Consider the following 72,089-nt stretch of genomic DNA (forward strand, 5'->3'; position numbering starts at 1 on the left):
TCGATTTACAGTGTAGCAATCACATTTTTAAAAAAGAGGGAAGAATTTGTGTACAGCACAGCGAGAACTCAATAACTCTAAAACGAGTCAGTGTATTTTTGCATAACCCATAATAACATAAGTCAAAGGTAAAATCTGCAAAATATGTTGTCATTTACAACAAAACTATTCTTGCATCCTCAATATTCAGAACCCTACATCTATACAAAATAAAGTAAAAAAAGACTTGCATAAATAAATGTAACATTAAATCAAATATCTCGAAATTTACCATAGAGAGGTTCTTCACAACAAGCTTCAATCTACTGCATTTATTCAATAATTCATTTAATAAAACATGTTTCTTTGAACAAAATAACATAAGCCAATATTGACAGGATTAATGTGTTTTCTATGTTTCACACTCTATTAACAAAGGACAGAAAAGGGACTTCCAAACCATATGACATGATTTTAAATGGTCAGTGGATCAAGATCTAGCAATAAACAGACAAGATGTACGCCGTTATCCTCTCAAATTTTTAGTGTCGGCTAAATCAAATTCAATTCGACTCAAACAATATAAATGTATGTAACTTAATCAATATCTTAGACTGTATTTAATTATGCAAGATTTAATACCGCTAGAACCATTTTTCAAAAGTAAATTGGGATATTATTGGTGTAGTTCATGCCTATTTTCTCTACATTTTCAAAACAAACCTTTTAATTTCATAGTTGGTTTGTTTCTTATTTCATATGAAGACAAAACTGCGATATCAACATTCTCAAAACAAAGTGTTAGTAGTATCAACCTAATTCCTATATAAAGCTTCAAAGAGAGATAGTTATTCATTCCTTTATGAGTCCAAAACCATCTTATATAAACGATGAAATACAAATAGTCATTAATTTCACACAATATATATAATGGTGCATATAGATCTACAATATAATTTCATTATAAAAACTTGTGCTGAGCTGTCAATTTACACAGCCATATGAATGAAAAATAAACATACAAAATACACCCCCCAAAAACCCAAACAATTGTGCATAAGGTGTAATTAATCACTGATATGATAAAACAAGGCAAGCAAGAAGAAAAATGACTTTAAACATATCCACACTAATACCACAATCACAGCACCAAACCAACTCCACCAAACCAACTCCACGATGACTCCACGATGACTCCACATCGACTGCTTCATTGAAATTGGGGGCTATGTTTTTTTGATCAGCCTGGGCCCCGTTTCATAAAACTTGATATCATCAACAGGATACAATAACAGTTATAAGTTAATGAAATTGTAGCATCTCATTGGCTGAGAGCAAATTTGTCATAGAAATTTAGCATTTGTTATTGATAACAATTTTTATGAAACAGGGCCCACATGTTAGCCTCACTAATGTGACCGAGGTACAGAATAAAAGAACATTATAGTGACTTGACATCAAATGTAACATGTGTACAGGCACAGTACTGCAAACAAATTGTTAGCTCAACAAGCTAAAACTGTAGTTTAGTTTTCATATTAAATATAAATGTATTTTCAGGACTTCTGTATTTCTTTCTGGGTATTAGAATCAGTCTCTACCCTAAATGAAACTCACTCTTTTCACATAAAACTTGTAAAGACCTAGTACTTTTGTATCAACTCTCCATTCAATGTTTCTCTAATGAAATATATCCATGGAGTGCATTTTTCCCCATTTGTGTTCCCTCACCGCAATTATTATACCAGTGACTAGAGTTGCATTATGTTACTTACTAATTGTATTTTTTTTAAATAAATGAATACTTTTAAGCATAGCTCAACATGTATTTACTTTCAATAATTTTAGCTGCTCAATACACATTACCACAAAGTGGAAACATATCCATCCAGCTGCACAAATATAGTTTTCAAACCTACAAAAAAGTGGTTACATACTGTAAAACCAAACTATCAACAAAAAAAATCATGAACAAAAGAGTCATGCCACAATATAATTGAATTGCAAAAGTGAATGGCCAAATCAGCCATCTCTTATACTTTTATCACAGGTTTCTAGTGGCAAATGTTTCTGGTTTTAAGGGAAATATATACCGACTACTCTTAAAATAAAATTTCAGTTCACTTTTTCAAACCTCAAAACGATGCTATTTTATAATATGCATACTTTTAGTATAAGGATTTTGTTCAATGAAAGCAAATAGTGAGTGGTTGGCAATCCTTACAGTAACAGGTCATTTTTATGATTACTTACGACTACAGAATTTTACTTCTTTTACAACAGATACAGGCAATTAAAAACGAATTCAGGGAGTACTGTACAACTGCACATGCAAACCATAATATCAAATATCTGCACAAAGAATAAAGCTTGCTTGAAACATTGTGATCTACACTATACCTAATGACATTTTCTCTGAACACATATATACACACGTACAATACAAAGATATAAGAATGATGACGTGCAAAAAACCCAAGGAATATCAAATTTTGTGCGCTTGTTTGGTGTCAGTAGTCTTTACAAAGGTTTTCTTTTATCTAAATTGCAAATCAGAATATTAGAAATTTCTTCATAGTTCCTTTCTTTCAATCCACTTTCTTCTGAAAATACGAGTACAACACTGTCAACAACAGAAATTGCAATAGAGCAAGTTTTAGTGCTAAGAATTGCTTCTGTTATGTCACACACTTAAAGCCCCCCCCCCCCCCCCCCCCCCCCCCCCGGGCTAGATCGGGTTAAGTCTTGGTATCCTTAATCCTAGACCCAGTGGGACATAGACGAGGTCCAATTCTAAGATTGGTTAGGTCTGGGGTCTTGGAACTATAGTGAAATACACAAATGTTGTATAACTGTTTATTTCATTTACAGTTACAGTTTAATTTACATTGAGAATTGAATGAATAATATTACATTCAAACCTGCTTTAGCAACCACCTGCATAGAAAGACCACCTGGCAATAAGGACTACATTTTTTTGGTTCCATTGAAATGATGTTCATCATTAAAAATACCTTTTAGAAAACATGAATGAACAGACCACCTACCCCAAAAGACCACATTTTGTGTCTCCCTTGAATGGTCTTTCTATACAGGTTTGACAAATAAAAATTCCACATAAATACTGTAATCTTTACAACAAATTCATTTCATCAGAGCTGATAAGAAACAGGGTGATGAATACAAACATGTCTTGACAAAATAATGGACCCTCAATGAAACATAGATATACAAATGTTTGACAATTTTCTCTGAGGACAAGTAAATATGTACAACTCCATTTAAAAACACAGTACTCGGTTTACATACATTTCAGTTGCAAAATAAATGAATAAAACAGGAATAACATATCTGGAGCAAAATATGTACTATTTTCAAGTAAAAGTACAATCTTGTTCCCCTTGATATTTGCAAGGACAAGGACATACATACTGTATACATTTCCAAATAAGTTGAAGTATGTTATTACAACTCCAATTGGCAGCATATTTCTGGAGTTTATTTCATAGACCTTCAGCCTAAACTACAAGTAATGATGTTGAATGGTATGTCCTTTTTTTAAATCTTGCAGGTACTTTAATTTTCTCACTCACAAGAAATTTATTTGTGTCATGCCACACAATTTATTTTCTATAAATATGATGTTATATTAGGATATGTAAATGTAGTTATATGATTTATCTAATATTTATTTTTTTGAAAATCCAGTGACTTTAGTAGGAATTAGAAGAACTAGCATCCACTTACCGGTATCCACATTTTAATAGAAAGAAATAAAAAAAAACCTCAACACTTTACCCATGCGGTGAAATCTCTCTCCTAACGAAAAAAATGCTGTTTCGTAAACCACATTCTATAAACCAATAATTGGAATGTGGTGACAGCACACACTACCAAGTACTAACATACATGTAATTGCATACTGTACAAGAAACCTTCACAGCATATTGAGCATATCATAGCTCTGATACATTCTTTTTCAAAATAGCTCTTATTGTACATACGATTTTATACTACATATGCTGATGATTTAAGACTTTCTAAAATTGTAAAAATCTAATTCTCATCTTGGCAGCAGAGTACAAGCCTAAATGTGCTCTGAGCACCATCAACTGTGTAAAATATAGCAGTAGGATGCCAGTGGGTAGTTAGTATAGTGCTCTTATCAATACATGAAGTAGTGCAAGAATAAATACATAAATACACCAGCAAAGTATTAGCAGGACAATGTCTCAATGATCACTTCACTAATCAGTGTTTATCGGTTCACCATTTTGTCTCATGATATCACTGAATGTTCCATGTCAAGTACCTACTGGTAACACCCTGCAGTCTTGAGCTTACATTAATAATATGATGCCAAGAGGTTCACCGGCAGAAGGTGATTTGAAGATAGTGGCAGACTCAGCACACAACATGATCTAAATTACAATACAATGATGGGTTAACATCTTTGCAAGGAGCACAAACAGCAGACAAGTCTCTTGGCAAAGGTCTACAGTCAAATGCAAGCCTTGTTTTAATGGTAGCCACTCTCACACTTCCAAGGTGCTGCTATCACCATTCCAGTTTGACTGGATACTCTCCGGTCAGGCAAGCTGTACAGTGAAGACGCTTCTGTTTTTTGCTTTCCTCGATCTGCATGCCTTCGGTGACTGCCATTCGGAGGCCCTCTATTGACAGGTATGCGATGCTGTCTGCGTTGAAGTAACCTGCCAGACGGTCAACCGGGATTCGGTTGGCAACGAGCTCCTCCTTAGTGGGGATGTTGATGCCCATGTAGCAAGGGTTGGTGACTGGTGGGGATGCAACTCGTATGTGAACCTGGGGATATGATACATGAATAATATATTAAAACTAAAATACCTTACAGTTAAAATTACAAGAATGAGTTCATATGTATCCAGATTTGTAAGCGTGAGAATGTTAAATTCGAGAATGGCACACAGAATAGATAACAGGAGAGATGTATAACTACAGACTGACAGATCGAGACAGAGAGACAAATGTGGAGAAAAGGAACAGAGTATGGTATTTTTAGACAAAAATGACAAACCAAGCATGTTTGTACAGAAATAGGGAGAAAGCATGTGTCTGAATAAATCTGTAAGAAGAACAAAAGATATTTTTTAAATGCTTAATTGACCCCATCCCAAATAAAATGTATAACTTTTAGCCTGCCCAATCTAATTAGGGATAAAATAATACAAGGAATACGTTTCTTACCTCTTTTGCTCCAGACTTTTTTAGAAGTTTGATGATGGGACCAATCGTTGTTCCCCTCACAATGGAATCGTCAATGATGATAATGCGCTTGCCCTTGAAGTTCTCTGTGAGAGCGCCAAACTTCTTTGCAACACCCAGCTGTCTCAGTCTCTGGTTGGGCTGGATGAATGTCCTTCCCACATACCTGTTCTTGGTCAACACTTCCATGTATGGGATGCCAGACTGAAAACAGAACAAGAAAGCTTAAAGATAAAGGTGAGTTCTGGAAATGCGATTGCATTGTGAAAAAAAAGGTGTGGAATGGATCAGAAAAAGTTGATCATGAAGCAATGTAAGTATTGGTGTGTACTGCAAGGTGCTGGAGTCATGAAAATCATAATAAATTTGGCCCAGTCTTGGTAAAGTAACAAGCACTGTACACAGAAAGATGTATATGGGACTACACAAATGGTGTCGGGGCTACTATACCTTGATTTCCTTATCTTTCTATGCTCATTACTCAGCCAATATACATTTTCTTCCAAAATTGTTTGGCACATGACATTTATTTGTAATCTTGAACATTCAGAGTAAGTTTCGTTTGATTCTGTGAGAATTAATTTTTTTTTTTTACCAGAACTCAAGTTTATCTTTAACGGTCTGATTGTTGCGAACCAGTTGGATAGAGTTCAGCTCAAGATATAAGATGGCTGCACATAGCTGGTTATATCCCCAAAGGATTACCTCCTTTAAAGCCCCACTGTACTACTTGTAGCTACTTGCTCCCTCTATACAGAAAACATACCTAAGCAGTGACCATTGGTCCCCCATGATCCTCTTTTTTTAATGTTAATTGAGAGCTGAGTTGATGAGATAGCCACCTGTCAGTAACCTCGCTGGGTGGTCTAATCCCCTTGGTTTAACTAGTACAGACGGCCGTTAAACAGTGTCAAGATTAAAAATTGTATGTATGCACACTACCCACTGCTGTGAAGGATGATGGTTAAAGACCATTATCCTCCGTAGGTGATCTCGATACTGTGCTTTGCCTTAAGATGAAGGCAAAGGGGCATGGTACAATCAAGAGATCATTTATCATATTATTTGTGTAGTACACATCCAATTTTAACACAATACTTAATTAGCTCATCCATGCTGTATACGCATTTCAGATTTACATCAGAGCTGCTAACCTTGTGCGACCAAAAAAAGGAATCATGATGGAAAAAAAAAGGAATTTCAAGCAAAAAAAAGGACTTTATAAAAACAAAACTTACAACCACGCGCAACACACTTCCAATGCAGAAATGTTTATTCATCATGCTGTTTTTTCCATACAAGCAGGTAATTTTTTTGGTGGTTATTTTGGTATTTTCGGCATTCCATTTTTTTAAAGAATATTTTCCTCTTCAAGTATATTTTAAAATTAGTTTTCTATTGAATTTGTGATCAAATCACCATTTTAGGGCAGTTGTTTGACGTGCGGTATGTTAAAAAAAAATTTAAAAAAAAAATTAAAAAAAAAAATTATTAAAAAACATATTTGATTAAGAAAAAACGTAATACCGTAATTTGGAGGAAAAAACGGAGTAATTCCGGCAAAAACGGAATGGTTGGCAGCTCTGTTACATGTATTGCCCTAGCATCAGTGTTAAACATTGTCCTGTAGGCTGTAGTTATGATATCAATTGTAAACTGTTAGCACATAGTTTTTATCAATCTGAGGTTTCTAATCATGGTATGTATGTGGTATACAAAGCTGATCATTTTCTAGATAAAATGCACTTCTCTAAATATGACACTCTTGCAATATATGTCAATGACAGAGATTTTGCCAACACTAAACTTTCACAAATTGCGAAAAAAATCCATACTATGTCAGTTCTGATTTAATGTATTTTGTGGATAAATCTTATGCAAATCTGAATCACACACAGAATTCACAAACATGCCACGCACACACAAATTTCTTGCTTTACAGATTAATCTTAAAGATAAACTCCAGTTCTGGTAATGCGATTGCATTGTGAAAGAAAAGGTGTGGAATGGATCAGAAACAGTTGATCATGTAGCATGTAAGTATTGGTGTGCACTGCAAGGTTCTGGAGTCATCAAAATCATAATAAATTTGACCGAGTCTTGGTAAAGTAACAAGCACTGTACACAGAAAGCTATATATGGGACAACACACATGGTGTCGGGGCTAGTACTACCTTGATTTCCTTGTCTTTCTATGCTCATTACTCAGCCAGTATACATTTTCTTCCAAAATTGTTTGGCACATGTTATTTATTTGTAATCTTGAACATTCAGTGTAAGTTTCATTTGATTCTGTAAGAATTAATTTTCTTCTTTTTACCAGAACTGGAGTTTATCTTTAATAAACAAAATGATACTCACCACATGTGAGAAGCCTAGAGCTGCTGGGGTTGCAGACTCTGGGACGGTGCTCACGATGTCTGCTTCAACAGGAGACTCTTGAGCCAACCGCTGACCACACCTCCTCCGCACCGAATATACCATTTGTCCTGTAACACACGCAAGAATAACATCTCTTATCATCATAGGAATTCTCAATGTTATTTTCTTGTATTGCCAAGTTTAATGGCTTACTTTTCAAGTCTAACAAACTTGATAACATTTAATTGACAATATACAATGTATGTTCGTAACTCTGTATATTGATCCTTGTTCATCCCCTTGTAAAAAAAAACCATGGATCCATGGTACGGTAAAACCATGGTTTTACCGTACCATGGATCCATTGTAAACCATGAAATAACAGGAGTAAATTGGAACAGACATATTATGGTTTTACCATGGATTTTCCATGGATTTTCCATGGTTAAACTGTGGTTTTTCCATGGTAAAACCAAGGTGTTACCACGGTAAAACCGCAAAGTACCGCAAAGTACCGCAAAGTAAAACCATGGTTTAACCATGGTTTCACCATGGTTTCACCATGGTATGACCACGGCAAAACCATGGTAAAACTACAGTAAAACCATGGTTTTACCATAATATGTCTGTTCCAATTTACTCCTGTTATTTCATGGTTTACAATGGATCCATGGTACAGTAAAACCATGGTTTTACCACGGTTAAACCGCAAAGTACCGCAAAGTAAAACCATGGTTTAACCATGGTTTCACCTTGGTTTCACCATGGTATGACCACGGCAAAACCATGGTGAAACTACAGTAAAACCATGGTTTTACCATAATATGTCTGTTCCAATTTACTCCTGTTATTTCATGGTTTACAATGGATCCATGGTACAGTAAAGCCATGGTTTCACCTTGGTTTCACCATGGTATGACCACGGCAAAACCATGGTAAAACTACAGTAAAACCATGGTTTTACCATAATATGTCTGTTCCAATTTACTCCTGTTATTTCATGGTTTACAATGGATCCACGGTACAGTAAAACCATGGTTTAACCATGGTTTCACCATGGTATTACAGTACACCATAGTATTACAGTTTCACCATGGTATTACCACCTTGATAACATGGTACTACAATGGATCCACGGTACAGTCAAACAATGGTATTACCATGTTTTCTCCGTCGTTTAACCATAATTTCACCATGGCTTTTAGGTACAAACCATGGTGAATCCAAGGTGAAACTTCTGAAATGTAAATCATTTATAGAAAAGAGAAGCTATTTTAAATGTGTAAGAAATACATAATATATGTTTGATATCAGTGATGGGAGACACAATGAATGACCTGCCAAAAGAAATGAAAAATTGTGTTGAAAAAGATGAATACTTTTAATAAAATATATGTCACACACGTTTTAGAGTAATACATGTAAATGTGTTTAAACATCCTAGTCTTTAGACGTAAAGTGGCAAGACTTTATGCATGTTCAAATAAATATTTGTAATAAACTGTCTTACCGGTACACATAAAAAGTTAATTAGTAAACTGTTTGTAAACAGCACACACTTAGCAAGCTTATATGTATGAGGTATAGGCTAATGAGGAATAAAAAGGAAAGACTAAAATATTTCAATTAAGAGTACCATTACACTGACCACAACACCATAAAGCTGTCAGTAATAAGAACAAATATGGCAAGGTATCTGAGTATGCAAGATTTTTTTTTTTCCTGAGTTGAGGTCCTATTGCATATATTGTAATAATAAAAACTGTAAAGAGGGCATGACCCCAAAAAATGACCCCACTGTGCGCTTAGAAACATCAGTATTAAGCGCCTAATAAATGTTATGTATTATTATTATTATTATTAAAAAATCACACAAATATACAAAGATAATTTTACCAACTGCAAACATTTGATTTGTTTGAAAGGTAACAAGTTGTATCCCAATTATAGGTATTTGGCTAGTCAGTCAAAACAAGTTCTTCCCCTTCTTGTTTGTACCCTTTATTGTAATGCATTTCAGATGGTCTCTATTTTAACTCTATAATTCCAGCAATTGTTTGATACAAAAAACCTATAACTATATTTCTTCAATTGAAATTGAAATGTACTGTTTGAGAGGGGAAAAAAATTGTAATTAACACTGACTTAATGAGACAAACATAACAAACTTACAAATGGTAATGAACATCTTGCAAATAACTGGATCAATATGGACATATGTTTATAAAATGCCTTTTCACACCTATACACCCATATCCCTCCCTACACACAATAACAAGACCATCTCCTTGAATAATTGAACAAAATGGCCTAAGGATCAGAATTAAAAGCCTTTTATTTCAACCACTTCTATACTAAAAGCCACCCACCCCTCCCAAAAAGACTTTAAACCTGAGTAACAATAAATATAGGATGTACCCTGAAACCCTTACAAGCAGGTATAACAATTGTAAAAGAGGAAATATGGCCCATCTTGTTCAACTTTTGGAACTATTAACAATGTGTTCATTTGAAAACTTATATAATTTTTTTGGGTTACTGTGTTACAATCATTTGTTACAAAACGATACTGGACAATGTCATATGTGACCTTACACCACAAAATGACCAATAGGTCAAAAAAAGGATTGTGCTGATTTTCACATGACATTAAAGTAGAAGTCAATATCTTAAAATGGTGCATAATTTTTCAAATAAGTAAACCCTCTCAAAACGAGCACCCAAGATTTAGAACATTGCTGAAGCAGATTTAAAGTCAAAGTCAGGGAGAAAATGGGCCACTACAAAGAACAGCGTCTATTGAAACGATGTAAAATTATCATTTTCATTTGATTAAAACAAATATCATATTTACATACATGTACACATGATTTCCGACGCTTAAAATTACGCAGAGAGTTTAAGATACCCTCATTAGGAAATACCAAAATCCTGAATCTCATATTTTGAACAAAATTAGACTATTTTAGCTAGGTTACATATAAAAGAATGTAACATAACTAAGTCATCCGATGGTAAAGAGGAAACTTACTAAAGATGACTTTTAACCAGGCAAGTGGAATCTTACTACCGGTACTCTTAATTACAAAGTAATTATAGCAAATACATATTTTCTTGAACACAAGCTAGTTTCAGCACACAATGAAAGATTACACTAAGTGAATACATTTTAGCAAAATTGTTGGCATCGGCAAGTGAACGGATGAGTAAGTAACTCGATATTTTCACATTTAATAGAAGAAAAAAAATTGTAACATGAAAACAATCTTCTTTGGTCTTCCATCAGCTTTTGTTTGAAGAGCACAATAAACAATGTCATTTAAAACTGGTGAAACTGGTAGATATATGTGAACCAATATTGAACAGCTTAAAAATAAAGTCAAGTTCTGGTCATGCGATTGCATTGTGAAAGAAACGTTGTGGAATCGATCAGGACAGGTTGATCATCTAGCATATAAAAGTATTGGTGTGTACTGCAAGGTTCTGGAATCATCAAAATTATAAGAAATTTGGTCTAGTCTTGGTAAGGTTACAAGCACTGTACACAGAAAGATGTGAATATGGGACTACATGAACATGTGGCGTAAAAATCGAACCTCAATATATAATTTTACATGCCATGTTTAGAATATTAAGGCATTTGATTGAAGATCCATGCTTTTCAGGGCACATTTTTATCTGATGTACTGCCACACTTACATAATACAATGATAAAGCTCACAATTTTTTTTCACCTCTTCCCAGAACTCAACCTTCTCTCTAAACATGAATATCTAAATAGATGGAAAGTCTCAAACGCTGGCAAATTTTTGGGCTTATACATGTATACATGTACATATCAGTTGTGTAAACCAAATTATTATAATGTAAATCTAATCTGAATGAAAGATATTCCTAACACGAAAACAAGCATTTTTATATTTTTGCTGATAAAATACTGGTAAAACTGGCAGATAAATGTGAACCATTATTGAACAGCTTAATAATGACTATAAAGTGCTGCGTCATACCAGTAGCAAGGCTATCTGGAAAGTTTTGATGAGATGTCATGACAAAAATAAATATTCTAAAAAAGAATTCTTTAAAATTTTGTATTGATGAATTATACGCGTGAAGGTAAAGGTATAATTTTACTATACATAGAGAAGTTCACTTCAACAACAAAAAATATCAACAAAATTCAACCAAAAAAAACATGGCGTCCGAGTATTCGACTGTAAGCCTGGGAGTGTACTCGAGTACTTCATTACACGGTTATGCACAGCCTTACTTTAATAAGTGTTAAAGTACAAGTCCACTCCACTGAAAAGTTGAGTCGATTAGATAGACAAAGATCTGTACAGCCCCAAAATAACTTGGTTTTGGAAAATGGTGCTCAGACTTATTTTTAATAATTTTGTTTAAAGCCCCACTGTCCTACTTGTAGCTACTTGCTCCCTCTATATAGAAAACTTCCCCAATCGGTGCCTGTTGATCCCCCATGATCCTCTTTTTCTTATGTTAGTTGAGAGCTGAGTTAATGAGATAGCCACCTGTCAGTGACCTCGCTGTGTGGTCAAATCCCTTCTGGCCCAGTAGTATTGACGGTCTTTAAAGGCCATCTGTACTAGTTTGGCCAGAAGGGATTAGACCACACGGTGAGATCACTGACAGGTGGCTATCTCATCAACTCGGCTCTCAAATAACATAAGAAATAGAGGATCATGGGGAACCAACAGGCACTGATTGGGGAAGTTTTCTATATAGAGGGAGCAAGTAGCTAAAAGGAGTGCAGTAAGGCTTTAATGAGCAAAAAACAAGTGAATGATCGAGCCGGTTCCTCTCACAATGCATTGCGCGACATTTTTTGTGACGTAGGGTCCTCACAACACAGACAGAGGCGTATACGTCACATCTGTGCGGCAAATTTAAAAGTTTTGCTCGAAAAAAAGCTGTGTATTGAAGATTACTTTCTCAGATTCCTTCCGACCGAACAAAGGTGACAGGGTCGATTGTACTGGATGTACTTGCTGAATGTTTGCTGGTCAGCATAACTGGTATAATTTTGAAAAGCTCTCCTCTATAGGGATCCCATACAGATGAATTCTCAAACTCTCACCCATGTCTTGCATAATTTCCGTGAAGTTTGTTGGACAGTTTAGTCTTACAAATCAAGACTGCATGTTCACTGGAACAGTCCATGTTGATGACTTTCCCGCAGCCGAAGATACCCTGAAAAATAAAAATAAATATTAGCACATTGTAGAATTGTATTATATGCTCTCAAATCAAATATAGCGAAAATTATGAGTTGATATTAGCAACATGTACACTCTACAAATGTACCTCCCCCTTTGAAAGCACCCCCTATCTCCTGTGTGTAATTTTAATACGGGCCAGATTTTTTAAACAACCTATTTAAGTCAATATGGGCCAGACTTTGTTGCGTTAAAGTACCCCTTTACCAGAGATTTGGGGTACACGAACGTGCTCAGAGCCCGTTTATGAAAGTGATTCAAACAGCGCTGTTTACTCGAAATTGCTGAATAGTCTCTATGCATGAATCGAAGAAACAAAGCCCTTCTCAACCTCTTATATAGGCCTATACAGCAATTTAGACAAACGGCGCCTAGAGTAAAGGAGGGGGTAATCGACCATCACCAGTTTTCGGCCGGTCCTTTGGATGCATAGTAAAATTCCTTTAAAATACATCCCATGATAGCATATCACATATTCCACACATGCCATACCATGCCAGAGTCACTGAAGAACCACATTTGCAATGGAAAATATATCCTAAAATATCACATTTTAGCGATGTAATCAGCGGTCCCGCTACCCGAATCTGAAAAATCGAGTATCTTACGCATGTCTGTAAGAAATATGGGTACCATAAAATGAGCTTTATTTCAAGTATTTTTCATATTTAGAGCCCGATTTTGTGTGAGTCCCAAGCTAAAAAGTATCTCATCGCATGTATTAAATCAATGCAGCCGAACACCGCAACGCACACACGATATCTCTGTCCAATTCAGATTCCAATTTCCGATCACCGCAGAACTAGTTTTCGGCATGGCGAGCTCCGGCTCGGGATACCTGCTCCGCCCGCTAGTACTATAGATCAGCGGGGAAACGCACGACGCGGGCGCGCTTCCTATTGACTTTGTACATACGACCGAAAACTGTCTCGCTAGGTCGATAACTGTCTCCGAAACAGTGAAAATTGAAATGGATATTGTCATGGCAATTCATGATTTTTTTTCTGGGATTCTTTGTTTGTTTGAATAATAATATTTGCTTCATGATTTGAACAAGAAATGATAATAGGAAGTAAAGAGTCCTAAAATAGGATTTTGTCTTAAGTGGCCGAAAACCCCCCTCCTATCATGAATATTAATATTTGCTCCGCCGTGACCGCGCATGCGTACTTTCTCCTCGCAATGTTAAATCAACGAACATGGATGAATCGTCGGGTTAGCACAAAGAATCACCCTTTTTCCCCCACGAGACTTCTTCATATTATGATTTCAAGTGGTTGGAAAGATGCCCAAAGGAGTAAAAAGAAACATTGTTAAGTCTAGTCAAAGTTGTAATTAGACTACCTCTTTTTCAGAATTTACTTTGCGAAAACATGTGACCAAACCCGCTCAGCCGCTGTTTGAATCGTTTTCATAAACGGGCCACATCTGCATGAGCTTCGATGCCTTTGGCATCGGCGTCGGAGCTCCATGGAGTACGTTACTTTCATGGATGCAGTATTGTACAGTATGGAATATAATCTAGTAAATCTACTTTCATCAATTGCAATCCGTTTGGTTTTTTTTCATGAACAAAATTTACAAAAAATCAAAAAGAAGAATGAGATTTATAACCAAATTTCTTAATTTTTACAGAAAGCATACCCAATTCTGTATCAAGCCTTAAATTATGTTTAATCTTATTACTCACCTCCTGGAGAAAATGTTGACCTTAAAGTATAGCTCCAGCAGCAAAGCAAAGTTGGTCGTTTTCTGCAGACCGATATTTTCCCACACATGAGTGGCTGTGTGGGACTGTACTGTAGTATGTAGACCAGTGTGACTGTCTGGTAAATTGAAATCTAGATCTACTTCGAGTTCTTCATGTTGTCCAATTCTTGCTCTAGAATACTCTTAGTCTCGTACAATTCTTCTTTCCTGGTGTAAATCTAACCCTTATCCCCTATATTCTGGGTTTTAAAGGAAGACAAATTTGGCGAAACGGCAAAGTAATGGCTGGAGTGAAGAAATTCAAAATTGGAAATACAGTGTGCATTCCACCACTAGATGGCAGCAAACACACTAATAATTGTATTTATTATCGAATCAGTTCAAGGTCATCAAAACAATCGAGTAGTGCTGGTCATACATGTATTATGTATATAGTGGTCATAACTACATTGGTTACATGATAGTAGTTTTTTTTTATTTTTTTTAATACTCGTGTTGAGACCATGTCAAAAGTGTAGTTAACTATGGTCAGACCGTTGTTTGATTTGTGGTAAAACCATGGTTTAACCATGTTTTTATAACTATGGTATCAGAACAATTCTAAAACCATGGTTTAACTATGGTTTCGTAACCGTAGTTTGTCAACCTCGGTAAAACCATCGTTTTAACTATAGTTTCGTTACCATGGTTTACAACCATGGCAAAACCATGGTTTGCACATGATTTCTTTACCATGGTTTTTGTATCTTGGTAGAACTTTTAAAAATGGTTTCGTTACCTAGTTTTTTGTACAGTTGTAAAACTATGGTTAAACCATGGTTTCATAGCCGTGGTTTTTCAACCGTGGTAAAACCATGGTTTCATCCACGGTTCAATAGCCATGGTTTTTCAACTGTGGTAAAACCATGGTTTTTAACCATGGTTTAGTTACAGTGGTTTTCGACCATGGCAAAACCATGGTTTTTTAGCAATGGTTATCCAATGGTTCAACAATGGTTCAATAGCCGTGGTTTTTGTACCGTGGTAAAACCATGGTTTCATCCATGGTTCAATAGCCGTGGTTTTTCAACCATGGTAAAACCATGGTTACATCATGGTTTCTTAACCATGGTTTTTTAGCAATGGTTATCCAATGGTTCAACCATGGTTTTGTTACCATGATTTTTGTACCGTGGTAAAACCATGGTTTTAAGCATGGTTTCTTAACCATGGTTTTTTAACGATGGTTATTCAATGGTTAAACCATGGTTAAAAAACCATCGTTAAGAACCCACGGTTAAACCATGATATTGCCACGGTTAAAAAACTATGGGTTTTGAACTATTGTAAAACCATGGTATAACCATGGTTCAATAACAGTGGTTTTTCAACGTTGGCAATATCGTTGTTTAACCATGGTTTCTTAACCATGGTTTTTTAACAATGGTTATTCAATGGTTTAACCATGGTTAAAAAACCATTGTTAAGAACCCACGGTTAAACCATGATATTGCCACGGTTAAAAAACTATGGTTTTTGAACCATTTTAAAACCATGGTATAACCATGGTTAAATAACAGTGGTTTTTCAACGTTGGCAATACTGTTGTTTAACCATGGTTTCTTAACCATAGTTTTTTAACCATTGTAATACAATGGTTTAACTATGGTTTCATTACTATGGTTTTAGTACCATGGTTAAACCATGGTTTATTTATGGTTTTGTTACCATGGTTTTTGAACTGCTGTAAAACTATGGTTTAACCATGGTTTTGAAACCGTGGTGTAATAACTGTGGTTTAACCACGGTTTATCCATAGTTTTTAAACCATGGTTTATTAACAGTGGTAAAACCATGGTTTAACCATTGTTTAACCATGGTTATGTTGGTAAAACCATGGATACTCACGGTTGGATCCTGAAAACAGTCGATCCATTGTAAAACCATGGATGAACCATGGTATTACCATGGTTATGATGGTAAAACCATGGTTTTTTTTTACAAGGGTCATACACCCATTTAAACTTCAATTTAAAAAAAAGATTCTTCACAGTCATAATCATAGTCATGGATAGCTTCTTTTCCAACAAAGAAAACAGGAGCTAGGAATGTGTAATCTACAAGTGCAGATACTCATTTTCCAAATGTATTACTGTGAGGATAAATCCGACCATGCAGTTAAAACTGGCTATATTTTGTTTCAACTTTCTGCACATGAGGTTATGCGCAAGGTTAATAGATTCTGATATAAGGAACTTTTGTCAATATTCTTGTTTTAGAGATAAATAGTAGTACATGTTTGTAAAATACCTTCAAGAATGGTGTCGGGTCTTGAGAAGTAGACATACTCAAAGATGCAGAAAGCCTGTGGGTCTTCAGCCGGACGGGGTACAATGGCCAGAGATTTGATACCAGTCTTTGAGATCTCAACGATCTCCCCAGGAAGGACCTCTCGGTAGTATTGTGCACCAATAGATTGGAAGGAGCAGGATTCGGAGGAGACCACCCAGCCCTCCACATCATCATCCTTTGGACAGTCAACTGGAATATAAACATTAAGAGAGAAAAAAAAAAACATCAGGGTTCGATTAACTTGGTTCCCACATGGAATAAATCTTGACTAGATGTAGACTACCCCCCCCCCCTCTCCCCCCAAAAAACCTTCCCTCTCTCTCTCTCCAATTACAAATTAAAGGTATTATAAAAGAAACTTTCACTACTAAAAAATTTAGTTTCACAAGTGTAACATATTCCTATAAAAATACATTTTTAGAATCTTTTGATTCGTTTTGTTCAGGTTCTACTCACCACTATGTCTTGCATGGACAAGCCTCCCGATACAGAGGGGCCTGTTGCCGTAGGGATCCCGGACGGCATAGATGGAGCTTTCATGGAGGATGAGAAGGGAGTAAGCCATGAGAGCCTCATTCATCAGTTGACGTATCCTACCAAGCCAGTTGGGGCCTTCAGGTTCCCCCTCGGGAGGGGCGTGGGTCAGCAGCTGGGTGATGACCTCAGAGTCTGAACCAGTCGACAGACCTACACCGTGTTTAAGCACCTATTTGAGAATAAATTTGTATACGGCAAATTATCATTTTGCATCAAATTTTACAAATAGATGCGTTCGCAAATCTCTTCAACGTTTTTTCAGATCTGACATAATAATCCACCTAAGCATCAATGTCAGAAACTGAGATGGCAAACTGAGATGGCAAACTAAGAAATACTGTACAATAAAAATATATGGTAAGAAGCAATTTTTTTGGAAGTGAAAATGTATAACTGCCCCTCGCTGATGTGTTTTTCGAATTATACAGAGTAGTGTACGCTTGTCATGCTCTGGCAACAATTGCACTGTGGAAAACATCTGAATTACGATCTTTAACTTGGGACCTAACACAATACATGTACCAGTACCTAATAACTGTAACTTATCCCAAACCTAATTTAAAACCTACATGCAACCCTAACCCTATACACAATATTAAGCATGGAGAATTGACACCCAGCATGTGTCGTACAAGCTTTGTTACTCTACCTTCATCCTAAGTTGAGCAGCATTCACCAGCTCTCCATTATGCGCCACAGCGATGCGTCCATGGACCGTCTCCACATCAAACGGCTGGCAGTTCAAGAGCTCAGATGCCCCGGCTGTGGAGTAGCGATTGTGACCAATGCCCAGATTACCATGTAGATTGGCTAGGATCTCGTCTGTGAAGATTGCACTAACCATACCCATGCCTTTATGCTTGCGGTAGTTCTTGGATGAACCCTGGCTCGTGATGATACCGGCGCTCTCTTGACCTCTGAAGTTACAACAGCAGAAATATTTCGTTTTAGCTCATTACTTCCCATCCTGGAAAGGTTGTTTGAAATGTCATCCCAGCCAACCTTTCAGAGCAAATAATTAGGAATTCTCCAAAGGATATACTTATAATATACACAGAAGTTTTAAGTAAGAGAGAGAAATCTATGTTTCATAATATTAGTTTAAAGGTCAGAAATTAGGAATTATTCTTCCAAAATAGCAAGGGTTTGGCAGCTACAGTAATATGTAATGATTCCAGGAAATCCATGAACATTGCCAATAGTCTAAATATCTGCACCATAAATCATAATAAAGCTAAAAGACCAGCCCCCCCCCCCTCCACACCCCAACTTAATCCAATCTTGGCTTCATACTCTTGATATCAAAATTGTGTACAATATCATGAAACGGTCAAAAGGGGGGGGGGGTGGGGTAGAGGGAGACAGGGGTTGTGTAGATAATATTCAAGAAGGTTAAAAACATCCTGACAAGTGACAAACAGGAAGAGACTGCATACTTCTCAGTTCTGTTATCAAATTGTAATCATTTTGGACCACTCTGTACTAGCCTTTTATCACAACCAAGTCCACTCATGTGTCATTGACAATAACAAGATTAAGCAGATTTAAACTTGAGGAGATCCTTTCATACCCATTAAACCATGTCATAATGTATGCAAATGAGGAAGGGGGAGGGGTCTCCTTTATTGTCTGTTTAAATCCAGGAGAGGATTAACTCATACTGTAATATAGGGTTAATCTGGCTTTGAACTGTTTGGAGCCAGAAGTGTGCTAACTCTCACTCATTTTCTTTACAACATGGAGGTAACGCCCATCTGGGTCTAAGCTATTTGGAGCCAGGAGGGCAATAGCTCATATATTTTCTTAGCAGATGTTTCTGCACATATTGATAAATCAAATATAAAACATTCAAATAACAATAGTACGTATATTAATTGATTTACATAAAGAGTGACAACTTAAATACACATAATGTATAAATGCAGTGGCGGATCCAGGGGGGGGGGGCCCCGGCCGTTTCGGCCCCCCCCTATTGGCGGCGCAAAAGGAAGAAAAAAAAGAGGAAGAAAAAAGAGAAAAAGAGAAAGGAGAAGAGGAGGAAAAGAAAGGAGAAGAGAAAAGAAAGGAGAAGAGAAAGGAAAAAAAGAAGAGAAAGGAAAAGAGAAGAGAAAAGATAAAGAACAAAGCCCCCCCCCCCCCTCCCTCCCGGAGGGACCAAATTTGTGTTCCCAAAATTTCAGATAAAGAGGTACTTTTCACGCAACAAAGTCCGGCCCGTACTGACTTTACACACCGGAGATAGAGGGGTGCTTTCAAAGAGAGGGAACATACATGTGCGTACCTTAGATAACACTGAGTGGGTGGGGGTGGGGGGGGGGGGTGGGAAAAAGAAAAGTCGGGTGAGAAAGGGGGAAAGACAAGGAAATGGGACTAAGTGACAGTAACGACGAATGAGGGAAAACTGTAATCGGGAGATTTGGGGTCATTCCAGAAGGCTTGGCAAACGTCATTGAATAGAGGGGGGCCGGGCCGGTGTCGTGGCGTTATGTGTCTTAGCGAAATCACGTCTGTACAGACCAGGCGCGTACGCAGGATTTTTTCAAGGGGGGGGGGTTTTAACATTTATAAATCGGGCAGAAAATTTCGCAACGACTCAGCCAGCCGCTGAATAAGCGGGGGGGGGGGGGGGGGGGGGGGGGGGGGGGGGGGGGGGGGGTAAGAGGTCACTTTTTTTTTTTTTTTGGTCCCAAAAAAATCGCAACGACTCAGCCGACCGCTGAATAAGCGGGGGGGGGGGGGGGGGGGGGGTAAGAGGACACATTTTTTTTTTTTTTTTTGGTCTCGAAATTTGAAAATTTGACATTTTGCTCCGTTGGGGGGGGGGGGGGGTAAGGTCAGCTTTTTAAAAAAAAAAAATCCAAAAGGGGGGGGGGGGTTTTAGAGAAATTTAGGGGGGGGTTTACACACAAAAAATTACCAAAGGGGGGGTTTAACCCCTAAACACCCCCCCCTGTGTACGCGCCTGGTACAGACGCATATCGCCAGGCGATATGCGTCTTAGAGACGCGTCTCGCCGCATTCCACCGGCGATATGCGTCTCCTAGATCGGCGATATGAGTCTGCGATTGGCGAACAGTGTCCACTCGATTTGTTAACGTTTATTTTCAGAAAAACCTTAAAACAAAAAGTTTGGCGTATTATTTCTATTATTACTTTTTCGGGCAAGAGGCTATAACCCCCCCCCCCCCACCCCCCAGAGATAAAAATGTCAAAAATTGTACCGGTATGGTGCTTCTAAAATGACCTTGAATAAACGGTCTGCGCAATTTTCAAATTTCCGGCCCCCCCTATTGGAAAATCCTGAATCCGCGCCTGCAAATGTATACATATAATTGAAAGCTTGAGAGTATGGAGGTAAGTAAAATAATCAAGATAAATGCAGAGGCCAACTATCATAAGCAAGAATGCTTGAATCGATAAGGAAAGGGGGGGGGGGGTACATGGCGCTGTTATAGGAGTATGTAGGAGAATAGAGTGTCACATATAAAGATTTTGTTCAGAAAGTATCTAAATAAAAAGTGGAAAGAAAGTAAAGAAAAAAATGAAAGTGCATGCAAGAGGGTGTGTGCAGATAAAGTAAGTGTTTGATTTGTATTGTTAAAGTGCAGGTCATCTAAGATTAAGAATTAACATAAATATTTTGAAATGCCAAAGGTATAGTATTTATCCAAAATTTATACATAAAGATTGCAGTTTGAAAACTGTGAATACCGGTATATACTTTAAAGCCCCACTGTCCTACTTGTAGCTTCTTGCTCCCTCTATATAGAAAACTTCCCCAATCGGTGCCTGTTGGTCCCCCATGATCCTCTATTTCTTATGTTATTTGAGAGCTGAGTTGATGAGATAGCCACCTGTCAGTGACCTCGCTGTGTGGTCTAATCCCTCCTAACCACACTAGTGTTGATAAGCTTTAAAACAGTGTAGAGTCTAAATGCCCTTCTGAATCTGAACAGAGGATATGACCTCACCTGTGTTGGAGTCCAGTCAAACCCAGTGTGATTAGCTGAGGTATATCTAGCTGCGTGGGCCACTCTCCTGCAGCGACACATCCAAATACACCACAGGCCTCATGAAGACCCCCATCTTCAGGGGTCCAATCCTCTGCTCTTGATGGCATTGAGGATGAAGGGGAGGACGGCAATGATGAGGATGATGATGAAGCCATGGTTATATGAAGAGCATCAGTGGCAGGATTCTGGATAAAACAAAAAGAATTGTATTTTGGAGCTCGAGCCTAGTGTTCAACTTCAACCAACCTTCAAGTTCAGTAGGGGGTGCTGGTTCGAAAATAAGGATCGCCCGCATAAACGAGGATATCTTCGTAAACAAGGACAAATCGCGTCCTAAAAAATGAGCCCCCGCATTTTCAAGGACGATCCTTATTACCGATCCATGCGTTGGCGGTGTGAAAAACAGATTCCGCAATGATGCTCCATGATCATGCATCTAGCATCTACACTATCACTTTTATCAGTCACTTAGACCTAATTACGCTTAACGCTAACGCCGCGGCTTTTTATACAGCACAGAGACTTTCAATCAGCTATCACGTTATGAACGATAAATCCTCGGGAAGAGGGAAAACTACCTAGCCTTAATGACAATGTAAGTTAGACATATTAGAGTAATTAGGCATGCTGAGTAATTAAGTTATATAATTTATGTGACAGACAGACAGACAATTAGGCTAATTTGGACAATCATCAGATCACGACTTACCACACACAAAATTGAATGCGTTGGACTACAGTTGCAATAAGATTCTTAATTCTGGTAGGCCTACGATCAAAATCCGTTTATGCTGCCGGTAATGGAGTGCACGCTATCAGAAGGGGATTTAAATGTCTCGGCTTCAAAAGAAGTTCGAGGGAGACCGAGAGTGAATAGAAGTTCGATCAATCTAATCAGCATGACAATCATTAATCAATTCATTCATCTATTCAAAACCGGTGGTGCACGTTTCGTTTCGGTACGTAGCTAGAGTTTCGGTGCGGTACATGCAGTGCTTGTATTCTAGAACAAGGTGTGCCAACAAAACAAGACAGAACCGTGATAGAGGGGGTCTGCTTGCATATAGATCTATTCAAATTGTATTGTCCAATGATTGGATTTTTTTTTTCGTTTGCATGTCAGTACAAGATTCGTGAGAAAATATTTAGCGGCGAAACATTCGGCCGATAATTCGCTCAGTGGGGGGGGGGGGGGGGGGGGGTAGTGCATGAGCACTTATTTGTTTGGGGGCCCTCAAAAAAAAAAGGGGGGGGTCATCTCCAAAAAAGGTAAAATTAACGTGTTTTTACACGTTTTTTCCCAGCCCCCCCCCCCCCCCCAGGCCTTCCCCTGAATCCGTCACTGATTCAGGCTAAGTGGTTGCTGCTAAATAGGTGCTTTGACTTTTAAAATTACATCAATAATAACATTTGAAAGGACAATAATAGCAGGGCGTCTCGATCAGCTCTCAGTATAGCATTTTTGTGCCCTCAATTTATTGTGCTATATTTATACCCGAACAAAACCATCGGATAGGTTGTGGTTCCTGTAGCCGTTAACCCTTTATGCCTGGTTAAGTTTTTAGAGATTGTTACAATGTATGTACAACACCAGGCGCGGATCCAGGATTTCTTAGGGGGGGGGGGCCCAAATTTGAAATTATGCGAGCCAAATATTGGTACGTAATGATGACCAACAGTGACGTAATGCGGAGGGGGGGGGGGGGTCGGTGCAGAGAGGGGCGAGTTTTCCCCCACCCTCCTCCACGAAACGCGGAAAATTTTACGTTTTATTAAATTATTAGAGAAGAAGACGATTCGTTGTAGAGTTCTCGACTCTCAATCCTCGTCTGAATTCAGGTTCCCCCTCCTGCGCGAAGCGCGGAAGCTTTTACGTTTCATTAAATCATTAGAGAAAGAAGACGATTCGTTGTACCGTTCCTCGACTCTTAATCCTCGTCTGAATTCAGGTCCCCCCCCCCCCCCTCCCGCGCGAAGCGCGGAAGCTTTTAAGTTTCATAAGATTATGAGAGAAAGAAGACGATTGGCTGTACAGTTCTCGAATCTTAATCCTCGTCTGAATTCAGGTTCCCCCCCGCGCGGAAGCTTTTAATTTTCATTAAATCAATAGAGAAAAAAGAAGATTCGTTGTACCGTTCTCGAAAATAATCCTCGTCGGAATTTAGTTCCCCCTCCAACCTCGCGCAAAACGCGGAAGCTTTAACGTTTCATTAAAGATTATTATTACCGTTCTCGCCTCTGAATCCTCGTCTGAATTCAGGTTCCCCCCTCCCGCGCAAAAGCTTTGACGTTTCATAAGATTATGAGAGAAAGAAGACGATTCACTGTACCGTTCTCGATTCTTAATCCTTGTCTGAATTCAGTCCCCCCCCCCCCCTCCCCTCCTGCGCGAAGCTTTGACGTTTCATTAAATTATTAGAGAAAGAAGACGATGCGTTGTACCGTTCTCTATACTCTTAATCCTTGTCTGAATTTCAAAGATGTTCTTTGTCTGCTCCTTTTACTTTCTACGTCCTCTTCCGATTTGGAGGGACCCCCCCCCCCCCCGGCTGGCTACGCGCCTGCGGTCAGATAAACACATTTTGATAACTTGTCCGGCTCCGGAAGCTCAGGGGTTTTAGGCGTTTAATTAAGGTCAGATGATCATTTTTTTTTAATACCTATATTTTGTGACACTGGCAGGTCACTATTTGGCGTGGGGTCCAGGGGGCGGATCCCCCAAAAGCGGGGTTTTAGGCATTAAATTACCGTCAGATGAGCATTTAAGGGCCCGCCGTAGCGTCCTAGGTGGAATCCAGGGGGCAGAGCCCGGAAGCTTAAGGGTTTTAGGCATTTAATCACGGTCAGATAAGCATATTTTGATGACTCATTTTTTAACACTGGCAGTTAACTATTCGTTCTTTCTTGCGCTCATTCTATTTTTTTCTCTTTAATATACTTTTTTAAATAAAGTGGGGGGGGGGGGGGGGGAGGGAGCTCGAGGCTCCCGATCCCTGCCGTACCTCGGGCCCTGACATGTAGGAATCTCAAGAATCATATTTCGTGCCTGGCTGTAAATTTAGGAATTTGTCATTTTCCAACAAACACATATACAAACGTATAATTTACTAAAAAGTGAGGACAAATCTCGGAAATTATGTCATTTCAGCATTATTTGTAATCCACCGTTGTGGAATTAGAAATAAACCACGTTTGAATTTGATTTCCCCAAAGCCCCCCCCTATTAGTACGCCAGTATCTCCTCTTTTCCTTTTTCTTTCCTTTCCTTCCTTCTCTCTTATTTTTTTGATTGGAGGGGGGGGGGGGGGGTCAACAGCCTGGGAGGAAAGGCCCTTTCGGTCCCCCCCCCGATCTCCTTCTTCCCCCTTTTCTTTTCTTCTTCTTCTTCTTCTTTCTTTCCCTTTCTCTCCTCTTTCCCTTTCCCTTCTTTTCCTTTCTTCTCTCTTTTTTTTTTTTTTTTGCGGGGGGGGGGGGCAAGGCCCGCTCGGCCCCCCTGGATCCGTGCCTGTACAACACATATTAATGCAGTATACATTTATTGCAAAAGAGATTTCAATCCATTAAAACATCCTAGCTAGTCAGTGATGCTTCAAAGAAAAACAACTAATGACAGACCAAAAACAGCCTCCAAAGTAAAAATTGATCACATAGGGAAGGGCAGAAATAATGTTGTGATTTGGAATACAGTGGAGTAAATTTAATCCAAGTTGTGAAAGATGGGGGAAAGATGGCAGAGTCCGGGGCAGAGTATAACCAACTTAAAAGTTTATGAACACAGACAGGAACATTGATTTAAAGCGTAGCAATCACTTCAAAAAGAGAATAATTTGTGTAATTATTCTCTTTTAAGTGATTGCTACACTTTAAATCAGGTAAATGGGTACCTGGTAGGAATTAAATCCTTGAAGTGCTAGAGCGCCGTATGGCAGCCGTGCTAAAGCCAGGGTAATAATCGGTAGCGCCAGGAGGGTCAAATCTGACTGACATGAGCGCTATACAAGAACCCACTATTATTATTATTATTTTTAATTTATAAGATTTTATGAGCATTTCTAAGCAAAAAAATAAAACAGCAATTCAGTTACTTCTAACAATCTAACACTGTTAAGTGTTTACCACCGACCTATATACACCCCCTGCCCAGATGAAGGGGGGTCGCCCCCGGAAAAATTTGAAAAAGTGCCCCCAAAAATCTATAGCAAATACTAACTAAAGACTGCAACACACTTTTAGGCTCTGGAGGGCCCAAGAGTGCTGCGTTTAGGCTATTAGAAATGCACAAATCCTCTCGCTCCCTCATATAATATCCTTCGAAATATACAAGTAAATATTTCTTGGTTTTATACTATATATTTTCGCTAAGTAAAGTATTTTTTTGATACAACAAAACTTCAAAAACCCGGAAATTGTGAAAAATGGTCTATTTATAGAGAAAAATTACCCTTTAAAATGGGTAGGGGTTTCGCGAGGCTTGAGCGGTACATCCCATTCAAAACCGATTCTGAGTAACCCCCCGAGCTTCGCCCATCTAGTTCACTTTGCTCACTAGTCCTTCGCATTACGTTCCCCGGTCATGAAAAGAAATCGCCGCCCCTGCCCAGATCCCTCTTCCAAAGATTTGTTGTTTTGTTGAGAGACACTGTATACGTATATAGCACTCTCGTCGCTTAGTCTATGATCGAGGCGCACATTTACAGTCTCACCGCCGCCCGCGCCCGTGGACTGAGAATACACATTTAGTTTTATTTGGTAAAATTTCATGTTAATATCATTATATATTATCATTCCTCACTGATGTACTGTATGCGTAATGTGTATGAAATTTATGAATTTGTCTGATTATCACAGAGAAAGACGCAAGTCTGCACGATCAAGTTGATTGTATTGTCCCATATGCTGCTTTCTGTGTGGTGATATGTTTTGTAAAATTGTGATGTGGGCGTGCTTGTGACCTTGTACGTGTCTGACACTGACACTACTACTATATGTATGCATGCATGTAGACTTATGCACTTTACATGTAGATGGTCTACAAGACTACAACTTCAAGATTATTTAGACATTAGAATATTTGGACCAAAAGCATATTTTTGAAATAATTTTAGGTGTCTAGGGTCTAGATCTAGATCTAGCTTAGACTTTCTAGACAATTTTTTCTGTCTCTTTCGTTCGTTAGCCTCTGATTTGGGTAGGGTCGGCTCCTCTCTATTAAAAGATTTGGGTAGGGTCGGGTTGGCCCCTCGAAAGAGACAGAAAAATTTGGTCTAGATCTAGCTATGTTTAGATAAATGTGTGATAATGTTTTTTGTAATGATAGATATACATGTAGAAATAAGAATTGCCATGCCCGTGGGCTAGTAAGGGCGCTGGTCCGAGAATGACGTTTGTCCTAGATCGTAAACGCGGACGTTTCTTTTCTTGGTGGACTTTTTTTTTCTTCAGCGCTCTGTGGGTGTAGGTTCCCGAACTTCCTGATCGGCGCGCTGGCAATGCGAAAAAAAACAGATTATGCGTAATAATACACCCCAGTTCACTGTTTACTTTTACGGGTTGTCCGTCTTCCTGAGGATTTATCGTTCATAGCGTGAAAGTATCTGTGCTGCGTAAGTGAGAAATGCATCATGGAGCATCGATCATCGCCTAATCCGTTTTTCGCATCGCCAACCCGCGGATCGGTAATATGGATCGTCTGCAAGAATGCGGACGATCCTTATTTTGTTAGGACCTGATTTTTCAGCGTTTACAAGGATATTCTGGTTTATGCGGAGGATTCTTATTCTTGGACCAGCGCCCCTACTGATGGGAGAAAAATAAGCCCGGAAAAAAAAAGTTTTTAAAAGTTGGGATCTAATCTAAACTTTTTTTATGCATCATATGAGTTGCATCAAATGAAAGGAGAGGATCTACGCTTGACAAATATGTGTCATTTATTAAATACAATTGTGATTAAGTTATGATAAAACATAGATAATTCTTGGTTTTGTTTTTTCTGGTACGCACTGTATACTCTAGAGTCTATGTTTTAGAACTTTTCCACTCTTGTTTTGATCTGCTGTCTCATTGAGGGCCGTACATCTTCCATGTACGAGAAAGCGGTAAAAAGATAATTTTTTAAAATCACAAATGACCAGGCCTGTATTGTGCGTATCGCACATTAATCAACCTTTTCCAAACACAAATGGTTACCCTTGCCAGACGCACAACATGTGGGGGAGGGGGGTGGGGGTGATTAACTAGAGATCTGTCTGTTTTCTTGAAGCTACTGCTTGTTATGAGTTCGGCAATCACGCACAAACTGCATTGTTTTGAATTGTAGACTCGTCGATATCCTCATGAACTTGCAGAACCTCAGTTGTTCTCTCTGTCTAATCTTATCCATCTCTTTCGTTTCGTTTCAGGTCCCACAAGGAGTGGTAATTCTGTTTCTCATATTTAGTTCAGCCGCATTTTCTTGTTCAAGATGTTCATTCATCACATCTCCCGCATTACTCTTCAACTTAGAAGAGTAAGACCCCTTCACTGGACAGTACTCAAACGTCTACCTCAGCCAAAATATCATCCCACCAAATCTGTTGCTCTAACGGTATGCTGTGCTTTCATTGGAGTAGCATCGTACAAGCGTTTGCCACAAATTCTATTTTCCAGAGCAGCATGTCAAGAAGCAGTTCTAGATCACCCTGTTCTTATTAACTCAGAGATTGATAGACTTCATTCTGTCAAGTCATTGTTAGTTGGGCAGATGAGACTCTGGCATCATGTCCTCAGAACTCTTGCATCAAACCTTGTTCAGTTTGTCCTGGTGTCCCTACGCTACATCCGCAATTCCATCCTCTTTGGACCACTTCTCTTCTCCTATCCACTAGTACTCCTTTTCCCAGACAGGCTCCAGGATGTATGGCTACGTGCGCTCCTGCGATCCATTGAACTCTCCGGACCCACCTTCATCAAGCTCGGTCAGTGGGCGAGTACTAGGAGAGACCTCTTTTCGCAGGACTTTTGCGATCAGCTCTCGAAGCTGCACCGCAATGCTCCAAGCCACTCAGTAGAATACACAAAGAGAGCTCTGGAACATGCCTTTGGTTTGTTGTGGAAGGAGATATTCAGGTGGAGTCTAGCAATGAGACTGTGTATTCGGGATGTGTAGGGCAGGTTCATAAAGTATACATGAGACCAGATGTCTACCAAGGTAAGAACTTGTAAAATAAAAGCAAAGTGGTGAATATAAAAATGTATTGAATATTGATCTAAATAAAGAGGTATACAGAAATTGGAGAACAAAGAGAAACAGAAATCAAGGAGGGTATAAGAAGGAGAACCAAATTACTGTACAAATGGTACACACATGCACTGCTTTTAATTAGCATGGGCATGTAAGTTTCTATGTTAACATAATGAGCCAACCTTAATCATTTATGTTTGATTTTAAAAATCTCTTTAGTGAATAATTCAGTCTGGATAGTTATATTTCACAAAAATCTCTTAGAAGGTGTCATGATATATACTTGCAGTCTGTACCAGTTAAAAATGTCAACCATATCCAAATCAAAATACTATGGTGTGCCAATGCTGGGAGCATATCTTTTTAACCATTGCATACTGGAACCGGGTGGCTTCTGTATTAAGTTTATGGGAATGAGAGAATTCAGTAGTCACCAGGTTAAGTAAAGAAACACCTTTTCCCCGATTTTCCTCTCTAGCTGTAATGAAAGGAAGGGAAGGTGGATTGAGAGACTGGAGGATGAGAGATCGAGCATCAGAGCCAATCATGGATGAGGAAAAGTGGATACCAGTTGCTGTAAAGGTCTGTGTTTTAACTTGTCTGTCTTGCAATTCAATTTCTTGGAAAATTGTATGTAGTTCTTATTTTTTCAGTTGAATTGAGGTATTTACATCTCTTTGTAACAAGCCTTCTTTTTGTGCTTATTTCTTTATTCATTTCTTTCTTTATTTATTATATGTTTATCATTGTATTTATTTGTTAAAACGCTTAGAGACTTTGGTGGTAAGCGCTTTAAAAGCACAGTTTTTGTCTCGCCTGCGTAGCAAAAAGCGAGACATAGGCGCCGCTTTTCCGGTGACGGCGGCGGCGACGGCGACGGCGACGGCGACGGCGACGGCGTCAACATCAAAAACTTAACCTAAGGTTAAGTTTTTGAATTTTTGGTATAATTTTTAAAGTATAAGTTCTTAGTCAATGAAACTTTGACTATAGGGTAATCAAGTATCCCCAATCATGTGAGTAGAATTTCAGATCACAAAGTCAAGGTCAAAGGTCATTTCAGGTCAACAGACTTGGACTATGTTGTAGCATCATCATCGAAAACTTAACTAAGGTTAAGTTTTTGAATTTTTGATATAATTTTGAAAGTATAAGCTCTTAGTCAATGAACCTTGGACTATAGGGTTATCAAGTCTCCCCAATCATGTGAGTAGAATTTCAGGTCACTAAGTTAAGGTCAAAGGCCATTTAAGGTCAACAAACTTAGACTTTGTTGTGGCATCAACATTAAGATTTTCAAAATGCTTCTTCTTCGTTATTTTTCAACCGATTTTGATTCTGATTGTTTTGTATGATAGGGCTAGGAGGGGATTTAAAATTTCTACACAGAATCGTGAAATTCATTATCTATGCTAATTTATGCAAATTTATTCGAAATCACAAAAAAGGCTTCTTCTCCTTCATTTCTCGACCGATTTTGATTTGGTTTGCTTTATATCGTAGAGCTAACTTTGGTACACTAAACTTCTACACAGAATTTTGAAATTGTTCTCCATTAATTAATTATGGTAATTTATGCAAATTTTTTCCAAAAATAACAAAAATTGCTTCTTTTCCCTCATTTCTTGACCGATTTTGCCTTATCTGGTAGAGCTAAATTTGGAACAATAAACTTCTACACAGAATTGTGAGATTTTGCTCCATTGATTATTTATGGTACTTTATGCAAATGAAATGAAATTATGTCCCTTCCAGGGCATCAAATTTCTATTTTTTGACCAGTTCAAACATATACCACATAAAATTTACGATATTTGTTGTTGTGAGATGCGGATGAGCACTTCGTCATTGACGTTCTGGTTTATCATATTGAATTGCGTTATGCAGGCGAGACCGCCGAGAGCGTTTCCCTTGTTTAGTTATTATTATAAGTCACTAGACTATGAACCACATGACAGGGGGTTAAAATCCCTGTCATAGCATGATCATCACTTAGCAAGATATTTATCTACATTTGCCACCCTCCACCCAGGTGAAGTAAATACATATCTGGTAGGGAGAAGTTCCTTGATTGCACAAACATCGTATTAGCTCAGCTGGAATAATGAGATGACGCTTGTAAAGTGCAGTAGACTATATCATTTTTATTTTCATGCAGTGCTTCAAGACTGTTTATTTCAACAAAGATGTGTTAGTGAACTCACAGGATTTCCTTGTTCTTTTGAACTATTTTCCTGTAGGTCCTTCACCCAGGTATCTATGAGAGTGTCCATCTAGATCTGAGGATTATCAATGTCTTTGCCAGGATACTGAACCTAATTCCTGGTCTCCATTGGCTCAGCCCTGTCGACCTTGTGGATGAGTTTGAATCTCTCATGAAAAATCAAGTAAGTCAAGTACCCTGTCTCCATTTTAGCCCGATTGTGCATAGGTGTATGGGAACATTTTCGCAAAGGGGGTGGGGGGGGGGGGACCGTGGACGTAAGCCTTTTGCCTGCTTTTCAACTTTTCAGTTTCTAAACCAAGCACACAACAATTTTTGAGACTTTTTTTCAGTAAAAATTACAGAAATTACTTATTCAGGCACCTCCAGCCCGAATATGGGGCTATCAAGGCTCCTCGCTGTCTAAATTTGAGGTGGTAGTTGCTTTATGTATTGGAACTTTAAAAATCCAGGGGGAGGGAGGGGGAGGGTAATCTGATACACAGTTCATGGCCCTGTTACATAAAGAGGTACAATCATTTGTAACTCTCTAGAACAGTAGCAACAACAACGAACAAAATACACTGAAACTGCAACTTACATCCTTACCAATGGTAAAGGATTTAGAATTTATCTTAAATCTTAAATTTATTGGTAATTATATAACCACAAATTCCATGGACTCTATTTACAATTCACCCATTGATTCAGTTATATGACCTCTCATGTTTCCTTCCAGATAAACCTCAAGCTAGAAGCAGAAAACCTTGAGAGATTTCATCAAAACTTTTCTCAAGTGCCTCATGTAAGAATACCTCAACCAGTTTGGCCATTTGTCACTAATGAGATCCTAGTTGAAACATTTGAGGTAAGAAAGCATCTGTGTGGATCATTATCTTTTACATTTTGTGAAATTGATGCTGTGTTGCTCTGTGGTTAATAAATTCCATAACAAGATGTAGCCTTTGTGAAAAAGATGAATTTAGATAAATATAAAGCAGATATGAAAAAAAATCTTGGAATCCATTTCAGAAATTCAATGTAAATGATATATTACTGTTCAAGAATGGCAAATAAATATTTTGTTTGTTTGTATTTGTCCTCATTTGAAGGTTAGAAATAATTACTACTGTTTTTTTCCTCCGTTTGAATTTGATTATTTTTACTAGAGTGGTCAGAGCATATCAGCATTTATATCCTGCGATCCTGACAACCAAGATGAGAAAGGAATTAAGAAGATCCTTGCTCAAATGGGAGTAGATGTGATTTTGAAGATGGTGAGTAATACTAAATATATCAATAATAACCTGATATGATCAATATGAGAACAAAAAATGAACAAAGTCGAAATGGGAATATTAAATGCATAAAGAGTGAAAGTAGTAGGAAGTATTGTGTACGACACTAAAATAATGCTAGTGTATGGACAGACTACATGGAGTAGATAATAGGTGACTTTTCTTTGCAAATTGCATTGAAAAGTTTTTTCAATCTTTTTTAGTTTTGGGGGTTTATCTTGACTAATTCTATTGATTGCTCTTGTGCAAAGCCTGAAATATTATGATAAACATGTATAATCTTGTTACACAACCCAAACAAACTGTATTGTTTGGCTCTTTATACATGTGGAGATAAAATGACACTGCCTCACAATATGTGAAGGTAGTATGTATTTGTCATGTGTGTTAACCCCTTCCCTGTCCTTGCTTTCATCCACCCAGGTCTTTGTGGATAACTTTGTACATGCAGACCTTCATCCTGGGAACATTCTAGTCCAGGGAGTAGAAGAGGCCCTGGTCCAACCAAGCAGGACCGTGGACTTTCATGACCACATTACAGAGTTCCAGGTCTACCTCAAGGAACCTAAGAATCCAATAAAGTTGGTCCTTCTTGACACCGGTATCACATCCCATTTGGAGGAGAGGGATTTCAACAACTTCTACAAAGTTTTCACTGCAATTGTACTCCGCAAGGTATCAGCAAACTGTAAAATTATATTTTCTGGAGAAATAAGACCATTCAAAAATATATAGGTAGGATTTAATAGTAAAACTGAAAATATTCCCAAAAAGAAAATACATGGCAAATAATTTTTTTCTTTTTAGTCTATGAACTTCAATTTTGAAAGCTCTGTTATAAATTTAAAGGGAGTATATACTAATAACCATGGGACAGTTCCTCTAGTTCACTCTGTTCTATTATTTTACAGGGTGATGTTGTAGCTGAACTGTTTGCGGAGCATGCATCTTCAAATGAATGCAACGATGTGGAGAAATTCAAAGCTGACATGAAATCGTTGGTCGAAAAAGCTCATGAACGGAGTCTTCAACTGAGCAAGGTATTATTTCTGTCATTCTATCATTTTCTCTAATAATGATATTTTTTATGTAACCATGATTTAAAAAATTTTAAATTAATATTTCCATTGATAATTTTAGAAATAGTAAAACATTTCAAATGATTATAATAATTTATGATTCTTATTAAGCACTTTTACAGAATACTGATCAGAGCGCTGAGAGAACAAAAAAAAAAAAAAAAAAAAATCCATTTTAGAACAATAACATATAAACATAATAGCAGTAAATATAATATTTATTAATGACTGTGATATTTCAATTTCTGAACATTATCATTGTTTTCCATTGTCTGTAATAGATGCAAGTTGGTCAGCTGCTAAGGGAATTATTTGCTCTTATGATTCATCATAAGGTAAGTGTTACAGTGATCCAAGTTGTCCAAAATTTGCTCATAGATGATGTTCTGAAAACTGTATTGTTATCTTTGATAGGTATGTGAGAGGTATGTAAATTGTCATAACATATATAGATACTGTGCTGAATCGACCACACATGGTTTTGTGTCAGTCTGTTTCTCAGTCAAGAAATGGCTTCCTCTCTCTGATATCAACTACTGGAGTTTACCATGCCAAAGGTATGGGGTTAGAGCTTGGGTTGTGATTGGAATGTTTGTTGAGGTTGAGGTTGGTTTGAAGTTAGGAATTTAGGACTACGAAGCAATCTTAATCTTTGTCAGAGCATGTGTTCTACTAATATGTTTTTTTTTTTTAAACATTCTGCTTTATGTACCTGTAGGCTTTACAAAATAAAAGTAAACAACAACAAAACTGTTTTATCTGAATCATTATTCTTACCATGGTAGATCATTACTTAAGTTTATGAATGAAACAATACTGAAAGATGCTGAATGCGGTTTGTAATCATTAGAAATTTCTTTGCTTGATGCTTTATATCGATTGATTTAGAATCAGACATTTTAAAAATAATTTTATGCTTTTCCTAATGACACTTAATGCAAAAAAACAAATTCATTATTAAGATTGAAAAGATAAAAATGTTTTCACTGAACATACTACGATTTCTCTCTTATTTTGATGGGCTGGCATAACAGCAATGTGGAAACTGAAAAATTTCTCCTTATGTGTACACACATACAAAGAGCTATTACAAATAGTGTAAATTATATTTTGATTTATCCTTTGCTTTCTCTATTACCAGGTGAAGCTGGAAAGTAACTTTGCATCCATCATACTTGCCATCATGGTGTTGGAAGGACTGGGTCGATCTCTAGACCCCAACCTAGACATTCTAAAAGCAGCTAAGCCAGTTCTACTAGGAAGATGATATTAGCCCCTTCCCTCACTCACCTTGCCTTAAACCCGTCCCATCGTAAACGCAGCTAAGTATGTTAGAAGGATTGATGGCTCCTCACCTCTCCTCTCCTCTGTTGGCTTACGCGGACTGGGATACCGTCTTGAACTTAACTTTGATATTCTAGAAGCAGCCGAGCCATTTCTACTATAGCGTTGTTGTTAGCCCCCCTAAAGCAGTTTTATCCTAAGAGAGAGATTGAAAGGATCACCCCCCCCCCCCCCCACACACACACACACACACACAATGGTCTTTAATAGAGGGACGTACCTCTACTGATTCCATCAACATCCTAGAACCAGCTGTGCCAGTTCTATTATGAAGATGATGATAGTGGACAATAATCCCCCCCCCCCTCTTTCTGAAATACAGCTATAAGCGAGTTTGTAATTAGGATTTGCACATGGGCAGATAATGGTCATTCGTACCATTGAGATGAATACTCTGATCATGCTCATGAAAGTTATGTAATCAGTATTCATTTATGCACCAACAGTACATTTATCTGATACATAGGTGGGAGTATTCTTCTCAAGAGGCAAACAAAAGGTATTCATGAAGCACCTCCATCCCTTTGGCAGTGATTATTCTAAAATGCACATGTGGGATGAATCCATCGTGTAAAAGATCTTTGGATATTTTGGGGTCATGCGTTCCACAGTTCCAGAGCTATGTACGAACTCGCTTATTAAAGATAAACTTGAGTTCTGGTAATGCGATTGCATTGTGAAAGAAAAGGTGTGGAATGGATCAGAAAAGTTGATCATATAGCATGTAAGTAATGGTGTGTAATGCAAGGTTCTTGAGTCATCATAAATTTGGCAGAGTCTTGGTAAAGTAACAATCACTTACACAGAAAGATGTATATGGGACAACACACATGGTGTCAGGGCTAGTACTTCCCTGATTTCCTTATCTTTCTATGCTCATTACTCAGCCAATTTACATTTTCTTCCAAAATTGTTTGGCACATGACATTTATTTGTAATCTTGAACATTCAGTGTAAGTTTCGTTAGATTCTGTGAGAATTCATTTTCTTTTTTTACCAGAACTCAAGTTTATCTTTAAAGCCAAGTGGTCTGTTTGGTAAACAGTGATAGCTCTCCTCCACTCCCCCCTCCATGGTGCATGTATGAGTTACTATGAAATCATTGATATTATGTCAAAAGTAACTGAACGTCCCATATCTTTTTGGACTTTACTTCTCACCACATGTTTTTATAAGGGTTCAAAGTACCTTTATAAGATGTTACACATGTACAACCATTAAATTATTGTACTCCTGAATTCTGTATTCCAAAATACTTACTAGACCTATTATATACTTGGCTATTTGTTTGTACTTGTACTTTGTAATTTGTAATACTTGTAGTTTGTATAGATTCTATTGAAGTGCAATTAATTGTTATAATTATTCTTACTTCAAGAAGCAAATTCAGAGAACTGTTTTGTTTTTTCATGGAAGAATGAGAAAGTAGATTTAGTGCTTTTTTGTTTCATTCCAGTACCCTTACTTACAAATATGTATACCGGTATTCTATATACAGTACAAGAGAAGAAGAAAAATATTCTTGTATGAATTCAGGTCTAGGAAAATTTGTGTGCAGTAGGCCTACATTTTGCTGGTCAAAACTTGTTACAATTGTATTCATTTGTATGCAAGTATTGTAATTCATGATCAGCAATTTAATTCTCACAATATTGTCCTTTTACATCAAAATGTGTGTACTAAATATTACCTTTCAAGAACTATTGCTCATTGGTATTCAATAAGGATATTACAAATTCTGATTGAACAGTGGTGCATGTATGAATCACAATAACTTTGTGGACTTTTGTTTTCACCACATATTTTTTATAAGGGCTCAAAGTACCTTTATATGATGTTACATGTATACAGGCGCGTACACAGGGGGGGGGGGGGTTGGGGGTTAAACCCCCCCCCCCTTTGGTATTTTTTGTGTGTAAACCCCCCCCCCCCCCCCCTTTGGATTTTTTTTAAATTTATTTAAAAAAATAAAAAAAAATTCCCATGGCTGACCTAAAAAAGCTGACCTAACCTCCCCCCCTTCCAACAGAGCAAAATGTCAAATCTACAAATTTTGAGACAAAAAAAAAGGAAAAAAAAGTGTCCTCTTACCCCCCCCCCCCCCCCCCTTGAAAAAATCCTGCGTACGCGCCTGCATGTATATGTACCAGTACAACCTAAACATTTGTTGTACTCCCATATGACAATAGTGTACATGTATTCTGTATACCAAAAGACTGGCTATTTGTTTGTATTTGTACTTTGTAATACTTGTAAGTAATTTGTATGGATTCTATTGAAGTGCAATTAATCGTTAGAATTATTCTCACTTCAAGAAGCAAATTCAGGGATCTGTTTTGTGTTTTCATGGAAGAATGAGAAAGTAAATTTGCCTCATTTGTATTTATTCATCCCATTTAAAATATGTATCCTCTTTATACAAGAGAAGACTCTCCTTGTAATAATTCAGATATATTTCAATATGTTTGCAGATGTAGGCTTAAATTTTGCTGGTCAAGACAACTCGTTACAATTATGTTCATTTGTATTTCATGATCAATTTCTTCATTTCTCACAAAAGAAATTCTGGTTGTTTTTCTACTGCAAAACACATGTACAGTGCTATAGAAAACCTTTTGAGGTGCTATTACTTATTCATAATTTCAGTGAATATGTACCGCACCCCAAATGGATTTAAAAATAAACGCATTTATTATTTGTCAACTTGTTGTTCGTGTAAAATGCCAACCATGTTTTTGTTCATGAATATAGGAAGAATTATAAATATTACGCACAAATGTACTTGAATTTCATGTTTGACAGTTACACATATTATCAAATATTGGCTCCTGCATCAACAGTTATTTCAAAGGAAAATTATTTCTATCTTTTTCAAATTAACCTGTCATCCAGGGCAATGCAATTCATGCCTTGTCAAATTTATGCAAAATGTTCAAAATTAACTGTCCAGTAGAATGTAATAAATGTATATTTTGACAATAAAAGAATGAAGCAAACTTTGAAACAATTCCATTGCAATCTTGAGTTTTGATTTATTAAGCATGAATTGTGAAACAATGAAAGAGTATGTATAAAAGTAAAGTAAGCAAAATCATTTAATATCTTTTCATGGTAACATAATATATGACTATAATTTCTCCTTTCAGCATTTGACACACATACATGTAGTCCATATAGGTCCAATTAAAATTTGTAATTTTCATATGTAGCAATAAGTTAATTATATATATAAAATTGATCTGTACATTTTAATGCTAGCTTGGTTGGTTATCAAAATATGAAACTTGGTCATACCATAACTAAAATTATATAAATTAAGAGTGCTAGGTAAAATTGCTCCCATACATGTATAAATGCCATCAAATATCCATATAACATTTTATCCAATTTGAAAGATTGTCATCTATTTCATTACAAATATTTGTATCTATTACCTTTATATATATTACTATTTTTTTAGAGAATCGGCAAAGACCAATAACATGATTAGTACTTTCTCCATATTTGAAAATTTGGGTAAATTTCCAAACGGAATTAAAGTGATTTCATTCAGTCCCATTAAAATCAATATTTATCACTTTTAAGTGATTTCTTTGTAGAAAATGTACATTTCATGTAGACGACGCACATACACAGACAGTTTTTTTTTTTGGGGGGGGGGGGGCTGATTATTTTTGCATTAACATCCTACATTTAGATGAGTGTATAATGATTTGATACTTTGATTGATGAAATGATCTTTTTATAACTACATTTATCGTTCCTAATAAACATTCAAAATGATTCAATGCATAGCATCCATCACCAATGTGAAGAGAGTCTACATATCCTTATATTTAGCACTAAAACAGGAAAAACACAAACTAATCAAATGAATGACATATCTATTAAGATAAGATAATACAGGTAGAAAATTAAAACTATGTCAAAAACTTCAGCAAGATTGGTGAAGTATGGAAAAGTTATAGTACATGTACAATAGTTATATTTATTACAATAAACTGCATTTTAAGTAATGTGTACGGAGCTCTGATAAGACTTTGGACTCTGTGATACAGTATAAAGTAATCACTTTTCAAAGTTCATTTCACATGTTCTCACTGTGAAATTCGTTCTCCTTTTCTAATTTCTACATTTCAGAAATTTCAACAAATGCAAATAACAAGCAGAGAAAATAAATGATGAAAATTACTTGTGAGATTGCTTAACTGGACAATTGAAATGCATACATGTACTTTACTAGAGAAAAATCCAGAACGTGTGATATTTCATTTTGCCTCTGAACAATGATCAAACAACCATTGCTGTGCAAAAAGCTCAACTCTGGGGAGATACATGTAAATGTATGCAGTACATGAATATTGGCAAACATTTGTACAAAAACAATGTAAATGTATGTATTCATGGTAATGCACTCTTCTCACCAGGCAGGACTGCACGCAGCATATCCACAAATAATTTTTTCTCATAATGCTCAAGTATCCTCTGTTGCACCCATGCAGACTACCAAAGGCCTTTTCTTTCTTAGGGAGAAACATTATATTAACAGGGCAATTTTAAGGAATGATCGTGGTATGTATACATGTATTCCTAAATATCAGTGGATCCAATTTAGATGAAAACATGTATAACAATATTAAGTATTCATGCATCTTATCTACAGATGATAAGCAATCAATGGTTTATAGTATAAATCTTTACGTACATGTAAAATAAAGTGTACAGGTATAATTCATGCACTGATTCAGTTACAAATTAGGTCTCGTTTCCAAATGCGAAGGTAAACCACTGGGGGAAGATAAGTGAAATACACTTCACAGTTCACTTATCTTATAAACCATTAAAGTGAGTACGCATAGTTATACATGTACTGTAAGAACAAGCTTTAATATTTTTGTTCCATAAGTTATATGACAAGAATTATACTATTTATAGGAATGTTCATAACTAATACATATTTCTTTTTAAGTATTACAACATATTTCAACTTTTTCCCCCTTCTATTTCTTTTCTTTTTTAAAGATACCTTTTAAAGATAACAGTTCACATTCTCCTATAAAAAAAATGTAAAATCTGTTCTTTCTGGAATAAGCTGGCAAAAATCTGTTTTGTTGGAAAATTATGTTGGAAAGTTTCAAACAAAATGATCAATGTTTCAGTTTACGAAAAGAGAATGATACTTGATGTAGAGTACAAATATTCTTTTTTTTTAAACATGTAGAAAGTGGTATACATGAGTGGATATCCACATGTACATGTAGGTATGTTAACTTTGAGCAACAATGTACATACATTTATTTTTCTTGGAAATTCATCAAATTAATGGCAGAAAATTCCTTCTGAATATTGCACATCAAGGAAAAAAATCTGCTGTTTTGCTTGTTTTCTCAATTCAGTGATGAGTTTATTTGCATTCCTTACTTGAATATGAATCAATGGATAATTCATTGCATTGCAAAGTAATAATTAAGTCTACATACGTGGGTTAATAAATGCATTAGGGCAATTCCACGGTAACGGAAGGACACTCAGACAAGATTTTTGAACTTCAGGTTCATACTAAAAGAACTGTTTTATTAGTATAAGATGTGGAACAGTACAGATATAATACCTATATAAGTGCCTTTAATTCTCCCCCCAAAAAATTGTCATTATAGTTAAGTAGTTTAAGAATGTGCATATTAATTATCTCGGTAACGGAAGGACATAAAAATGGACATGGTTTTTCCAGTTAATTAGTGTTTATCCAAACTTTGTGAAGTTGATGAAGCTTTCCACTTGACTGAAACACATTTTGTTCCCCATAGTTTAATACATACTAATAAAACATTTCTTTTAGTATGAACCTGAAGTTCAAAAATCTTGTCTGAGTGTCCTTCCGTTACCGTGGAATTGCCCATTAATCCATTTGAAGATGTTAACAGTTAACACCTATATTCTGGGTAAATATTTGACATCAAAAGGAGAGTGGTATTCATATGTTTCATGAGTACTAGAAAATTATAGATAATCTCTTCCCTCTCTTGTAAAAAGTGCTTTTACACAACAGCCACTACCAAAATCCAAATTTAAGATTTTATTGACAATTCTTATCAACTCATGTCGATGTATTCAAATTGAAAACAGGAGAAGTTTTTGAGTTGTACATTTATATCAAAGTTGCGGTAATCGGGCAACTACCTGTAGTCCATAGTGAACAACTCGATGCATATTGAGCAGGCCCTACGCAAATGTTTTACTTGAAAGAATTAGTCATTAGTAAACAGTTTGTTCAATATTGATGCGCAACTAAAACCATTTATTTCATTAAGCTGCAAAGCAAGTAGAGAAGCTCTGCAAAATGAGCTTTTATTGAAAACATAAATCATATATTACCAATTCTTTAAAGGTAAAGACCAGTTTTGGAAACTCGGAAGCTCTTATTACCAATCATGTGAAATAATATGTTTTGACTAATAAGTGATCATACAAATTTTACCGAGAAAGTAGAAACCACCTACTAATTGATATATTTGGTACATTATTATATCTATTTGGACCTGATAGATATAACGCACAAGTCGTATAGTCCAATATACATCTTTCTGTGTACAGTGCTTGTAACTTTACCAAGACTAGGCCAAATTTCTTATCATTTTGATGATTCCAGAACCTTGCAGTACACACTCATACTTATATGCTAGATGATCAACCTTTTCTGATCAATTCCACAACGTTTCTTTCACAATGCAATCACATGACCATAAATGGTCTTTATCTTTCATGTATGCAGACTATTACACCGATGCTCTGCATATATCATTGAGCAAATTACAAAGTAATTAATTTTTGTTGATTCAAAGCAACATTTCAATTTTTTCTTGCCCGTGGCACATGGTTGAACCATGGCCAACATATCCTTGAATGACACACTTTCTTGAAAAGAATATACCAGTGCATGATTACAGAAGAACAAAAACAAAGAAAATATCTGTACATCTAACCTGGGGAAATAAAGAATATGCATTATATACCTGGATACACTCTGTTTACATTTACACATGGTCCTTTTAAGAACTCTCAACATAATCTTTTAACAACAATCTGACTTCTTGTGAACAGTGCTAGGCTTCTGATTCAAGTTGATAGGATTGACGTCATCCTTGACATCATTCTTGCGATCAAGCTCCACCACCCTCCTAACTGCTGCTATGAACGCCTCTTCCACATTGACTGCTGTCTTGGCGCTAGTCTCGTAATAAGGCACATTGCCATTGTCCGCACACCACTGCTTTGCTTCATCGACCCCGACCTGCCGCTTGTCAGACTCCACATCGACTTTGTTGCCGAGGAGAACGAATGGAAAGTTTTCTCCGTCTGCAATGTCCGCATAGTACAAGAACTCCTTCTTCCACATGGTCAAGTTGTGAAAGCTCTGCCTGTCGTCCACTCCATAGGTCAGCATGCAACAGTCAGAACCCCTGTAGAACGGTGTCCTCAGGCTCTTGAAGCGCTCCTGACCCGCAGTGTCCCATATCTGGACAGTGAAGGTCTCCCCTTCTACAACGATGTCTTTGTTCAGGAACTCCACCCCAATGGTGTGAAATGATTCCTGCTCAAATTTGTTACTCACGAAGCGATTCATGAGAGAGCTTTTACCGACACCTCCATCCCCCAGGATGACAACTTTGAGAAGCATTGGTCGACTTCCAGCCATTTTTTAGGTGTTCTCAATGAGACATTGCACATAGAAAATAGAATTACACAACCCAACTGCTACCATGGGAGTCTTTTCATCCCCATAATTTGCACTCCTCCTCAGGTTTTGTTCATTGGTCAGTCCAATTGTTGTTGTAACATTGGTCGAGTATCCTTTAGCTTCTCAGCGGTTCTTTGTGTATTCACTCTGCAGCAGAAACCTATAATTATACAAGAAGAATAGAGAAATATTATATTTTATAAGATGATGACATGGATCCTAATCAAATGATTGGTTGAGAGCGTACACGTGACCAGGCATTTATTGGGCCTAACATGAAATTTGATAACGACCGGTCATTATCAAATACTAATGACCAGTCATTAGTAAAATCGTGTTATAAAACACCATTTTATAAAACAAATAATAATCTTATATAACAAATAATACACATCATTTTGTTCGGGCATTAGTAAAATTACCCACACTTGATACCTTCAAAACAGTCCAAACACCCTCGACTATGCCCTCGGGCGTGTAAGACTGTACCAAATGTCCTTGTGTGGGTAATTCTTACTAATTAATGCCCTCAATGCTGTGTATTATTTGTATAAAAGGGGGCATGTATGATAGGGTGCCCAAAGTTCAAGCATATATAAAAAACAATTAGGTCTAGATCTATATTAGGAACTTTTATGAGATCAATAACTACCAAAGGGAGAGCAAATTTTTGACTACAGATGGGTACAACTAGAAAATTTATCACCAAAAGATTTCCTGGTGATATACCAATCTCAAAATTGAACGTTGGATCGGAATTAGATCTAGTTACGACTGAAGAATATATTGATAAAAAACAACAGTTAACTTAAACATGTTGAAGTTACTGGTTACTGGTATTTCTCTTGAAAATGACTGTTCTTTCTCGAATCATTGTAAATATGTACAATTGAAAAAGGAAAAATAAATGAATTGAATTGAATTGAATTGAATTGAATCGACTTCCTTAAGTTCCCTTTGAGACAGCCACCAACCCAAATTTGAAGAAAAAAAATATGGCTTTGCCATTGGCTTTGGCATCAACTCAATTGACTTCTCACCTCACTTGTCACGTCACTGTTGGGTCTGAATATCAAGGAATTATAAAACACTAAGTACAGAGTGGATTGATGTCATTGATAAAACAATGGAATTAATACATTATCTTCCTTTAGTCTAGATTTATTTCTAGTTAGGCCGAGCGCGGCGCAGAACAATATCCCAACACAAAAAAACATTGACGGGACCACAACAGAGCTACGCCTCCTTTCTAGACAAAAGTCAATGACAGCTTGTACTATGTAGATTTTCATGCAAAGGAAAGAATGAGAAGTTATCTCTAGCTCTAGATATATATTATACATAACCATTTATTACAAACTTACCATCAAATCGCCAAGTTTTGTTCAACAATTATTAACATCTGTCAATATGTTGTGAGTCGATCTTCCTCGTGACTTGTGACTGTGACTTTAATGTTTTAACGCGTGAGTCATTGATTTCTTGTGATCGCTAAAATGACAATCATACTAATATTTAATAGTTTATAAATACATATCGCGTATGTTCCTAGTTTTTTTTACACTACATAGATTAAGGATGGCGATCGTTTCGGGACAATTACACCCTTAGGACAAACACCCCCCCCCCCCAAAGGACAACAACCCTGATAAATTTACCCTCCTTTTCAGGGGAAGTTCACCCTGATAATAAGTTTTTGTTAATAAGAAAATATATATACGAATTTTTCTTGGGGGGGGGGGGGGGGGGGGGGGGGGGGGTAATTTCCGGGGGTATTCAAAGGGGGGTGATTATCCAGGGGGTAATTGTCCTAGAACCGATTTTATTCTCTAGTGTATGAGCTAGGATCTTGACATATATGTCAAAGTACACAAATACCGATTATTTCTGTCTAGGTAATTAAGGTTCCTATTATTTCAAAAAGAAAAGAACAGAAGGAAAAAAACAAATTTTTATGATTTTCGAACTAATCAAATATGAAAAGATTGTAAATAGAGGACCATCCCATAAAGTTGTAAGAAGAAAAAAAAAAGTTCTCATCCGTCATATAAACAAAGGCAGGTATGCAGGCGCGTACGCAGGACTTTTTGAAGGGGTTTTTTAAAATTCAGGGGGGGGGGGGGGGGGGGGGTAAGAGCACTTTTTTTCCCCCAAAAAATTTGGTAGTTATATTTCCTTCAGTTTGGGGGGGGGGGGGTAAGGTCACCTTTTTTAGTAAAAAACACACACAAAAAAATTGAGGGAGGGGGGAGGGTTCCATCCCCAACACCCCCCCCCCCCCCACGCACCTGGAGGTATGGTTGAAAATGTTTTCTTCTTCTTTTTGATCTTCTATCTTTCCTCCTCTTTTACCTTTCTTCTTTTTCTTTTTCTTATGCATATCATTATCATCATTTACTCGCCATGGTGTAGAAGGGAATATAATTTTGTTGAAATGAGCATGAATTTATGTGTGTATAATGACCATATAATAAGGTTTACCAAAGCAAATTAATTTTTTTACCATGTTCATAAGAAACATTTCTTAATTTAGTTTGAGCAGGGAGAACTTGCCCATTCAGAGTAGAAAAAGGGGAGGAAGGTGCCTACACTAAATGATTTTAAATTACAAAAATTAAAGTGAAACATAGTAAAACAAAGCACAAATAAAGTTTTACAAAGGAAATGTTCATTTAATAATAATATGTGTACATAATTTCAGGTTGAATTTATATTACATAACAAACACCTACAAATAAATACAAATCAATTGTAATATTCCATTTACATAACAATGTTTTTGCTGATCAAACATCTTACTCTTTCAAATCACAGTTTATACCCACAGATGAAGCACCTCATTTAAATACAACTTATAACAAAAAGAAGGGATGTCATAAAACATGAATTAATTTCCTTCAGGGATGGATTCTTATCCATTTGAAATATCACAATATACATTGTTTGTAAGAGTATGCTTACTGTACTAAACAAATCAATGTGGAACATTTTCTGGCTGTCATGTAGTATTACGAGTTCTAACAATTTTAAACGTTCTACTACAACATAATGTTGATAGAAGCAATTAATGTAGAATTGTAGCAAGGTTATTTAGGTATTGCTGAAAGCTATCTTTTGGAAAGTATGATAAAAGCAGAATTGTAAGAATGATTAAAAGTGGCATTCTGAGAACCATGAGCATTTATATATCTTCTGGGGGAGGGGTTAGTGAGTTATTATCAGAATTTACAGATACCAAGTTAATCACAAATTTCAGGAGGATCAATACCCTCCATCATCTATTGTCATCATTGCCAAAAAGGCGATTAGTGTGCGAGACTGTTAATTGAGCTAAATTTCCAACTACATGTAATTAAAGTACACAATCAATTCACAACAATTAATTGATGTTTTAAGAAGGAAGTTCATGGTATATTCTTTTCTTCAATTATTATCACAAAATCTCAGAATGCTTGAAATTAAACATTTCTACCTTTTTTCCTGGAGCGCTTTTTTTCTTTTAGAAATAAACTGGCATATACTGATAGACTGGCTTACAGCAATTTTGAATTGTTTATCATGCAGCAGATGGATTGTTTGGACCAGCCAAATATACCAATAAATGACAAAATATTGGAAATGCCATCTACTGAGGAACACTGAAGACTCACTTTTGTATGCACACAGTGTGGACTACATGCTTGATTTCTTAATGCTGAGTAGTATTTACTGAGGTGTTACACAGGTCCTGCAAATCATCTGTCATACACTTGTAGTCTTCTACTTCAGTGCAAGTATCACTTGATTCTGTGTTAATATACTTTCCATCATTTCTAGAACTCAGATTGCTGTTTAATGGACAAAATGCCCGGTACCCAGAATGACCACTTATTCTACCCAATGCCTCACATAACTTAAACCATGTAATGCCAGAGCAGAGGTGGTATTAAATATTTGAGCATATTATTACAAAATGCTGTCAAGGGAAGGAGAGTTTACCTAAAGTACAAATCTACAGCAGATCAAAAAGATATAAATTAATTGCGTTTTGCGAACTTCCAGCAATGGAATCACAATAGGAGGAGTAATACAGGTATGAATGATGACTTTGGTAGCTTAGTATAATGAAGAGGCATGTAAAACTGTCTGTTAGAAGAAAAAGATCCAACTTCAATAATCTTTTACCGATCAGGATCTCGCAAATTGTGTCCTACCTATCTTAATTTGGTATAATCCAAAGGCACAATCAATGTATATCAAGGATGAATATACATTTTGACTATGACTAAGCAATCATTTGCAAAGGATCAACTACAAGTACCAACTACTCAAATATCCTTTACATATTGATAATTCATAACATTACAATAATGGAGAAACATATATTATACCCTTCCTGTCAATGCATTTATGAACCAGCATGTGCATTGACAGGAATGAATCTTGACGTTATAATAGTACCCCAGTCACATCTATGATTATACAGACAATGTACCAACAATAGACCGATCAAAATTAATCAAATTTCCCTTTTTCAGAACCAATGATGTTCAATAAACCCTTCACAATACTGGACAAGCCCCTGACATTATGGCCCTAGTAGGGCCTTTCGGGCATGCTATGGAGCTTACACCCTGATAAAGTTTGGAACTGACTAAATACCACTGAAAGGCTATCAAAACCAATCATTGCCCGATATACCTCTGAGAGTTACCTCACAATATCCAAATTGGCTCAGATTTTCTCAATCATTAGTTGGGTTGGCGGTGTGACTGGGTTAGCAACAGGGCCTGGGGGGCTAGCTACAATATATCAACTCTACTGACTTACGATTCTTAAATATACTGAACGTGACTATCATACAACTAATCGACGGGGGAGGGGTTGGGCCTTAGTCCGGTGTATCGATTGATATAACAGGCATAACGACTTTATAATCCAGCATAGCTTGTTTGGAATGTATATAGATTTCTCTCTGGATTTCCTGCTCCTCCGGTTCCTGGTCTCCTCTGTGGATGTTGATTTCTATGTTGCCGTACTCCTGGAGGAAGGGGCAGGTTCCCAGCAGAAAAGAGCAGAAATCTTTCCTGATACCAAACCACCCTGTGTGAGGAATAGAAATAAAGAGGGTAAACAACAAGTAAATTAAAGATCAAGTCAAACTTTTTCATATAGACCACCCAGGGGAGACAAGAATTTTTTTGTAATTACATGTAAGATGTATTTATAAGCAGGTGGTATTTAATAAAAACATACGAGTACTTTGGGTAAATATTTCAGTGAAAAATGCTGCTTAATAGGAACAAATGAAAATGTAGTGTTTAACAGAACTAGATGGAATTCGACTGCGCGCAGTCGAAATTGATGCCTCCTTCATAGAGCAATTTTACAAACCGAAACGGAAGAAATTTTTCAAATTCAAGTTCAATTGTAATCCATTAACATGTTCTCAGAATATCGTGATTACAAGCAATTTCTCATATACATATATGACCCTTTGATCTTTGACCTCATGACCCTAAAATCTACTCAGTTCATTGGCTCTGCAAGATGTCCTGAGTTAAATAGTAATCCATCTGTCAGTTCTAATGAGAATGCTTTCACAAGCTATTTTTGCATACATAATGAGCCCATGACCTTTGATCTTATGAACCAAGAATCTACTCAGTTCATTGGCTCTGCAAGATTCATAAATGATCTAAGTTTGGCAGGAATCCATCAATCTGTTCTAATGATAATACGATCACATGCTATTTTTGCATACATAATGAGCCGCATGACCTTGACCTTTACCTCATGACCCCAAAATCTAATCAGTTCATCAGCTCTGCAAGTAACATACATGACCTAAGTTTGGCAGGAATCCATCAATCGGTTCTTGAGATAACGCGATCACGAGCTGTTTTTGCATACATAATGTGCGCTGTGACCTTTGACCTCGTGATCCCAAAATCTTATCAGTTCATCAGCTCTGCAAGTAACACACATGACCAAAGTTTGGCAGGAATCCATTAATCGGTTCTTCAGATAACGCGATCACAAGCTGTTTTTGCATACATAATGAGCCCTGTGACCTTTGACCTTTGACCTCGTGACCCCAAAATCTAATCAGTTCATCGGCTCTGCAAGATACCTACATGACCAAAGTTTGGCAGGAATCCATTTATCGGTTCTTCAGATAACGCGATCACGAGAACAGGACGTACGTACGTACAGACGTACGTACGTACGGACGGACAACCCGAAAACATAATGCCTCCGGCTACTTCGTAACGGAGGCATAAAATTCAGGTGTTCATTCAAGCAGGTTTCAATGTACAATGAAATGTGCAATAACGATAGAAATCATGCATCACTCCAATAGAGCAGTACATAGATGTAATCAAATGGAGGATACTAATGATGATCAAAAGCTTGCCATCAGCCTACCTGGCATATCAGAAGTTATCAAGCGACCTGTTTTTGTTCTTCTTCACATACACATTTTTTTGAACGGTGAATGCAACAGTTTGTAGGGGTCTTGACATAGGTTCTTTAAATACATAATTTACATAATGAATCAATGATATACCCCAGTTACACCAACAAGGCAGGCACTTGACCAACTATAAACTAAACAAAAGATTACATTACATCAGTTTGGAATCCGTTTGGAGCCAGCATGGTGGCGTGACTGGCTTATTAAACACCTCTTCACAGGATAATTTGTTTCTGAATACTCACATTGATTTCCACCTCTTTGACCAAAGGCAGTGGGCAGCAAGACCAGTAAAGAGATGTACAGGGGACAAAACACAGCAGACACCGGGTAATCATTGATGCCATCTAATCTATTTACTAACAGAATCTGTCAATAAATCGGGGAAAGATTGGACAAAATATGGTTTATTAAAAACAAAAGTACATAAGAATGTCTCTGCATCACTTATAGTGAAAAGAAGTAAAGGAAGAAAACCATGTAAAGAAGAAACTTGAACATAGATCCAACTTTTGTGAATTTCCATGGCAGTTGAGATTGCGAAAATTATTGAAAAGCAAAATGGAGTTGTCATTAACAATTGGTAAAAGTGTCTGGTTTTACAGTAATGTACAAGATTTGAACAAGTTAACCCCATTTCAAATCATGGGGAGGGTGGGGTCAATTCAATGAAATTCTCAAGCAGAATTTCACTATGACTTTGCTAGTCCAAACAACCCTTGACAATTCAAATTAGATGTGGCAAGTAATCATGACATTGCATTTTGAGATTCACTTACCTCAAATGTTAGGAGTGGTGCTACTAGTGACACAGCAGTGACTGCTGTCATGAAGTTGGCTCTTCTTTGCTCTGCCATCAGCTCTGTTGCTCGTAGGATGAGTAGAGACCAGATGACGTAGTACAGAACGATGAGACACATGAGACAGGTCAGAATCCACAATGGGATGAATACAACCTGTCAAGTGATTGGATAGAATTTTATGACAAAAACTGACAGACCCACAGCCTTATTCCCACTTGATGTGGAAATCGGTTTTCAAGACAACTAGATGAATGTGACTTCATCTTCAATATGCCTCAGCCTGTGTTCACTGATCAATGATGTTATGACCCTTAGCATCTGGTCTCACGAACCGCCACTCTTCTCATATAATCTTTTGATGCTCATTCATACTTGAGCCCAGTTCGGTCATGATTGGATAAAGTTTTGTTTGTGGTTGTAAGTTTGGTTAAACTCCCTGCAACGATTTTCAAGTTATTGTGTCAGCCAAAACCGGGACAGATGGAAAACTTGAAAACATGATGCCTTCAGCACCACCCTCGGTAGTGGAGGCATAAAAAGCAGCAGCTAAATATAACTATTCTATATGTATATGACAAAAGTGGAAGTGAGAGAGCAGTAGCTAAATTAACAAAGGTCCAAGGTCTATTTCAAACACCAACCAAATTCTAAACTTCAAACTTGGACCCACAACTATATGAGACACTACCGCTAACCCTAAACTAATCCAATAGCTGGTATTAATTCAGTTAAGACCTGACCCTGGATCTAGAATCACGTTTAACAAAAGAGAAACTTAGACCTCAAAATTAACTTCCCGTCTCAGACCCCATTTTGAACAAAAGCTTAAACCCACTATCAAGGTTCTAATTTTAGAAGCATACAAGCCATCCACAATAGAACCCCTTAATCTGCATCGTTGCAAAAAGCAAGGACGTAGGAAATATCATGTTACTATAATAAATATGTCTTTACAATGTATTTACATTCAACCTTGGCAATACTCACTCCCCATCTCCAAGTAATGATCTCATCCAGCTTGAGTGCGATGAAAATGAATTGTAAAATGTTGATGGAACACATAGCTTCCAGCTGTTGAAAACAAAACATCAGCAACATTAAATAACTATTTTATAGTGGATTATGTAATGCAACAACAGATACTGCACTGGTCTATTATTTTATAAATTATCTGATCCTATACACATACATATGAGTCCAAGTATATGACTTCAGCTTTTAGATGGCTCTCATGTCCTATTTTGTGGATCATCCTTAAACATTCTCTCAATATTCAAATCACTGGTTATACATGAAGTATTGCTTAATAATTCTTAATAACATGGTAAAACAATGTAAAGTAAAAAAAAGTGTAAATCTTGGGTTTTTTTTTTGTAATATTTCTTTCTTGAAAAAATATATTACAGGTAAGTAAAAAAAAAAATGAACTGTACACTATTAACTGGCTCTTTTTGCTATATCCTACTGGTGATCTAGTGCAATTTTTTCTGTCTTTGATTTTGCAATATATAAATAGAATAAATGATGTCTGAATGAATGTATACAAATATAGAACCCTTAATTAACATAATAACACTAACTCCGACTACAACAAGTGACTGTTCCCTGTAAGATTTACCTCAAGACCACGATCATGCTTGAAGCCCCATACACAGGCAGCAATGGAGACAGGCGATGTGAGAAATAGGGGCATGAATACAATAAGCCAGGGATGGCGCCAGGGTTTGGCAGCATTAGAGCTTTCTAGCTGATCACAGGCAAGTATCTCAAAGATGAGGAGGAGAGAGTTCAGAGCCAGGCATATGATGATTGCCTTCATATCGATGTAACCCTCACCTTCGACCCTGTAATGCAAATGACAAAACAATGTAAAATTTCTTCTGGAGTATGTGTAGCAGATCAAGAACAATAAAGTAACGCCAGTCCAAAAGAAAAAAACAGAAAGGGTACCATAAACCTTCTGGTTTGGGGATGTGGGCCAGTTCCAGTCCGGTTCCAATCAGAAGTTAACTAAAAGCTTATACAGATGAAAAGCACTGATGTCTTTATCAGCAGCAACCTAAAGTGATTTTAATAGCCTTCTTACATTTATTTTGTTATGCTGATCAATACTTAAAGCTTTACAATGTCAATTTACACTCTGTCCTATTCGGATATTCCTCAGAAGTGTTGGCAATGGTAAATGATAGGCTTACTGAGGAAAATAATTTAAATTAAAATTCCATCTTCATGTTTCATGTCCTCTTTGTAGTCTAGGACATCTCTAGCCAACAGTAGTAGAACATGATCTTGAATAATCAGCTCGGTCACAAAAGCAATTTTAAGTTTCCATGTTCATGTTTTCACTTTCTCTTCTGGACATTTTCGGTTTAAAATAGGAGCTGATTAAATCAAAGCTGAGCTTGATCAGAATTTAAAAAAAATGTATCTTCAGACATACTCTGTCTGGTAATTGACAATCATAAATGTTTATGGTGAGAAGAATAAAACCAAAAAACGATGTTTATAAGTTTAATTTCAAACAATGTGTTCTTTGTTATTGTTATACTCCTTTATGTTCCTGGAAATGATATGAAATGAAATAAATAAATAAATAAATAAGAAGCAAGCAAAATATTGATTACCTGTATTCTGGATGCTTCCACCAGACGACTCCTGCCACAATTGCTCCCACGATCACCACGCCCTTCCAGAACCATAGTGGCAGGAAGACAAGCCAGAAACTACATTGTATCGTCTCATCAAGCCGTAGAGCAAACACCAACGAGAAGACAATCAGACTTGTATACACCAAGAATTTACTGTAAAAAAGGTAAAACAATATACACACATGTACATGTAATTGTAAGAGAGACAAGCAAACTCAGAACTCACAGATTTACTGATGTCGGCAGTCCCGACTCCCAAGTCGCAGCTTGTCCTACCCCTCTGAATACAGAAATCAGGAGGAGAGTAAGGGGCAAACGTGAAGTACAGTTTCAATGCAAGTACATGTACAAGCAGAACAAAAAAAATCAAATGCCCATTAGGCCAAGTAAAAAAAAGTAACGAGTTTCTTGTCCTGACTTTTTCAAAAAAGAAGGCAGTGTTTTACTATTTACTATTTTAAAATTAAGAGAAAGTATGCATGCAAATCCTGCACATGCATACTTACTCATTTTGAATCGACGATATACAACATGCGATGAATTGGGTTAGGACGAGGAATCCCCCTTTTTCCCATCAAAGACTCCTTCAAATTATAATTTCAAGTGGTTGGACGGAGTAAAAAAACATTGAAGTCAAAATTATAATTACTAGTCTACTTCTTTACATTAAAAAAAAATATGACCCAAACGACAGTTTGAATCGTTTTACTATGCAGGCTCTGGAGCTCCGACACCTTTGGCAGCGTACCTCCCTGGACATGCTGGAGTTTAATTCTAGACATTTCATGATTGTATTATTGTATAGTGGTGTGACCAAAGTTCACGGATGGCACGTGACCTAAGTTCGCTATCTCAAAAATATCAGTAAGATTTTGAAAATCTGATACCACCAATGGAAAGAGGAACATAAAATTACCCATAGATGAAATTTTCTTTGGAATTGGGTACGAAATTGTGAAAATATATACAAAAGATCGGCAAATTTTGCAATCTTTTCCGAAAATTATCAACTTACCTATAAGGGTCTGAAAATCTTTAATTTGAGAGCAGATTTCCTCAAAATTGTAAGTAAAATGTGGTACCAACTGATTGTATGATATGTTGCCTTGCAAATTATGATATTACCTTATTTTTGATGGATCACAATTTATGATAAATCAACTGTTAGGCCATTAAAAAAAATACACATGTTTAGCATCCCCGCCTGCTTCCTTTTTGGGGGCTGCCTCCTACTTTTTTCTTCTTTTTTTTTTTGAAATTTTTTTTGGAATTTTTTTTTTAAAGAAAAAAAAACATGAAAAACACTGCTAAAATGGATCTATTTCTGATTTTAAAAAAAATGTCGGCGGCCATCTTGAAAAATAGCCCGACTGACTGGGAAAATGTACCGAGCGGCCATTTTGAGCGGCCATTCTGAAAGAAAAAAAAAAGAAAAAAAAAAAGGGCCTCCTCCTTCCTATTTTTCAAAAAAACAGGACGCTAAATATGTTTGTTTTTTTATTTGGACCCCCGTGCGTGAAGTTAGGTCTCGTCGTTTTTATGACTTTTTTAGATGCAGCGCGCACGCACAACCGGTTATCAAATTTTTAGATCGCGATATCTCCAAAATCCTTTGACAATAAATTTTCAAGTCGAACCAATCTGTAGTAAAAAACTTTGCCGTCCATTTGGGAATAATTGAAATAAATAAATTTGTGTAGATCTAGAATATGAGAAATCATTGATCAAAATCAAATAACACATTTTGTAATATATGTTCTAAATATGTCTAAAAAAAAACTTTGGTCACGTCACCCCTTCATAAGAATGATAAATAGCACTCGAATGGACGTAAATTTCGGTTAACACACACACACGCATGCGCACATAGTTTGCAAGAATCTTCAGTCAATACACGGTTTACACAGTTTATGGTTACATCAGTGCGCATGCGCAGACATGGGCGCCATTTTAATTGACGAGTAAACAAATCCAATGGTCAGTGGTATTTATGCGTAAATTAAGATTGGGCCCATGGCAATGCAAATGATGATGTGCGTGCCGCGTCCAGTGATGTTTGCATGGGCGCAATCTAATTTACACATCAACCAATGGCCTCTAGGCTCTAGAGAGGTCATTCGGTTTGTTTACTTGTAAATTAAAATGGCGCCCATAACCGTAAACTGGTGTATTGAAGGAGGCAGACTCAATCAGAAGAACTCAAGAAGAAGGCTAGGCCTGTGCGCCAGGCGCAGGTCTGTGTGCATGGCATGGCATTGGTACGGTCGCGCGTCGCGATCGCGGGCCGACGGCCGCGGCCGAATTAGCCAAGACTCTTGCTGTACCGGTATTTGTTTTGGGGTCGTGCAGTCGCGCGATCGACGCTTGCTGGACCAGTCGGAAAAGGATTACATTAGGGGTATAATTCACAAATATTTTACGCTAACGATCCATATCTAATGTGCTAATCGCACATTATACATACCTTGGGTTAAAATCTTGAAAAAGTCCCTTCAAATTCATTGTTTTGGAGTGAAGTTGAGAGAGGTCATAGCATCTTTGATTGCATACTGAACACGAAAATGTCAGCAACTAAATCTTTTGTTTTCGGCACCGGCATCGCATTGCCGATTTAGGTATATTGTACAGCGGTCTCGTCGTAAAGGCACAATTTTAAATAAGAACAAAAAAATGATAATAAAATATAATATGTTTCCCACTTTCAATTAAATAACGATTTGAAAACCAAGTAAGCTAGTTAAGTGGAGTCTAAATTGTTCAATGAGTAGGTCCATCGAATGTGGGGGTATTGAGTGTTCAATAAGTTCTTTTCTCATTCTTACCTTCCTGCTAGCTGCTCAACTATAAATTTAACTGGTCCTTTATGAAGTCTTGATGACTTTTCCCTATCCAACAATTTGTTTTCCGGGGTAAATATTCCAAAGTGGACAAGCGACTTAAAATTAATTCAACAACAATAACTAACCTTTCCAATTAGTGAACAACTACCATAATTTTATCTTTACACACACTCAGGCATCCGTCGCACAAAATACAAATCCCTTAAAAATATATAGGGAAGAACATATAATAGGCCTATATATGCCTAATCAATTGAAACAAGTTGAATTAAATCAAATCAAATCAAATTCAGTTTGATTGAATTAAATAAAATAAAAATGTATATAACACACACATATCAATATATAATACGGGGGCGGGAGCACGAACTGGAATATTCCAGTTCAGTGGGGGGGGGGGGGGGGGGGGGGGGAGGCATGGTTAGTCCAATGAGTATGAGAAGAGGGAAGCTAGCATAGGGGAAGGGTTTTGAGGTAGTGTTTAGATTAATGAAAATTCGTAACTTATATTTTAATATTATGTAGAGCAGTAGAGGTGAACATGGGAGCATAATTGTAAGGAGTATACACGTATATTCAGTTTTATTCTGAAAAAAAGCAATGCTTGTTATAGTTTTTGATGATGAAATAACTGTGTAACAATAATACGAATAATAGAAGCGGTATTTTGTATTAGGTAATTAATATACATTGTGAAATTATGATTATTATTATGTTTATTATTATATAACATTATGTTGTATTAATTTATTGATCAAAAGCTTTGCTTCTATAACCTTCTATAATTATGTTAAATGCGAAAAATAAAATTAATGAATACAAAAAAGGAGTAGGGGCGTGTTGATGAATTCTCTCTCTCTCTCTCTCTCTCTCCCTCCCCTTCTCTCTCTCTCTCTCTCTCTCCTTCCCCTTCTCTCTCTCTCTCTCTCTCTCTCTCACTCACTCTCTGATCTGTCTCTGCCTCTCCCCCTCTCTCTGTCTCTCTCTCTTTCTATTCTATATAGTTTCTTTCATCGCCTTTTGTCAAATGAATTTACGCTTTTAATTCCTTTCAAGTGGCCTGGGGCATGCCTTTCAACAGAATTTGTAAAAAATAAAGAGGTAATTAATGATTGAGCTTAGAGTGATATCATTCATTTTATCGTAGGGAAATGTAATGTAATCGCTCAGTTACAAGTAGCTCTACCAATCAGAGATCACTAATGAGTGCGCAGTATTAGGCTGCTAACTTCTACCAAAGACATGTTTGTTTCTGCTTGAAAAGTGGTGATGGTGTCACCGGGAATTTCGTGAAGCCAATATAAAATGGAAAGCAAAATGTTGGAGAAGGAACGATGTACCAGTAGAACTGTTGATTGTTCATCCCGCTTAGATGTTATCAGGAAGCATCTTGCTACAAATGCTGGCGGAGCATCATGTCCAATATCACTTCAAGTTCAAGATTGTAGAGCATCAAGCAGGATTGGATCATCAGAGACAAAGGTGCATCACTCTCGTCTGGGTTTCATGTTCACTGTTTCCTCTTTGAATTAAAGAAAGTCTGTGCCATTTAAAATACCATATAAAATACCATATAAAACCATGTTGTATTTGAACTGTTACATGTTTGTTATGATGAATCTAGTCATTTAATGGTATTAAACAATAAGCATTCATTCTTAATCTTAATTCATGTTTAACATTAAAATTAAATGGTAACTTTAATTTCTTACAGAAATAGATTTATTTTGCCGCTTGTAGTTGTATTCACTCATTTACCTAGGCTAAGGCTAACCTGGTCAGAGTTGCTGATGCTGGCTAGCAGGACTAGGCTGCAGGACCCACATGTTTATTTGTCATGTACCCAGACCTAGTATTATCTAGAGTCTAGGCAATTAATGCCAATATGGAATGTCATAGTCATATACTCTTAAATAATCCTGAAAGATTGTTCATAATATTATATTATTAGATTAATATTACGACTTAATAGTCATCCGTTTCAATGTCTTCTCTTGATTCTCTTTCTTTTGTTTTATCATATATGAGCATTCATTGCGAATTGCCATTTATATTTTTAATCTAATGTTAGCATAAATGTATTATTTTTACCAAAATTGATTTTTAATGTTATGCTTTGTATCAATCTCTTGTAAATTCAATTTGTTTCAGCCTCTAGGTGCTATGAATGTACATTTTTTTTTTATCAATAAACCATATCAAATCAAACCAAATCAAATAATACAACCCCAGCTTACTCATAAGTCATATTCAAATGTTCGTACTTCGTAGAATAAAAGGATAAGTTAAATCACTGTTTCTTTTTTTTCTCTCTCTCTCCTTCTTTTACCCAGGTGCTGAACAATGATGTGGAATTGATGCCACCATGCAGTGGTCAAGAGAGGGCGTATTCCACTCTTCTAACTCCGCAAGCCATCAGATTTGTTGCTGACATGGTCATTGAGTTTGACAACAAGGTTGATCAGGTCAGATCTTCTTCCTTTATCCATTCTCCTGTGTCTTGCTTTTGGGGTTTGGTTTTATTTAGGAATTTTATTTTCTTTACCAATGATTTCCTTTTTCAAAAGGATTTATTTCCAAAAGGATTTATTCCAAGTTATCTCATATTTGGTGTGACAGGTTAACAATTCAGTGACAAGAAAACTATTTTTTTCCCCCTTCTTCTTCTTCTTTTTCTTTTAGGTGCAATTTTGGTTTTGGGGGAAATCCAAGTCAATTAATAATATCAAATAGCAAAAACATTAAAAAAAAACATTATATGCAGGGGAAAAAGGAAAGCAGACAGGGACATTAATACAAGTAGGACTAATTTAATATTAGGTATATATCATGATTGCCTAATTTCTAATGAATGGGTACACTATAACCATCATGGTATACTTTAGACCTATTCATTGGAATTTTAATTTGATGACAGATCTTGAGAGAGAGGATACAGAGGAAGTTAGAGTTGGATGCAACCAATGCACAGCCGGACTTCAGAACTGACACACTGCACATCCAGCAGGGGACTTGGACTGTGGACCCTGTTCCTAGACGCCTTGTCAACAGACATGTGGACCTTGGTGATGTGTCTCCTGCGAACATCCAACATTTCACAAGGTCCTTACAGTCTTCTGCTCAAGGCATTCAGGTAAAAATCAAATAAAAGGTGTAAATATACCACTAGTTATAATTTATATTATTGATTGATCAAAATATTGCATCTGTATTGGGGGGGGGGGGGGTCATATTCGATACACAAATTCTAGCATTCAGAATAAAACTTGTGTGATTAAACTTACACTGAGTAATCCAAAAGTAGAACAGTAGGCTGAAACTTGGTAATACTTGAGAAATGAAATTGTTGGTTTAGAAATACTGCGATTCCTTAACTTTGATTTTGCATCGGAAATTAAGGATTGCAAAGAATATGGTTAACAGATGATTTGTTATAAACAGAAATTCATTAGAAGCAATTACATGACATGCAATTCAAAAAATCTAATCATATCTAATCATATGTCAATTTAATAATTGAGAATGTTAAATGGATTTTGTTTTAGACTGACTTTGATGACGGTCACTGTCCAACAAGGCGCACACAGATTGAAGGGCTTTACAACGTGTACAGAGCAGTGCACAACCAGATACCTGGCGTACCTCCCATTCAACATGCACCCATACTGATGCTTAGACCTAGAGCATGGAATATGGTAGAACACAACATGATAGTGAGTTCAGATTCCCAGCCCTATCTTTATTATTACACATTTATTTCAGGATAGGATACTTCTGAGTCATAAATTAATGTATAAATGTCTTCTTCAGAGTTCTGTGCTTTTATGTGATGACATTTCAGGATTATGATGTAATTGTATAAATAATGATTGTTTTAGCCCATTCAACATCTTCAAGTTAACAAAAAATAGATGCAGTTGAGAAGAAAAAAAAAATTAGATATAGATCGTTGATGCATGAGATAAATGAAACACAAAATGGATTCCAAATAATTACCCTTGCTCACAAATATGCATGAACTTTGAATTATGAAGTCTTAAATCTTCAGCCACGTTTAGATATTATAAGTATGTATTTTGTATGTTCTTTGGTTGTCCATGATTCTGATCAGTACTACAACTTTGTTCATAATTCATCATACTTGTCGAATCTCCTCATCACACTGTCTTTATTATGTATGAAATGTATTTTCCACACATTTCTACAGGTGAATGGGAAAGAAGTTCCAGGTCCTTTGTTTGACTTTGCTCTCCTCATGTTCCACAATGCAAAGATTCTGTTGGATAGAGAGAGTGGGCCATTCTTCTATTTGTCAAAGGTAGTTTAATCATGTATAATGTATGACAACAATTTCTGCATCATTGATGTTTAGGGCAAGCATTATTAGGTAAATTTTGGTTTAGATAATTTGTTCCAGCTATCCCCTTATTTGTTTCACCAAGTTACATATTATTGAATTACATTTCATGTTATTTCTATTGTTATGCTTCAAGAATAAAACTTGGCGATTACTAAAAAATACATTGACTATTCAAGCCAAAGCACTGAAAGGATTTTTTAATAAAGTGTCAATGTAGTGTATTGAGGAAGCAAGATGGTTTCATAGCTAATCTATCTAGACCACCTTGGTTAATTGTGAATCATGAATATTATTTTTTTTATTTTTCATGTTGTCAAACATTTAGAGCTCATTCATTTCTGCACATTACTGTTTACATGGCTCTCATAACATGGGATCATAAGTCATTTTTCATTTTCCATGATTTTATTTTTGGTTTTCTTGCAATTCATTACAGATTGAAGGATACCGAGAAGCCAGACTGTGGGACAAGATATTTACATGGGCTGAGGTGAAGGTGAGAAATGAAGTGATATGCAAGAGGCAACTTCACTGTTGAAGACACAATCAGACTTTAAGTAATATAATAATGATAACAATAATAATAGTGGGTATAGTGTCATGTCTTACAAAGACTTACGATTGATCTCTTATGTACATTAATGCGATTGATATCAACTCTTTGTAAGACGGGGCCCTGGTCAGTGCTCCTCAATTATTACCCCGGTTTCAGCATGGCTACCATTGTGGCGCTCTAGCATCTCAAGGAATTGTACTTGTGAACTTACCAGTGGCCTTTGATAAGCTCAAGTCCGTTATCGAATTGAGCAATATATTTGACAGCACTCCGACGCAATACGAACATAATTCCCATCTTGCTACTACTTTTGTACAATAGCACCTCTTTTTTTCTCTCTTCCCTTCTCATGCTTTTAGCTTGGTCTTCCCCTAGGTTGTGTGAAAGCAACAGTACTCATTGAGAATATCCTAGCAGCCTTTGAAATGCATGAGATCTTGTATGAGCTTAGGAAGCATTCGGCAGGGCTTAACTGTGGCCTTTGGGACTACTCTGCCTCTTTTGTCAATAAATTTGGTGAGTTGTGGTGTTTGGCATTAGGGGTCACACTAATGTTTCCCAATCCCTTGGAGGCAATGTTATTGGAATATTAGATATAGGATTATTATGTTTGGTCTCAACAAATGTAAAATGTAAAATCCATTACCTAGTTTAACAGTATGGTTCCTCGTAGAGGTGTCGTGGACGAGTGGATATGTCACCGGACTGTGGATCACAAGGTCCGCAGTTCAAGTCCCACCACGGCACTAATGTCCTTTGGCAAGACATTGATCTACATTTGCCACTCTCCACCCAGGTGTTAAATGGGTACCCGGTAGGATGCAAAAGCTAATGTGCTTAGATAGATTAGCAAGTGTGCGCTTGTAAAAATGATGCACTGGCTTGAATGCTCCCCAGGGAGTGGAGAATGTGAATACATTGTGTGTGGGTAAGCCTGAATCCTATGACCGGGGTAATAATATGATTGCAGGGCCCTCAGGGAGAACAGTATGAATACTGATGAGGCTACCCTGGGTAAACTAGACATATTCTTTATTAATCCAAATATTACACCGGAAAATCTTATGCTATTGTTATAACAAATCCTCTTATCCTCAGAATTCTCTATAATCTGTTCCAAAAGCTTGACCCTGCAGTGATTTAATTGGTCTTGCTCTCTGTTCTAGGTCATAGGCCTGATTTTGTTCTACCAGATCGTCACAAGTATGTGAACATGGAGAGGCACTTCTTGAAGAGCTACCTGGTCTTGACGATAAAGACCTGTCATCAACGAGGCTGCCATGCTACAGGGGGCATGAGCGCTCTCTTGCTGCCATCTAAGAAAGGCCCAGAGTACAGTACAGGAGTGGAGAAAGCATGCAGGTGAGACACTGTTGTATTTGTGTATAACTACAGCAAGGATACAGATAAAGTAGTTAAGAGGCCTTTCCAAAAAGATTTTACAATATAGATTCCTTCCTATAGGGAGACAATGAGTGATTTAAAGTTTAATAAACACTAACACCAGCCCTAAACACCGAAATGGAAATCGGCCGGCTACAAGGCTTTGATCTGAATATCGTCCGGTAGCTATAATGTTATCGATTTTCCAAAAATGTCGTCTGCTGAACTAACCTTTGTGGCTGCATTGTGTTAAATTTGTTTACGTACAAATTTCCTATTCACTAACACTAGCCCTAGGGATTAAGCAAATGTTGATTTCCAGTTTGGTGTTAGGGTTAAACTATTGATATTGATATTGGTATCGGGCTCTTAATTTCATCAGAAATTTTTTAGCCCGATTTAAGAGCTCTTGAGTCTTGACTGCTCTAAACACTAACACTTACACCCAACTTGAAATCCCTCAATATGAGTAAGCATCCAAAGATGGTGGCTTCTATGGCGAGTTGTTTTTGTTGATATTGTATGGTATTATGATTTTTCTATATTGATCTGTTATGTCATTATTTCAGAGCTAAACTGAGCGAAATCAAGGCTGGTGTGGATGGTTTCATGGTGTATGACATTGGACTGCTACAGCCCATGCAACAGGTACAAGTTTATAGCAGTCTTTAAAATTTATGCTTTAAAAGGCATCGTTTAACAATGTTAAATCTAAGATTCACGGCCCTACGTCTTATTAGTGTCTCTGATATGGTGTAATATTGAAGCCCTAAAAAAATTGTGCTTTAAAATGATCAAGAAGTGCGTCAAAAAATTAAAAATCTTTGAGTGACCGGTTTTACCATACTCGTTTTCCCCAATAAAGTGTAGTGTTATGAAAACCGTTAGGAAAACGCAAAATGAAATTTCGATTTCCAATCATAAATATTGTGATAATCAGACAGGCGATCGGCTTGTAAAATTCATGGGGTTCCTAGACTGACCTAAAGGTTTATAATTATCATTGCAGCATGAGCTAAATCCAAGATTTTGTTTCAGAATCTGAGACAAAATTACCCAATCCCTTTAAATATAATAGATATGTCATGAAGGATATGTATTTAATCCTTTTGGTTTCAACAATCCAAAAGCCAGTGATACATCCTACATTGCTTTGTTTACAAGGATATTTCTCTCTCTAAGATGACATTGCTGATGTTAATTGTTCTTTTTCTTTTGCTCAAAGGATGGAATTTTAAATATAATGTTTGTCGCAACATATCACCAATGATGTTGGCCTTTCCATATACTTCCATTTACAAATACCTACTATAAAGCTACTACCAACTAATAACTCACAAATATGTTGCATAATGAAGCATGCAACAGCTTTGTCATAGCAGGTACTTTTGCATTGATTACTTTATGAAATGGGCCCATGTGATGATATTTATTACAAAACTAAAGGTAACCATACTTTTATGCCAGGTCTGATTTGAAAGTTGTCTAGATAACATTTTATTCTGTATCATGCTATGCAGGTATGGGCCAAATTTGCCCCTTCTCCCAACCAGCTTGCTGTTCTGAGGTCGGAAGTCAAAGTTCAAGCCAGAGACCTACTTCTCATGCCATCAGTAAGTCAGCAATAACAGAAATTGTATTTAAATACAATCAAATACTTCTTTCCCTCCGTCATTGTAGTGTTGAATGATGAACGATAGTATTGTGCAGGCTGTCATTTTTTGAAGTTTTATTTTTGTATTATAAATCAAGTTTGTGTTTAAAATGTATATCAAGAGACACAATTTCTTCAGTCTTATCCAAGAGACTATGTAATATAAGGTTGATGCCTTTTCCATGGGCACCTATATTTAGAACTTAAGAAGGGCAAAACAATGGTCAGACCTCGACAATGAAATACCACAACTTAGTGATATGTCACTCTTTACTTTGTTATCATTTCACTTGATATTTGAACAACTAACTGATAATTAAACTCATCATTTACTCATGAACATGCTATTTTTCAATTTGATAGTTGTTTCTTTGTTTCTTCATATCCACACAGGGAGGGGTCACATTGAGTGGACTGAAGACTAACATTGCTGTGGGAGTTCTCTTTATAGACTCTTGGCTTATTGGTGAGATTATCAACTTCTCTCTTCCTTTTTCATACTTTCAACATCTTTCTTTCCCCATATTGGTTTGTTGATCTAGTCCAGAAATATAATTTGTTGGCTCTTAGGTACACACATCTTCTTCCTTTATCAATTATTACCTCCTCCCTCTTTCTCTCTCTTTGTCGCTCTCAGAGAATTTCTCTTGTCGTCTGACCTTACATTCATTATTTTCTAGTCTCTTTTTCTAATCTTAATCAGCCTACTATTCCTAGGATTTATGGTAAAGTAAAGTCTTTTGGTTATAAATAAAAGAGAATGATTATCATATGTTTCTCTCCTTCAGGAAGAGGTCACTTTCCCCATGCTGGTTCAGTGGAAGACTCAGCTACAGCTGAAATATCAAGATCACAGGTCAGTAGTATGTCTCTAGCACTTATATAAGGGAGAAAAGCTGAGACCAATTGTCACTAAAATGAGTAACCAGAGAGCCACTCCTCCCTCCTTCCTTCCCCCTCCCACTAAGTAGTTATCCTTTTCTACCTAGAGGGACCCACTCCCTCCCATCTTAGCAATTTTTCGTGAACAAAATTGGGTATGGATGAAGACAGTCTAAATTTTCAAAGCATACAGGACATGCTTGTAGACAGTGTACATATTCATTAATCATCCATTTCACTAAAAACTAGTAACCTCTCAACTTACATGTATAAAATCATAATTATTGTGCAAATATTGTGAATCACCCCTTTAAGGGTCCTACAAGTGGTTGACACCACCCTCAGTGTTCTCTTCTGTCATACCAACATTTCAGATATCAACTTGCTCTAAATCCATAATCGTTTTTCTCATTCATCAGGTTTGGCAGTGGATACGCCACGGGACTTGCCTCGAAGACAACAAGCAACCTGTCACTAGGCAGCTCGTCATTGAACTCACCCAAGCCTTCCTTGCCGATGCGACAGGTGCTTCCTGCTCTGGTCATGGGGATGCTACCAAGAGATTGAGGGTGTCTGCAAACATCTTCTTGCAGCTTGTCATGAAGAGAGACTTCCCAGAATTTATCACAACGTATCTGAACCTAACAGACGCTTTCCTGTCAAGTCCCTGGAACATGTAAAGAAATCCCTTCCGATATAGAGTAGTACACAAATGATTTATTTTAATATAACTCTTCATGTCGGTGCATCCCATTCAGGGCACAGGGTCCTACCAAGCAATCTTCCTGCATGTACAGCTCGTCTTAAAGATAGACTTCCCATATTTAATCGCAACGTATCTAATTTTAACTGATTTAAAAGTTGGGTTGCAACGACCGTAAGTGTCGACAGGAACACCTCTCACTTCCTTATACTGATAATCATGATGATATCATTTTCAGTTGACTTTCGTGACCCATCAGAATAAATGTGTTCTCATTGGAAGAAATTTCTTGCTCGACTTGATGATGATCAAAATACATTCTGATACCACTATCGACTACAACTAAAACAAAACCAGTAATATCAAATGGGAATTAACGTGTTGAAAATTAGTGCTTTAAAATTTTCCAATACAAAATAAAAGGTAAATCACAATTTAAGAAAATTGTGACTTACACTGAATTTAGATTGTCAAAATATATGTTATTAATATGTTATATATGTATTAAAGTATTTGAAACTTCAGTATTCATTTCCTATAGAAGATATTCCTCTTTTATCATTGTATTTTTAAAAATTTACTTTCATTTAATGACTTATTTGTTGGTCTCCATGTTATGAAAAGATTGTTGTTAACATTTTGTTCAATTTATGCTTCATTATCTTTAGTATAATAAACAGAGTCTTGTTCAATAATTTTTTTTCTTCAAAATTGTTTTATGAATGAGTTGTGTTGTTAAAACATTTGTGATGTAAGAATTTTGAATCATGAAAGAAATAAGATTATTCTATTTTGGGTAATGATATGAATCTACTGAAATGAAAATAAATTTCAATAAGAATAATGAACTGTCATGCCCTTATTATTTTTGTCATTTTGAGAGTTCAGTAGTAATGTCTATAGAATTGAAATGGATTTGTTTTATACCCAAGAATTTAAAACATATTCTAGAATTCAATTCACCCTCAACAAAAAATTCTTAATCACAAGTAAAAACACATGTCATCAAAATCAACCCTTACCTGTTCTCTCTCTTCTCTCTCTCTCTCTCTCTCTCCCTCTCTCCCTCTCTGTTTCTATAATACTAAATGTACTATAAAGCTATATATAATAAAGCACATTGCAGGAATTCATTGAATCTTTTAAAGCATGTAAACATTGCACAAGTTCATACATTCATGAATGTCATGGAATATGATTTTATTGACACTGATTCAGACGTAATTATTATAAATTTTACATAACATTTTCTTTGTCTCAATTATGGCTTTACTAACTATAGAAAAGAAAACTACATGTGCAGAAATGAAACTTTACCATCATTAGTTTCAAAGAGTGGTCAATTGAACTACACACTGATGTAAAGTATGCAATGTAGGCCTACCTTTTTTAATGGTCATTAGCAAGAACTTCAGATATTTCCAGTTATAAATTATCAAATGTTGAAATCGTGTCCAAAAAAGGAAGAAATCCTTAATGATATTTTTTCACAGTCGCATGATCAAAGGTATACAAAAAATAAAGGAGAATAGAAATGCTCTACTTTTTATGGTAACAAAATGGACACTTCACAAGGAAATCAAACACCTTCAAAAGAAGTTCAAAATCAATACATATTGAACGTAGTACTGGAAATAATTTCTGCGAATAAGTATAAAATCAATACCATTTTAAAAGGCAATCGTCTCTCTATATACATTCTTTATACAATTCATAAAATACGCCTGTTAACATTTGTGCAATTGACAGCATAGAAGGAGGAAAACAAGAATAAAGATAAAAACATGATTATAATAAATTGCCAAAAGAAATAAAATACAAAAAGATTTGAACATATTAAGTGTCGATGTAGAATACTAGTAAACGGAAATTGATATTTCAAAGTAAAGAGCTCACAATGCTCAATAATTTTGTTGGTGTTGTTGTAAAAGTGTAAAAAGAGAACATGGGGAGAACATGCAAGGAAAATTTTGAACAGGATGCTAGTCTAATACTAGAAGCACAACCTACATGTATCATTTAAATAGAAGCATTTCATGAACATAATATTCGAGAAAAGCACAAATTACTTTCCAACCATGATGGTAATATCTCTTTTTCTTCGTACAAAGATTGCTCAAGACTTTTCACTGCTTCACCTCTATGTGTCTTGAAAAAAGACACCTTACAATGTCAAATAACATTTAAATATAGCCCATCACTCTTCTTCATGTCTTGATTATTTTTTTGTTTAACTCCTACTGATTCAAACAGTGAGGGAGGGAGGCAGGGAGGGAGATAATGATAATGCTTAACATACATTAATAACTTGACAGTATACAGGTACATGTATAAACAACTTCAAATTGCACATTGTGTAACAATGTATTCCCTTGCAATAATAAATATCTCACACAAGTAAAGATCATAAAGCAGGAAACTTTGTTTTTATAGCACTGTGGTATAAAAGTTAAATATCTATTCACTATATGGAGTGTGCTCTGTCATTCTGTCTTGCCTCCCTGGCTAGACTGTACCTAATTCTGAAGTCTGTCTTGTCAATATATTACTCTACAAGTAATATATTTACTTGTCATTTTGTCACATTCAAACTTAACAATCATCGGTATTCAATTTCAAAGTTTTGAGATTTTCTACATTCAACAAATATGCATTCTACACACACGCATCTGCATTAAAAAAATGACACTCAAGAAAATTGCTAAATAACATACAAGTGAGGCACTTGGGAATGAAATAGAACAATCTCTTATATGAATGCTCTGTTTTTACTTTCTAAAAGAACTCCCAACAAATCCACTTTAAAAGCAACTAAGCATGAATAAATTGCAATATCTATTTTTTCAATTTAAAAAAATGATGACTTTTCAATACAAAATTTCAGGTATATGCTAAATTTCATCATTGGGCCAACACAATTAAACATTTATTTTGCTCTTTCTCTTTACTTTACTCTTAAACTTTTTTGTTTGTTTATTTGGTTTTATGAGATGCAAAACTATACCCTGCCTGAAGTCTATTAAAAAAGTTGGTGAACAAGTTATCATATTAACAGTATCGCATCAAGTTATCATATTAACAGGTGATTTGAGTGGAATCATAATAAAGTTAATTCATGAATTAAACCAAAAAGTTTTGGAATGGTCAGAAACATGAGTGGCATTATCCACCTCACTCAACACTAATATGTCACACAGACATACAGATTTATCAGCATTTTGTTTTGGTAACTTGCATTTGTTTTTTGGACTCTCTTCTTGTCTTGGATGAAAGTGAGTCAGAGCAAGCAACTTTGTAAAATGCAGAATTAAACACAAAGTGGAAGCATGAAATATATGGCTTTAGACAATTCTAAACTTGTGAATTATGTGCTAATTCCTCCTATAACACTTTGAAGTATAAACATTATTGCATTTGTATATTAAAAAATAGGTTCACATGAGAATAATCTCAAATATACCTGTCCTTTATATGCTGATCTCTAAATAAAGTGGCCTCTAAATTGCAACTCTAAGAGCCTCGTTCAGATCTGCTGCAATAAATAATAAAAACAATTTTGTATCAGACTATTAGTAAATGTATGCAAATCAGGATTTAAAAAAAATAGCTGGTGCAACCTAGGACCCTATGCATACACTGTGATCTACATGTATGTGGTATGATATACACATCTGTGACAAAAATAGAGCAAATGTCATTTGATTATGCCACAACACTTTCCAAGATGATGTACAGCAGCATAGGGTGTATATCTGAATGAGGCGTCATTAATGCTCAGTATCAGTAGACACACCCACACAGACACTTGACACTCTCTCATACTTTCCTAGTCAGACCTCTCGGTTAGCTAAGTGACATGTACCATCACAGATAGTGGTCATCTCTATCCATGATGTTATTGTAGAAGACACATTTCTGGGTCAAACCTTTTCAAGTCCTGTCTTTGATGGTGCAGCTACTTCTTCTCCCTCCATGAAGTCCTCCTATAAAGATGTGAAAAAATATTGATATTTAATACTCTTTGTTAAAAATAGATGAACTTAATTAGAGTTTCGCTTGGAGTCTATTTAAAGGTATTCTTGAAAAGTGATAAGAACCCCATTATTACCCCAAAGTAATGGATTGTTTGTCTTAAAAAAAAAATTCAAAGACAGAAAGAGTAACATATGAACCATTATGAAGTAAATCTTTTCCTTGCTGGTGGTTCCATGTATGAACATTTAAATTTTTCGAGGGGGGGGGGGGGGTTCAATCAATGTTATTTTAATGTGCTTAGATAATTTGATTAAATAAAGGTAATATATATTGTTAATAAAATATGAAGACTTTAACAAAGAGACTTAATAACAGAGATCATAATTTTTCTTAATAGATGAATGTTTACAATTGAAGAAAATTTGATTCTTTTTTTTGTTGTTTCTGGTCTTGCTGTTGTCTTTGTTTTTTGTTGTTGGGGGAGGGGTGTTCCTTTTTGTGTGTGTTGAGTCTGACTTGTTTTTATATTTATCAGGGCCTACAGCAGGTATATTCTCTGGTATACTTACCAAGTCATAAATGACCTTTAGAATCAACGAACAGCTTGGACATGTTGCAACTTCTTCCCCATCACTAAGAGCTTCCTATTGGGAAGAAGGAGGAGGAGGAGGAGAAGAAGAATAAAAAAAAAATGCATATTGTAATAACGTAATATATGCATTATTTTCAAAAAAAGATTCACATCTTCAATTATGAAGCTACTCAAAACTATTTTTTTGTTTTCATATTTTCTTTAAAAATAAATACAAATTTCTAGATCTAAATACAAAAACAAAATGATGAGACTAGCGACTAAAGAAATAACATGAACAGTCTGAGAAGTCTGGAATGTAAAGACCAAGGACAAGTATAAGAAAAATTGAACCTGATAAGTACATGGATATGGCCATGTGAGGACTTCCGTATGCATTATGCGGCAGTACCGAAAGTCCGAAACCACCGACGCCCGGTCCGCGTCCAAATTCGGCCTTCGCTTCGGATATTTGCCATTTTGCCGGAATTGGGGATTATCTGTACATGAATTGTGTTTATTTTTAAAGAAAGTATAATTAATAATCCCACTCAACACATAATTAAAGTGAAAGTTGGGAGAAAAAAATGACATAAAATTTCGGTTCATTTCATGTAACAACTAACATTCGTGTCCATATGCATGTGCATTGATAGTAACAAAAAATACATCGCCAAATAGAGCATATGGGACTGAACAAAAATGGTACAAAAATAAAGCCTTCATTTACCTTCGTTATCTCAAATCTGTCACCACACGGACAAGGATAGTGATATATTTCCGTTTCTTCGTCATATTCAAAGTCTTCTATTTCCACTTCGTCGTGAAATACCGTCATTTATTACCAAAATATGATTGATTCTTTCTGGGGAAAAAAATCACGTCGAAATTCTGGAATCTAGCAGCTCAAGTTTGCTTTCGATTTAATACTATGGTATCTTTCAAAAAGCTTTCACACTTTAATCTGTGGACCGTGGGTCAGTGACTGGTCGTGAATTTAAAAGATTCCATTTAGATTCTGCATTATTAAACCTTTGGGATTCATTACACTATTTCTGCTATGCCAGATATTGGGTATCATATATATCTTCATAATTAAATTTGACTGGGATTGGTATGGGTTAACCAATGATCATCGCCTATAATATAAACAACGGACCAGAAACAGAAACCAACAAAGATCCCAGTGATTTCTAGAAAAATATTATATACAATGTATATTGCATGTTTTAAACTCTTTTCTCGCAACTGCCTTCAGATCGAGGATTGTGAGCATGAGTCTGCAAGTTTGGGTCCCAATTAAGTTGGACATATTCAGGGAATCCCATATGCCCTGTACATTAAATGATATTTCTCGGCCTTGGGAGGGGTTGAAGAGTTGAGCAACTGATATTCTTCACAGTATTTTTTTCAGGAGTAGGTCTACTGTTAATGGAAGTGGGGGTAGGCCTGCATGGGGGATATTTTTATTACATAAAAATATTTGTATATAATCAGGCGCGGATCCAGGATTTTCCAATAGGGGGGGCCGGAAATTTCAAAATTGCGCAGACCGGTTTTTTTCAAGGTCATATTAGAAGCACCATACCGGTACAACTTTTGACATTTTCATCGGGGGGGGGGGGGGGGGGGGGGGGCTATGGCCTCTTTCCCGAAAAAGTAATTTTCTGGTTTCACAATTCGGCTAGTGAGCGAAGCGAGCGAGCAACAATTTGAGCATAATATTGTGAAAGTGTTATTTATCACCAAAATAAACGAGAAAAGATATCAAAAAACTCATATCACTCCCCTCCCCCCCCCCCCCCCATTACGCGCGAAGCGCGGAAGCTTTGCCCTTTCATTAATTATTAGAGAAAGAAGACGATTTGTTTTACCGTTCTCGACTCGTATTCCTTGTCTGAATTCAGTTTTCCCCCTCCCGCGCGAAGCGCGGAAGCTTTGACGTTTCATTAAATTATTAGAGAAAGAAGACTTTTCGTTGTACCGTTCTAGACTCTTAATCCTTGTCTGAATTCAGTTTTCCCCCTCCCGCGCAAAGCGCGGAAGCTTTGACGTTTCATTAAATTATTAGAGAAAGAAGACGATTTGTTGTACCATTCTCGACTAGAATTCCTTGTCTGAATTCAGTTTTCCCTCACCCGCGCAAAGCGCGGAAGCTTTGACCTTTTATAGTTTAAATTGAAATTATTAGAGAAAGGTAATTCGTTGTACCATTCTAGACTCTTGATCCTTGTCTGAATTCAGTTTCTCCCTTTGAAGCTTTGACGTTTCATTAAATTATTAGAGAAGGAAGACGATTTGTTGTTCCGTTCTAGACTCTTAATCCTTGTCTGAATTCAGTTTTCCCCCTCCCGCGCAAAGCGAGGAAGCTTTGACGTTTCATTAAATTATTAGAGAAGGAAGACGGTTTGTTGTACCATTTTCGACTCGTATTCCTTGTCTGAATTCAGTTTTCCCCCTCTCGCGCGAAGCGCGGAAGCTTTGACGTTTCATTAAATTATAAGAGAAGGAACACGATTTGTTGTACCATTCTCGACTCGTATTCCTTGTCTGAATTCCCCCCCCCCTCCCGCCCAAAGCGCGGAAGCTTTGAACTTTTATAGGTTAAATTGAAATTATTAGAGAAAAAAGATGATTCGTTGTACCGTTCTAGACTCCTAATCCTTGTCTGAAATCAGTTTTCAGGAAGCTTTGACGTTTCATTAAATTATTAGAGAAAGAAGACGATTCGTTGTAACATTCTCGACTCTTAATCCTTGTTAGAATGCAGTTCCCCCCCCCCTCCCGCGCGAAACGTGGAAGCTTTGACGTTTCATTAAATTATTAGAGAAAGAAGACGATTCGTTGTACAATTCTCGACTCTTAATCCTTGTATGAATTCAATTTCCTCCCGCCCGCGCAAAGCGCGGAAGCTTTGACCTTTCATTAATTATTAGAGAAAGAAGATTTGTTGTACCATTCTCG

The 72,089-nt window shown here is 36.6% G+C and overlaps 5 protein-coding genes and 1 long non-coding RNA gene across 6 annotated transcripts; 2 read left to right on the top strand and 4 right to left on the bottom strand.

Moving 5' to 3' along the window:
• Positions 1 to 2,951: 2,951 nt before the first annotated feature.
• LOC115922210 (amidophosphoribosyltransferase-like) lies at positions 2,952 to 22,372 on the bottom strand. The gene is made up of 8 exons (XM_030980599.1): positions 22,122 to 22,372; positions 21,371 to 21,597; positions 18,049 to 18,316; positions 17,319 to 17,568; positions 16,821 to 17,051; positions 7,585 to 7,712; positions 5,206 to 5,427; positions 2,952 to 4,803 (listed from the first exon to the last, which is right to left on the bottom strand). The coding sequence occupies exons 2-8, from the start codon at positions 21,565 to 21,567 to the stop codon at positions 4,537 to 4,539; spliced, it is 1,563 nt and encodes a 520-aa protein (XP_030836459.1). The 5' UTR covers positions 21,568 to 21,597; positions 22,122 to 22,372; the 3' UTR covers positions 2,952 to 4,536.
• LOC115922211 lies at positions 12,334 to 14,894 on the bottom strand. Its single transcript, XR_004063361.1, has 2 exons — positions 14,512 to 14,894; positions 12,334 to 12,795 (listed from the first exon to the last, which is right to left on the bottom strand). It is a non-coding gene; the product is annotated as an uncharacterized LOC115922211 (long non-coding RNA).
• A 3,687-nt stretch (positions 22,373 to 26,059) lies between the features above and the next one.
• On the top strand, positions 26,060 to 34,928 carry LOC588805 (uncharacterized aarF domain-containing protein kinase 2). Its single transcript, XM_030980600.1, is given in 11 exon segments — positions 26,060 to 26,161; positions 27,811 to 28,515; positions 28,518 to 28,598; positions 29,110 to 29,213; positions 30,872 to 31,018; positions 31,574 to 31,702; positions 32,004 to 32,111; positions 32,556 to 32,807; positions 33,044 to 33,172; positions 33,493 to 33,546; positions 34,353 to 34,928. Coding segments are annotated over 10 exon segments (1,773 nt in total). The 5' UTR covers positions 26,060 to 26,161; positions 27,811 to 27,872; the 3' UTR covers positions 34,479 to 34,928.
• Positions 34,929 to 41,268: 6,340 nt separating this feature from the next.
• On the bottom strand, positions 41,269 to 43,764 carry LOC577515 (ras-related protein Rab-9A). The gene is made up of 2 exons (XM_003729331.3): positions 43,658 to 43,764; positions 41,269 to 42,453 (listed from the first exon to the last, which is right to left on the bottom strand). Exon 2 carries the CDS (start codon positions 42,249 to 42,251, stop codon positions 41,628 to 41,630), a length of 624 nt encoding a protein of 207 aa, XP_003729379.1. The 5' UTR covers positions 42,252 to 42,453; positions 43,658 to 43,764; the 3' UTR covers positions 41,269 to 41,627.
• Positions 43,765 to 44,944: 1,180 nt separating this feature from the next.
• Positions 44,945 to 54,768, bottom strand: LOC577579 (transmembrane protein 185B). The gene is made up of 7 exons (XM_030980601.1): positions 54,666 to 54,768; positions 52,178 to 52,354; positions 51,172 to 51,397; positions 50,541 to 50,624; positions 49,530 to 49,706; positions 48,996 to 49,119; positions 44,945 to 47,375 (listed from the first exon to the last, which is right to left on the bottom strand). The coding sequence occupies exons 1-7, from the start codon at positions 54,701 to 54,703 to the stop codon at positions 47,164 to 47,166; spliced, it is 1,038 nt and encodes a 345-aa protein (XP_030836461.1). The 5' UTR covers positions 54,704 to 54,768; the 3' UTR covers positions 44,945 to 47,163.
• A 1,503-nt stretch (positions 54,769 to 56,271) lies between these two features.
• On the top strand, positions 56,272 to 65,274 carry LOC583078 (malate synthase, glyoxysomal). Its single transcript, XM_030980602.1, has 13 exons — positions 56,272 to 56,523; positions 57,375 to 57,506; positions 57,959 to 58,174; positions 58,587 to 58,754; positions 59,249 to 59,359; positions 59,838 to 59,897; positions 60,317 to 60,473; positions 61,124 to 61,319; positions 61,910 to 61,988; positions 62,861 to 62,953; positions 63,388 to 63,460; positions 63,783 to 63,850; positions 64,296 to 65,274. The coding sequence occupies exons 1-13, from the start codon at positions 56,347 to 56,349 to the stop codon at positions 64,554 to 64,556; spliced, it is 1,791 nt and encodes a 596-aa protein (XP_030836462.1). The 5' UTR covers positions 56,272 to 56,346; the 3' UTR covers positions 64,557 to 65,274.
• The last annotated feature ends 6,815 nt before the right edge of the window (positions 65,275 to 72,089 follow it).

The sequence above is a fragment of the Strongylocentrotus purpuratus genome, unplaced genomic scaffold (assembly GCF_000002235.5).
Source record: "Strongylocentrotus purpuratus isolate Spur 01 unplaced genomic scaffold, Spur_5.0 spur5_scaffold_11, whole genome shotgun sequence".
Taxonomy (NCBI): Eukaryota; Metazoa; Echinodermata; class Echinoidea; order Camarodonta; family Strongylocentrotidae; genus Strongylocentrotus; species Strongylocentrotus purpuratus.

What these genes read in the sequence shown, in the direction of transcription:
- LOC115922210 (XM_030980599.1), bottom strand. Translation starts at nt 21,567, where the DNA reads ATGGCTTCATCATCATCCTCATCATTGCCGTCCTCCCCTTCATCCTCA. An exon ending in TGTCCATGCAAGACATAGTG is followed by an intron (nt 17,052 to 17,318) that starts GTGAGTAGAACC and finishes TTTATATTCCAG; the next exon opens with TTGACTGTCCAAAGGATGAT. An exon ending in AAAAGTCTGGAGCAAAAGAG is followed by an intron (nt 4,804 to 5,205) that starts GTAAGAAACGTA and finishes TCATATCCCCAG; the next exon opens with GTTCACATACGAGTTGCATC.
- LOC577515 (XM_003729331.3), bottom strand. Translation starts at nt 42,251, where the DNA reads ATGGCTGGAAGTCGACCAATGCTTCTCAAAGTTGTCATCCTGGGGGAT.
- LOC577579 (XM_030980601.1), bottom strand. Translation starts at nt 54,703, where the DNA reads ATGAATTTGAAGGGACTTTTTCAAGATTTTAACCCAAG. An exon ending in CACCACTCCTAACATTTGAG is followed by an intron (nt 49,120 to 49,529) that starts GTAAGTGAATCT and finishes ATTTATTGACAG; the next exon opens with ATTCTGTTAGTAAATAGATT. An exon ending in TCAAAGAGGTGGAAATCAAT is followed by an intron (nt 47,376 to 48,995) that starts GTGAGTATTCAG and finishes TTCCTCACACAG; the next exon opens with GGTGGTTTGGTATCAGGAAA.
- LOC583078 (XM_030980602.1), top strand. Translation starts at nt 56,347, where the DNA reads ATGGAAAGCAAAATGTTGGAGAAGGAACGATGTACCAGTAGAACTGTT. An exon ending in GGAGTGGAGAAAGCATGCAG is followed by an intron (nt 61,320 to 61,909) that starts GTGAGACACTGT and finishes TCATTATTTCAG; the next exon opens with AGCTAAACTGAGCGAAATCA. An exon ending in CTGAAATATCAAGATCACAG is followed by an intron (nt 63,851 to 64,295) that starts GTCAGTAGTATG and finishes CTCATTCATCAG; the next exon opens with GTTTGGCAGTGGATACGCCA.